Source organism: Giraffa tippelskirchi, chromosome 5, assembly GCF_054371585.1.
Source record: "Giraffa tippelskirchi isolate mGirTip1 chromosome 5, T2T-mGirTip1v1.2.pri, whole genome shotgun sequence".
Lineage (NCBI taxonomy): Eukaryota > Metazoa > Chordata > Mammalia > Artiodactyla > Giraffidae > Giraffa > Giraffa tippelskirchi.
The window spans coordinates 34,962,145-35,013,897 of NC_137279.1; the positions used below are offsets into that span (position 1 = coordinate 34,962,145).

General features: G+C 46.2%; 1 protein-coding gene across 5 annotated transcripts; it reads right to left on the reverse strand.

The window, feature by feature from the left end:
* Nucleotides 1-4,083: 4,083 nt before the first annotated feature.
* LOC145506288 (solute carrier family 2, facilitated glucose transporter member 5) lies at nt 4,084-36,546 on the reverse strand. 5 transcript variants are annotated; one of them, XM_081490522.1, is made up of 13 exons: nt 36,498-36,546; nt 34,959-35,049; nt 26,488-26,586; nt 25,689-25,849; nt 14,945-15,069; nt 10,306-10,458; nt 7,168-7,293; nt 6,865-7,052; nt 6,636-6,746; nt 5,901-6,002; nt 5,529-5,604; nt 4,938-5,065; nt 4,084-4,846 (listed from the first exon to the last, which is right to left on the reverse strand). In XM_081490522.1, exons 2-13 carry the CDS (start codon nt 34,989-34,991, stop codon nt 4,643-4,645), a joined length of 1,506 nt encoding a protein of 501 aa, XP_081346648.1. In that variant the 5' UTR covers nt 34,992-35,049; nt 36,498-36,546; the 3' UTR covers nt 4,084-4,642. The 5 variants fall into 5 exon arrangements, with proteins under 5 accessions (XP_081346648.1, XP_081346649.1, XP_081346650.1 ...); XM_081490523.1 differs by having other exon boundaries at nt 36,400-36,546; XM_081490524.1 differs by lacking the exon at nt 34,959-35,049.
* Between the last annotated feature and the right edge of the window lie 15,207 nt (nt 36,547-51,753).

Here is a 51,753-nt window from a genome sequence, read left to right on the forward strand (position 1 = left end):
GTTGGTTTCTGCCATACAGCAATGTGAATCAGCCATAACTATACATATATCTCTTCCATCTTGAGCCTCTCTCCCACCCTCTCACCCCCATTCCATTCCTCTAGATCATCACAGAGAACCAGGCTGAGCTCCCTGTGTTATGCAGCAACTTCCCACTAGCTATCTATTTTACACAAGGTAGTGTATATAAGTCAGTGCTGCTCTCTCAAATTACCCCACCCTTTTTCCCCCCATGGTATATGTATACAATGCAATATTACTCAGCCATAAAAAGGAATGAATTTGAGTCAGGTTGAACTGAGGTGAGTGAAACCAGAACCTGTTATACAGAGAAAAAGAAGTCAGAAAGAGAAAAAATATATATATTGTATATTAACACATATATGTGGAATCTAGAAAAATCTCACCCATTCTTGGAGGCTCAGTTTAAGGCAGAAGATAGATGGGTTCCAGATTAGGCATTTACAACTGGCCTCCTGTTGCATTTCATGGTGCAGGAAGAAGTGGGCTTCATGGTGAATACTTAACAATTAGCCTCTTGTTTGCATTTCCTGAGACAGGAGATAGGTGGGCTCCAAGTAAGACATTTACAATCAGCCTCCTGTTTGCCTTCTGAAATAGAAGTAACAACAGAATCGAGGTAAGCAGCCAGGCTTTATCTCTTGTAAACACGTTAAGATAAGAGCCATGGCAGGAACAAAGAGGGGAAAAATCCTGTTTGGGTAAAAGATTAAGTGATCTTCCCTCCCTCTCTCCCACTCCCCCACCCCCTACCCCTGCTTTCTGGAGACACTACACATGTGCAGAAAGCCTCCTTAGGGGTCAAAAAGTCAGCTGATAATGCCAGGCCATGATAGTCTTGCTCTTCCTGGAAGCCTTCACTTCAAGATACATCTTGGCTGAGGAGTGCCTGTTCACCTCACACCTTGGGTGGGGGTATGTGTGCACATCCGGAGAGGTAGAAGACCTCCTTGAGTGATGGAGGTGGCCAGCCATGAGAGAACCTACACAAGCGCCAGCCTGATGGAAACATCCTGAAGTGAGAGAGGGCTGACCGTGGTTTGGGGAGTGACGAGAGGTCAGTGGAGCTGGAGCAGAAAGGGAGAGGAAGGAGGCTGCAGGTACATAGATACTTAGCAGGCTGAACATGATGGGAAGTCATTGGCTGACTTGAGTCAGACTGTCCTGGACTAATTTGCAATATAAAGAGTCATTACATTAGAAAATGTCAGGAGAAGGGAGGTCTTCCTTCTAGGCATCTTTCATGTGAGATGAGCTCCCCATCTCAACAAGTCCAAGAATGTTAACTGTCTTCTCCCTAAAGCTGCTACTCAGTTCCCCAAGCCACTCCCTATTGGCAGGGACACCAGACCTATGGTGTCCGAGTAGCTCCTAAATCCCACCAAGTCTTGCTGAATTCTTACTCACATCTGCCCCACTCCCACCCCCCTGCACTGCTGGCTCTGCAGGGTCCTCATTATTTTTCACCAGTCTGCCTCCCTTCCCAAATCCCACCCAGTCTTGTTACTGCCGTGGACCTCTCTGAAACTCAACGGTCATCTAAAGCCAGATTTATCTTGAGGACAAGGTTCAGGCTCAGTTCGGCTCACAGGGACCCACAGAATCTTGTTCAGGCTTTCTGACTTCACTTTCACGCCAAGCAATCCAGCCTTCCCTTCAACCCCTCTGCATCTCTCTGTGCCCTTCCTCACCTGGAACAACCATCCTTCTCTCTCCTATTGCATCTTCTCCACTTGGAGAAATCCTTTTTGTCTTTCCTAAGTCCCCATCTTCCTTCTGTGTAGCCAAAGCATCAGGCCCATACCTTTCTTCTGTTGTATTTTACTAACCCATAGAAATCCACGGATCTGTAAATATTCCTATGTGTAGCCATCTGTGTCTATATTCAGCTAAACCACATCTCCAACTCTAGTCTATTACCATGTGGATCATCCTAAACCTTCTCTTTTGGCTTATCTATAATTTCCCACTGCAACAGTGAGATAGTTCCCAGCACCTGCCATCCACTTACTTGGTAAATCCATTTACATGTATAGTGATCTCTTACTGTATTTTATCTGTGGGTTTATTTGTCTTCCAGATCAGTGCTTATTCCCAAGCACTGAAAAATAACTAAATGCTTAACACAAGTCAGGCATTGGCTTCCCTAGTGGCTCAGCAGTAAAGAATATGTCTGCAAGATAGGAGACATGTATTCAATCCCTGGGTTGGGAAGATCCCCTGGAAAAGGAAAGGGCAACCCACTCCAGTATTCTTGCCTGGAAAATCCCATGGAAGAGGAACCTGGTGGGCTATGATCCATGAGGTTGCAAAAGAGTTGGACATGATTTAGTGACTAAACTTCAACTGATTTAAACACTGCTGCTGCTGCTAAGTCGCTTCAGTCGTGTCCGACTCTGTGTGACCCCATAGACGGCAGCCCACCAGGCTCCTCTGTCCCTGGGATTCTCCAGGCAGGAATACTGGAGTGGGTTGCCATTTCCTTCTCCAATGCACGAAAGTGAAAAGTGAAAATGAAGTCGCTCAGTCGTGTCCAACTCTTCCCGACCCCATGGACTGCAGCCTACCAGCCTCCTCCGTCCATGGGATTTTCCAGGCAAGAGTACTGGAGTGGGGTGCCATTGCCCACTACAAGAGTATTATTTAATTCTCACAACCAACCGTGTGAGACATTTATGATTAGCTCAACAGAAGAAAGTATTAGTTGCTCAGTCGTGTCTCACTCTTTGAGACCCCATAGACTGTAGCTTGCCAGGCTTCTCTGTCCATGGGATTCTCCAGAAAGAATACTGGAGTGGGTAGCCATTTCCTTCTCCAGGGGATCTTCCAGACCCAGGGATCAAACCCAAGTCTCCTGCATTAGACAGATTCCTTACCATCTGAGCCACCAGGATTTCCCAGGTGGCACTATTGGTAACGAACCCACCTGCCAATGCAGGAGACACAAGAGACTCCGGTTCAATCCCTGGGTCAGGAAGATCCCTGGAGAAGGAAATGGCAACCCACTCCAGTATTCTTGCCTAGAGCATCCCATGGACAGAGGAGACTGGCGGGCTACAGTCCATAGGGTCGCAAAGTGTTGGACACAACTGAAGTGACTTAGCATGTGACAGAAGAGGAAATCGAGGTACAGAAAAACCAAGGTGGTTGCCCAAGGTGCACAATTACTAAACGGCAGAACCAAGGTTGACTCCAGAGAATAGATCCACAGAATCATGAACTCCAGAGCCTCTCCTGGGTTAGGGGTCCTCCAGGTAGCATGAGCTGAATTAATAATGTCATAGTTCCTTAGCTTCTGACATTCTAGCCTTACTGCTCCTCAGTGTTGAGAGCTGCTATCTACGGTTGTTTTCTGGGCCCCCTTGCACTGTAGGTCCCTGCAGCAGAAGGTAAGGATGGTTCAGTCACAGCACTGTGCTTTTTAATTCATCTGGGCCCTCACTACTTTTTAAGTTATGGAACACACCACCTGGGGAATCCCCATTTCACCCCCAAGAAAGTTGCTCCCAACTCCACCTCTGTCCCACCCTGCCCCTGATCTCTACCTCCCAACTCCTGGGAGATTTCACATCCTGCCAGAGGCCTTTCAGTAGGCCTGGTCCCTCCACTTTCCTTTCCCATGCCTTGGTTTTATCCACCTTTTTGTACATACCCTCTCCACACACACACACCTTCAGGAAAAGCCTGCAGCTCTGCTGTGTGTTTGGGGGCACTCCTCCCTTCTCCCTACACTCCTCTCATCTCACCTTCAGGCCCCCTCCATACTCGCTATGCACCTGAAGACATGCAGAAGTTTCCCCAATCTTAAAGTTGAAAAAATAGAAAAAATAAAAATCACAAATTTGTAACCACCTCATCTCTCACTTCTCCCCTTCTTTCAGCAAGTATTGTTCGAGAGCCTCTTCCATGCCAGGCTCTTCAAGGCAGTGGGGATTCCAGGATAAACAAAACTGGTCAAACCCCTGCCCTCAAGGGGCTGACAATCCAGTGCAACCAAGCTACTTGGAGGAGCAGGGAATGCGCCTACCTTCTACCTGCTCACAGAAACGCAGCACATCTTGGTGAAAAGCGATCATATTTGTTTTATTGAATATATAGAGGCAATGCTATGGTCCTGTAATATAATTTGGGATCAGTAATCTCTGACTTGGTTAAAGTCTCCAATAGGGACCTGCTTCCCAGACTCCTAGACATTATTTGTGACATCACACTTTCCAAGACTAGTGTTTCTGGAGGTGGATCTGACGAGAGGAGGGATTCCACTCTGAACACATGCCTGTGGCTCCCGGAAAACAATGGGATTGGAGGAGAGATGGCTTCTTTGGCCACATTTGATTCCTTCTGTCTTGACATCATGGTAATGATTTTTGTGATAGGAGTTGGTGTTACCAGGAGCCACACAATGGCTGAACCAGCACGGTTGAGGGACAGCTGCCTACCATGCCTCAGGGTTGGTGGTGGGTCAATCTGGAAAGAGACAGCCTGGCTTTAAGAACTGCACAGAAACCCTTTGGACAGTCCCAGCAGTGCCTGCCCTCCACACCGGACTTGTCCTTATTCTAGATTCATAGCCCAGGAGAGAAGTTCTACGCAGATCCTATTGATGGCTCCTCCTCTCAAGTTACTGCCTTGCATTTGAGGGTGGAAACTCCTTTAGCTCCTCCTTTCCTGGGTGCACCCCTGACACTTTGTTCATCTTGGTGAAGATACGATTGATTTCTATGAACGTCTTGGACTTGGTCTCAGGGATGATCAGGAAGGTGTAGATGGTGGTGAGAAGACATATCACAGCAAAAATGACGAAGCTGTAAGCTCCGAGGCCCACCTGTGGGAGGGGAGAGGGTCCACATTTTCGAAAAGGTTCTCAATTTACTGCTTGAGTATCTTGTGCCTCTGGGGCCCTGGGTCACACTTACTTGGATGAATGGGAAGATCAAGCCCACAGTGAAGTTGGAGAGCCAGTGAACACTACCCGCCACCATGTAGGCAGCTGGCCGGGAGGACTGCAGGAAGATCTCGGTGACGAGCAGTGCGGGGATGGGACCTGGGGAGGAACAGGAATAGCTGACTTCTCTGTTGGCCAAGCAAGCCCACCACGGGTCCCGGAGCCCTGCCCATGTAAGGTTCCAGAGGCATCCGGCTCAAGGCAGAGCAAGTGTGTCTCCAGGACTCCTGATCTTGTGGAGAAGCAGTGAGAAGGCATCTACCGAGAGTCGGGCACAACAGGTGACATCCTGTGATGTCCCCAAAAGGGGTCCATGACCACCCAGAAAGATCTCTGCCCACCACGTGGGCACTGTGTTCCAGCCTACACAGGCTGCTTTACTGTCCTCCCTCTTGTCATGCTCCGCACAAACCCCTCAGCCGCAAGAACATAGCACAGAAGACAATCAGGGCTGAATCTAGCCCTCCCTGGAACCTCTCTAAGGAGCTCAGACTAGAAGTTTCTAGGCTGGTGGTACAGAAGAGGGGCAGTGAAACCATTGAATCAGCTCTGGGGTACATACTGGGCCCAAGGGCATGCCCTATGACGTAGGCGATGACACAGGCGATGCTGACGTAGGGCATCCAGGATATCACGTCCTGTGGAGAGGAAACAGAGTTGAATCACACCTAAAGCAGAGACAACTTGGGATGGGGCCATCAGGACTCTTGTCTCCCAGAGGGCCAGTTGCTCTGCCTGGGTCGGGAAGGAGGGCCCCTGGCACCTTCTTCAACAGGCAGCGCCACCTGCATGCCTCTGGAATATCCACTGTAAATGAACAGTGGGTTGCTGGGGCAGGTGGAGGGCTGACCCCAAGCAGCTGACTCATCGTGATGATAAGCATGCACAGGAGGGCCCAGGTGGATGGCTGCACCCCAGGCCCCGTCTTCCTCACCTGCAGAGCCAAGGCACCCGTCAGCACACAGCAGGAGGTGAAACAGACAGAGAAGCCCAGGAGGAGCAGGAATCTCCTCCCCAGAAGTTCCACCACGAAAATCTGGAGGGAAAGGGTGAGGAAAAGTGGGAGGCTCAGCAGGCAGTGGCCCTTCCCCCCCCCGCCACATCCCTGCCCGGACCCGCTTTCCTGGGCAGCCCCACTTTCATGTTCCACACAACACCTTTCTAAAGGGGCAGCTACACTCCAGTATTCTTGCCTAGAGAATCTCATGGACAGAGGAACCTGGTGGGCTACAGTCCATGGGGTCGCAAAGAGTCGGACACAACTGGATGAGTGAGCACGGCGCAATGAGAGCTGGGTGGGCCGTGTGCCCCCTTCCTGTGTATGTGTGTGTGTGTGTCCTTGAATGGCCAGTCCAGGGGCCCTGTTTATCACCCGGTGGCCCTGGCACAGGTAGTGACCCCCAGTGTACAAGACTGGAGAAGAGCCACCTCTCACGGTGGTAGCTTCCAGAGTAGTGGGTGGGGTCTCCAGTGGGTGGGAGTCATAGGCTGCCCATTGGGAGAGTCAGGCTGTCATCTGAGGATAGCCCAGAAGTTAGAGATGAAGGGACCAAGGGGCACATTGTCACCTAGATCTCGACTCCTTCCAGGGTTGAACCCCCACCTCCCCACTCTCAAGGTGCCCTGCATCCCTGGTGGCAGACGGGGACTTGACTCCCGCCATACTCACGGCACAGACAGTCATCAGCACGTTGACAGCGCCTGTGCCCGCTGTCACATACTGGACATCGTCCTCATTCACCCCGGCGCTCAGGTAAATCTGGTCTGCGTAGTAGTAGATCTAGAAGGAAACCAAGGTGAGGCCTGTAAGGCCACCACCTGGACCTCTTGGGGTGTCCCCCGCACTTGCCGTTGTCCAAGCCAAGCTCCACCCCTCACCCCCAACACCTGCTCCCTACCGCATTCACTCCGGAGAGCTGCTGGCCAGCCATGAGGACGATGATGGAGATGACCTGCCACCGCAGGGACCTCCTCTTGAACAGCTTCAGCACTGAGATGAAGCCTGCAGCCTTCTCAGCCTTGTCCTCCTCCAGGATCTCCTCTATCTCGGCATCCACATCGTGCCAGCCACGCAGCCTCCTCAGAGCTGGGGGAAGGGAGCAGAGGGCGAGTCGCAGGCTGGACCATGGTGCCCCCCCTGCCCCTCCTGAAAAGATGCCAGAACCTCAGTCCCTTTTCCTCTTCTCAAGGGAAAGCCTCACCACTTTTGGCAGCTGCTTCATCTTTCTTCTGAATCAGCAGGTACCTGGGGCTCTCGGGGAAGAAGGGCAGGAAGAGGAGCTGCAGCATGGCGGGGATCCCCGTCAATCCGAGGAGGATGGGCCAGCCTGCAAGGAAACCAGTGTGACCTGAGAGCTGATCCCAGCGCCCCAGGCCCGGCTTCGGCTCCAGCTTGCCTCTGCCTCCAGCCAGGTGGACCCCTATTGGCCACTCTGGCCTTTTATCCTGGTTGGTTACCTTTGGGTCTGGAACACAGAGGGCTGTGAGGGTGGGGATGGGGACAAGATCTTTGTCTTTCTCATCCCTGTGTCTGCCAACCCCTAGGATGATACCTAATGAAGAGTGGCCACTCGAAACACTTAGAGAATGGATAATGATGAATAACTACTGTCCACCTACCCTGGGGTCGCAGAGTCAGAAACGATCTGAGCAAATGGGCACAGAGCACACCTACCAGCTGAACAAAGTGAAAAATTCAGATGATGTCAAGTGCTGGTGAGAATGTGGGCAGATGGGAAGCCTCCACATGCTGTGTGGACACGTGGCATCTTTAGGAGATGATCTAGCAGGAGCTAGTGATGTTGGACACCACACAGGCTCTAACCCAGCAGTTGTGCTCAGGAGTGTGCCTGGGCCACCAGGACACTGGAAGGAGAATGGGCCAAGCAGCACTGATTATAGAAGGGAAACCCAGAAACAAGGCAAACCATCATCTATAAACGATGGTTCACTCATCAGGTGGAATTTTATACTGTGATGAAAATGAAGCAGGTCAGAACAGGAGCCTGTCACACCAACGCTGTGTTTGGTGCAGCATGTTTCCTCACCATGTGGTTCCACCGTATTAAATCCAGCAACAGGGATTAGCTTTATCTTCTAGAAAAGTGATGACACTACAGGGTAGAACAGGTACACGAGGCTAAGTGTTGGTACAATGGCTCCCTTTGGGGGTGAGAAGGCTGTGATTGAGGGGCGCACAGCGGGCCAGCCCAATTCTAGTTCTGGATCCACATATATGTTATATCTCAGAATAAAAATGGTTAAATAGGGCTTCCCTGGTGGCTTAGTGGTGGAGAGTCTGCCTGCCAATGCAGGAGACACGGGTTCCCTCCCTGGAAAGGAGGATTCCACATGCTGTGCAGCATCTAAGCCTGTGGTTCACAACTGCTGAGCCTGTGCTCTAGAGCCTGGGAGCTGCAACTACTGAAGCCCACGCACCCTACAACCTGTTCTCCGCAACAAGAGAAGCCATCACAATGAGAAGCCAGTACATCGCAACAAGAGAGGAATCTCTGCTCACTGTAACCAGAGAAAAGCCCGAGCTGCAATGAAGACCCAGCACAGCCAAAAATAAATAAAACTATTTCAAATAAGTGAATGAGTGGTTCAGGCTCCTTCTAGGAGCTGTGAATGCCCGAGTCACTCCCTCTTCTCCTAGGATTTGCAGAAGGTGATAGATAACCCTGGACATCTGTGTGCCAGGCACTAGTCTGATGGCTTTTCACCTGTAGCCCACTCCCTGTCACAGCAACATCAGGAGGCAGGTACCAGAGTCAACCCCATTTTACACCTGCAAACACTGAGGCATGGAGGGTGCAGCTCCCTTGCCCCGAGATCAGTTATTTGGGAGCAAAGCTGAGATATGAACTCAGGCACATTGACACCTGAATCACCATCCTTCCCAAGCTCCTCCCATCTCTTGGCTCCGAATCCAGGGCCTAGCTGATCTGAGTTCCGCTTCCATCACCCTTGTATAGATAACAGCAAGTGTGGAAGTGCCTTCCATTCGAGCTGCTGCTGTCTGCTCCTTGCTTCCATAAACTCTGACACTCTTCTCTTCTGGCCTTCCTTCCTTCCTTCCTGCCCTCCTTCCTTCTTCATTGAACACCTATTATGTGCCATGAATTGTGCTGGAGATTCTAAGATGAGTCAGGCCAAGTCCTGCCCTCCACGCTCTGCCTAGAGGAAGGTGCCAATGGCTGAACAGTCACAGTGAAGGATGGAGGGACAAAGTGAGAGGTCACCAGGATATCTGCAGCTTCCTGGTCGCACAAAGAGCTTCACACTCTTGGCGCCTCTGCTCACAACTAGAATGCTGGTCCTACTTCTCTCTGAGCCCCTCTCCCTGGGTGGAGCTATGGCTCTTTCCCCACATACCACAGAGTACTTGAAAGGTGCCAGGGATTTCCTGGGTCCTGCTGGCTGGTTATGTGCCATCACTGGGAGACAGGAAAACCTAGCTGCTTCACTCCTGGTCCCAGATCCTTATAAGGGTGATTGTAAGGTGGGAGAGAGGATAGTTAAAACTCCAACCCAGGCCTGCACTGCCTGCGTTTGTGTCCTAAGGACACCTTGGACATGTGATACAACCTCTCCCGGCCTCAGGTTCTACAGCTGTAAAATGGGTACAGTAACAGTACATGCTCATAGGTTGTTTGGAAGATTAAATGAATTAATATAAAAGGCTTTGTGTCTGGCCCATGATGAGTACTTTATATGTTTTGACTGGTGCTTTATTAGTGGTGATTTCCCTTCAGAGTTTTGAGACCTAAGACAAAGAAAGGGGAAGTCATGCAAAAACAGTGACAGTTATGAGTTACTGTGCACCTACTATGTTCCAGGCCCCAGGCTCATGGGGCAGGGGGTGTGGCTCTGGAGTCCAGGTCTGGGGTGGATGCTGGCCCTGAGACTTACTACCACCTCCACAGGGGCTGGGTCTTGTGACCTTCTTTCCTGGTCTGCAATGGGATGATCACAAGTCCCTGGGCAGCTGAATTGCTGGGAGGCCCCAGTGCAGGGGTGCTGGAAGCCTTAAACATAGAGTCTGGCACCCTGGCTGCCTTTACAGAACCCTGGGTCTAGCAGCCACTCAGACAGCAGTTCATCCTGCTCCCTTGAGGCCCCCTACTACGTGTCCCAAGAGGGACTAGAGAATGTCGGTCTATGTGTCCCCACCAACTTGTTCAGGCCTGCTCGGCACAACCACTACCTCCACACTGTGGGGTCAGGGCTCTGCAGTGCTGAGCCCTGCAGAGCTCCCCTCTCCACTGCAGGGGCCTCATGGTTTACAGTAAAGCTCACAGGAGTGGGCTAGTGGTCTGGAGGCATCCCGAACTCACCTTGTTCGTTTGCCAGGAGACTCCGAAGACCAAAGATCTGAGCCACAAGGATTCCGATAGTGATGAAGAGCTGGGGTACCACCCCCAGAGCCCCCCTCAAGTTCTTAGGGGCCAGCTCTCCTAAGTACATGGGAACGACATTGGAAGACAGACCTGGGAGAGGGGGTGGAAGTAAAGACATATTCTGGAAACAGTAGTCTGGTAGGGACAAGCTGTGTCTTCAAATACATTTATTTTCCTTAGCAATCACATCATTGTTGTGCTCAGTCGCTAAGTCACGTCCGACTCTTTGCAACCGCATGGACTGTAGCTGGCCAGGCATCTGTGTCCATGGGATTTTCAAGAATACTGGAGTGGGCTGCCATTTCCTCCTCCAGGGGACCTTCCCCACCCAGGGATCAAACCCATGTCTCCTACATTGCAGGTGGATTCTTTACCACTGCACCACCTGGGAAGCCCTTAGCAATCATATTAGTTGCGCTGAAACTTTCTCAAAACTATAAGAGTAAGCAAACATCACCTTTTGCAATTCTTAGTCCTTTAGACATTAAGAGAAAATAGCCTGATAGAAGAAGTTCAGTGTCCTTGCTTCCAGACTGGTGTCACCTGGGGACACAGGCCTGCAGGACCTCAGGAATTCCCTCCTGACTGGTGTGTTTTCAGAGAGGAAAAGCCCAGGTGTGTTCTGGACACTTTCTCCTCTCTTGCTCCTTGTGGGGGAAAACCTGTTAATAAAAGGTCTGCCTGCCAGCTTTACTTTCTTATTTATACAATAAGCTGATGCATAGACATTGAAGCACAAGCTTTATTTTTCAATACGGGGTGATAGTGGTAAAGAATCTTCTTGTCAATGCAGGAGACTTAGGTTTGATCCCTGGTTGGGAAGATCCCCTGGAGAAGGGAATAGCAAACCACTCCATGGGGCTGCAAAGAGTCAGACACGACTGAGCATAATACTCCATTAAGCATTAAAAAAAAACTTACGTATTTATTGTGGACCAATATTTATTGTGGCTTTCTTGGTGGCTCAATGTAAAGAATCTGCCTGCAATGCAGGAGACCCGAGTTTGATCCCTGGGTGGGGAAGATCCCCTGGAGAAGGAAATGGCAACTCACTCCAGTATTTTTGCCTGGAAAATCCCATGGACGGAGGAGCCTGGTGGGCTACAGTCCATGGGGTTGCTAAGAGTCGGACCTGAGAGCGACTAATACCCAATACCAACTATATTCTGGGATTTGTGTAAGGTCTGAACTGTTTCTGAATCCTCAGTATTTGAACTTGTTGGCTTTCCTGTCTTACTACAGTCTGATCCCCTTATGAATAGGTGGAATTTAATTTTATAGACTCTAAAGTATTTTCACATGTATTATCCCATTTAATTCTCAGAGAAGCCCAATGAGAGGTTGAGGATCTGGGAAGGTCAGATGGGTTGTTGTTGTTCAGTCACTAAGTCATGTCTGACTCCTTCAACACTCCAGGCTTCCTTGTCCTTCACTATCTCCCAGAGTCTACTCAAGCTCATGTCCATTGAGTTGGTGATGCCATCCAACCATCTCACCCTCTGTTGCCCCCTTCTCCTCCTGCCCTCAATCTTTCCCAGCACCTGGGTCTTTTCCAAAGAGTCAGCTCTTCACATCAGGTGGCCAAAGTATTGGAGCTTCAGCTTGAGCATCAGTCCTTCTAATGATTATTCAAGGTTGATTTCCTTTAGGATTGACTGGTTTGATCTCTTTGATGGGTTGTCACTGTTCCAAGTACCGCACACAGAGCCAGAGGCAAGCTGATGCTCAGCAAGACATGGGGTCTGAGAGGGAGGCTCTGACCACAGGGAAACCAAGGGAAACAGTGTAGAGTGAGGGGAGGCTGGAGCTGCTTGTGAGAGGAGGGTGTTTGATAGCCCTGAGATAGGACACTGATGGCCAAGTTTTCAAGCTTTGCATTCTGCCCGAGGACATCTCTGCTTAGTATTTTAAAAAGGACATCGTCTTTCATTAATTAATACCAATTCTTTGTGATTTTCAGAGCAAAGAGGGACAGTCTTTAGAGCAGCTCTTCGATGTCTTGTGGGTGGGTGGGGAGGGACTCTGCAGGCCCAGTGCCCAAAGGGCTGTGGAGGAAGTGAGGCCCTGGAGGTGCCCAGTCATCATTCAGGCCCTAGTGACCGCATCTCAAGGCCAAGTGCTTCTGAACTTAATTAAGAGCGACAATGGAGAGACAAACACTGGAGGCTGTGAATAGACCTGGTTCCCTGAATGCTGATAGAGAACAGTTTCATTTTGTCTTAAAAATGATTCCACGGGGGATCCCTGGCCCACCTGTTCTGACAACAGAGTCAGAAAAGTGACTTTTAAAGTTTAAATTCCATTAGTGAAAGTCTGCAGTGTTTTTACCGAAGACCTTGACTAACAGCAAACCAGCTAACTGAGCATCTGGGGTCTGAGCTGCACTAACCCTGTACCCCTTGGTCAGAGTGGCCACTTACTTCATTTTCAGCAGTGTCTAAGTACCACAGAGCTTGATGACACCCTTTCTGGACTTGTCAGGAAAAACATGAAGAAATGAATGACAAATGGATTAGGTTTCCACTAGAGTTCTCCAAGTATGACCTAAGGACTCAGGGGGTTCCTGACACCTGGGTTCTGTGAGATCAAAACTATCTTCAGAACCATCCTAAGATATTATTTGTCCTTTTCATTCTCCTTCTCTGATGAGTTTTTCAGCAATCACACACTCACTGACATCACACCAAGAGAACGCAGAAGTAGGTTTGAGAGACTGGCTGTCTTCTGTTTAGCCAGACATTTAAGAGATTTGCAAAAATGTAAAGCAATACCACTAAATTTTTTTGGTCTTAGAAAATAGAATTATTTTCATAAAGACATGTAATGGGCTTATTATTGCTATTTTTAAATGAATTAATTTAAATTCTTGGTTGCAATTTCTAATGTGGTAAATATTGGTCAAAATAACACATGTGAGCAAAAACTCCCTAGAACCCTCAATAATTTTATGAGTGTAGAGAGATGCTGAAGCCAAAAAGTTTCAGAACTGCCAACTTGAAGTCATACTCGTTTAAAAGCAAAGGTTGGTTGGGAATTCCCTGGTGGTCCAGTGGCTAGGACTCTGGGCTTTCACCACCAAAGGCCAGGGTTCAATTGCTGGTTTGGGAAACTAGACCTCATATGTCATGCAGTGGCCTCCAAAACAAAGCAAAGGTTGGAATATCAAACTGTGATTTGTAGAGCCTAATTTTTTTTTTTTAATCAACTCTGAATTGTTGGCTGTCAGTAGTAACATAACAGCACTTACCCACTGCCGACGACTTCTAGGAATCGTCTGTGTTTCATAAAGCTGAGCCCGGCTACAGGAAAAACCTGCAGGAGCGGGGCTGGGTGCCTTGGGGCTCCTGCCCAGATGGCAGATAAATGTCCAGGCACTCTCAGGCATAGTCAGAACGAGGGAAGTTTGCCAGGGGACCCATTATCCCCTCTTTGAAGTGACTTCTTCTCTTTTTGGGAATCTTGTTTTCCTCTTTATTCCCCCAGGTCTGCAATCCCTTGCCACTTCCTTCAATACTAGGCTCCACCTCATCTCCTCTATTGTCAGTAAACTCCAGGGAAGGGGTTTGCTAATGTCTGGGTAATTTATCCCTTCATCCCAATTCCCATGTTTGGAAGGAGAATGAGCCACTTGATGATGCCAGAACCTGGGGTGGGGGGGAGAGGGCAGCAAGTGAGTGCCCAGAATGCAGCATTTCCAGGGGTGCCCACCTGTTGAGAGTCCTTTGGACAGCAAGGAGATCAGAAAGGAAATCAACCCTAAATATTCATTGGAAGGACTGAAGCTGAAGCTCCAATACTTTGGCCCACCTAATGTGAAGAGCCAACTCATTGGAAAAGACCATGATGCTGGGAAAGATGGAGGGCAGGAGAAGGTGGGGGATACAGGATGAGATGGTTGGATGGCATCACTGACTCAACGGACATGAGTTTGAGCAAGCTCCGGGAGTTGGTGATGGACAGGGAAGCCTGGAGTGCTGCAGCCCATGGGGTCGCAAAGAGTTGGACACGACTTAGCGACTGAACAACAACCACCACCCTTGGATCCCTACCCTGCAATGTATGGCTCTGACAGTGGGCACCTCTCTCCCTTTGACGGCCCTGGCCCTTCTGCCTACAGAAGACGCCAATGTGAAGGGAGGCCATGGCACGGCCAAAACCATCTGTCTTCAGTCTGAGGCATCAAGGATGAGGGACTTCCCTATAACCAGGGAAGCCGGGCCTGGGCAGAATGACTTTGAAGCACTTACAGTCATCAACTCTTTTCTGATAGAGGGATTCTACATTAGATTGTTTCTCAAGTTTTTTGACCACAACCCATAGTGCACAATATAGAAATACATGTTATGTCCAACTTGGTTCTCACATATGTATAAAGAATTGAAACAAAGTTTCAAAAGACAGCCCTTACCTTTACTGCATGTAACACACATCCCCATAACACAGGGGCTTACATGTCTATCCAGAGCCGAGGTATAGGAATGCTTGAACCTACATGCTTTAGAGACCCCAGATAGGTTCAGGTCCCAGAGGTCTGTTCTCCCTCCCCTTGACTATCCCAAGTCACAGAATGGTTTACCTGCACATATTCCCACCAAAAGCCTGGCCACAATTATCATCTCAAATGACTTGGCGAGCTCACTGAATCCCATTAAGAGCGCGGGCACGATGGAGAAGATGTTGTTGAACAGCAAGGTTCCTTTTCTGCAGAGGACAAAATACCAATTAGTTTGGGTTTAAGGATTCGCTCACTCCTTTGACAAGTGTTTGCTGGACCTCTACTCCATTACAGCAGTTGCTGTTGTGTTATACGCTTTGTTGTTGACCTAAGACAGGTACAGGTCAAGTGGATGGCCTGATTCTCAGTGCGAGGAAATGTAAATGACTCCCAGGAGGAGGACATCCGTGGGGCACACAGGGAGAGACTTGAATATTACAATACAGCAAAGGGGGAAAGGTGGAAGTACTGGCAGATTTCCTCTCCTTGGGCTCTAAAATCACTGCCGAGGGTGACTGCAGCCATGAAATCAGAAGACAATTGCTTCTCAGCAGGAAAGCCATGACAGTGTGTTGAAAAACAGACATTACTCTGCCGACAAAGGTCCATATAGCCAAGGCTATGGTCTTCTCAGCAGTCATGTTTGGTTGTGAGAGCTGGACCATAAAGAAGGCAGAACACCAAAGAATTGATCCCTTCAAACTGTGGTGCTGGAGAAGATTCCTGAAAGCCCTTTGGACAGCGAGGAGGGCAAACCAGTCAATCTTGAGAGAAATCAATCCCGAATACTCGTTGGAAGGACTGATGCTGAAGCTGAAGCTCCAGTATTTTTGTCATCTGATGCAAATAGCTGACTCATTGGAAAAGTCGCTGATGCTGCTAAAGATTGAGGGCAGAAGGAAAAGAGGGCATCAGAGGATGAGATGGCTGGACAACATCACTGATGCAGTGAACATGAACTTGGGCAAACTCTGGGAGATGGTGAGGGACAGGGAGGCCTGGTGTGCTGCAGTTCACGTGGTCACAAAGAGTCGGACACGACTAGGTGACTGAACAACCACAAAGGGTTTTGAAACCATAAACTACTGTGCTTTTAGTGTAATCTTGAAATCCAAACTGGATAAGGACCTTAGAGGAAAAGTTTAGGCCAATCTCACTTATCAACATAGATGTGAAAATCCTAAGTGACTTATTAGCTGATCGAATTCAACAGTACAGATAAGAATCTTTCAGGACTCCTTGTTGATGCAGTGGATAAGAGCCTGCCTGCCAATGCAGGGGACTCGATCCTTGGTCCAGACATATTCCAATGCTGAGGCGCAACTAAGCCCATGTGCCACAACTACTGAGCCTGCATGCTGCAGTTACCAAAGCCCAAGTGCCTAGAGCTCATGCTCTGCCACAAGAGAAACCAGCACAATGAGAAGCCCTCTCACCACAATGAAGAATAATGCCTGCTCACCACAACTAGAGAAAGCTAGGCAAAACAACAAAGATCCAATGTGACCAAAACTAAATAAATAAAAGGAATATTTTCCCTTGTAGCTCAGCTGGTAAAGAATCTGCCTGCAATGCGAGAGGCATGGGTTCGATCCCTGGGTTGGGAAGATCCACTGGAGAAGGGAATGGCTACCCACTCCAGTATTCTGGCCTGGAGAATTCCATGGACTGTATAGTCCATGGGGGTCGCAAAGAGTCGAACACGACAGAGCGACTTTCATTTTCCCTTTTCAAGGTTAAAAACACAATATTAAACATTATACTGGGGAAAATATAGGATTATCAAGTGAAGTAGTAAAAGAAGTCAACAAAATTTGATACCCATTATACCCATTATGATTTTTAAAAACCTTGCATAAAAATAAGGGCTGGGGTTCCCTGGTGGCTCAGATGGTAAAGAATCTGCCTGTAATGCAGGAGACCTGGGTTCAATCCCTGAGTGGGGAAGATCCCCTAGAGAAGGCAATGGCACTCCACTCCAGTATTTTTGCCTGGAGAATTCCATGGACAGAGGACCTGGTGGGATACAGTCCATGGAGTCTTAAAGAGTTGGACACGACTGAGTGATTAACACTTTCACTTACATAAAAATGAGGGAACTTATGTGCGCTGATAAAGGGTATCCCCTAAAAGAGTGAGTGAGTGAGTGAAAGTTGCTCTGTCGTGTCCGACTATTTGCGGCCCCACGGACTTTACAGTTCATGGAATTCTCCAGGTCAGAATATTGGAGTGAGTAGCCTTTCCCTTCTCCAGGGGATCTTCCCAACCCAGGTCTCCCACATTGCAGGCAGATTCTTTACCAGCTGAGCCACAAGGGAAGCCCAAGAATACTGGAGTGGGTAGCCTATCCCTTCTCCAGCAGATCTTCCCAACCCAGGAATCGAACTGGGGTCTCCTGCATTGCAGGTAGATTCTTTACCAACTGAGCTATGAGGGAAGCCCAACCCTTCAAAACCTATAAGAAACAAACAAAAAAACCCAACTTAGTGAAACTTACAAAGCATTCCCATTTAAGTCAAGACTGGACATGAACTTGGGCCCTGGAGAGCCAAAGGCAAAGCAAAAGCTTCTCTTGAGCGTCCCCTGGCATCAGGCTTCCGAGAGTCCCCCAGCCACCACTCCTCTTACCCCCTGGGATGGAGCAGCACCATTAAAGGACACACAAAACAATTCACTACATTCAAGAGGCTACATACACAGACAGTACAACTTCAGACAATAGGATCAGTACAACTTCAGACAATAGGATTAGATAGAAGTTAAGGAATATGTTTTAATGAGTAGTGTCATAGGGGATACATGTACACCTATGGCTGATTCACTTTGAGGTTCGACAGAAAACAGTAAGATTCTGTAAAGCAATTATCCTTCAATTAAAAATAAATTAATTTTAAAAATGAGTCAAAGCATAGTATACAAAGAACAAGAAAGTATATAAAACAGAACTATCCAAAACAATAGCAAAAAAAGATAGATTTTAAAAACAAATGAATAAAAATTATAGAAATGAAAAATATAGTCACTGAAACAAAAACACAGAGGATGAACTGCAGCGGAGGAGAGAAGTAATGAGTAGAAAGGCAAATCTGGGGAAGTTACACAGAAAGCAAGAAAGAGAGAGAGGAGAAGGAGGGAAGTATGACAGATTAAGGCAGGGAGGATTATAATATCATTGTGCTTCCCTGGTGGCTCAAACAGTAAAGAATTCACCTGCAATGCAGGAGACCTAGGTTTGATCCATGGGTCGGGAAGATCCCCTGCAGAAGGGAATGGCTATCCACTCCAGTATTGTTGCCTGGAGAATTCCACAGGCAGAGGAGTCTGGTGGGCTACAGTCCATGGGGTCACAAAGAGTTGGACATGACTGAGCAACTAACACTTTCACTTTCATAATATCATTAGTCACAGTGGCCAGAGAGTGGAAGCAACCCAGACATCCATCAATGAATGAAAGGATAAACTAAATGTGGTATGCTCATACAACAGAGTATTATTCAGCCTTAAAATGAAAGAAACCCCAATATGTGCTACAATATGAATGTACTTTGAGGGCAATAAGCTAAAGCGAGATAATCCAGTCACACAAGGACAAATCTTACATGATTCCATTCATATGAGGCCCCTAGAGTAGTCAAATGCACAAAGATAGAAAGTCCATTGGAGAATTAGGGGAAGAGGAGAAAGGGCAGTTATTGTTTAATGGGTACATGGTGTCCGTTTTTGCAAGAGGAGAAGTTATACTGATGGATGGTGGTGATTGTTACACAACAATGTGAATGCACTTAATGCTGATAACCTACACAATTAAAATTTGATTAAAATGATATATATACATTTTCAGTTCAGTTCAGTTCAGTTCAGTCGCTCAGTCGTGTCCGACTCTTTGCGACCCCATGAATTGCAGCACGCCAGGCCTCTCTGTCCATCACCAACACCTGGAGTCTACCCAAACCCATGTCCATCGAGTCGGTTATGCCCTCCAACCATCTCATCCTCTGTCGTCCCCTTCTCCTTCCACCCCCAATCCTACCCAGCATTAGGGTCTTTTCCAATGAGTCAACCCTTCGCATGAGGTGGCCAAAGTATTGGAGTTTCAGCTTCAACATCAGACCTTCCAATGAACACCCAGGATTGATCTCTTTTAGGATGGATTGATTGGATCTCCTTGCAGTCCAAGGGACTCTCAAGAGTCTTCTCCAACACCACAGTTCAAAAGCATCAATTCTTCGGCGCTCAGCTTTCTTCACCGTCCAACTCTCACATCCATACATGACCACTGGAAAAACCATAGTCTTGACTAGACGGACTTTCGTTGGCAAAGTAATGTCTCTGCTTTTAAATATGCTATCTAGGTTGGCCATAACCTTCCTTCCAAGGAGTAAGCGTCTTTTAATTTCATGGCTGCAGTCACCATCAGCAGTGATTTTGGAGCCCAAAAAATAAAGTCTGACACTGTTTCCACTGTTTCCCCATCTATTTCCCATGGAGTGATGGGACCAGATGCCATGATCTTAGTTTTCTGAACGTTGAGCTTTAAGCCAACTTTTTCACTCTCCTCTTTCACCTTCATCAAGAGGCTCTTTAGTTCTTCTTCACATTCTTCCATAAGGGTGGTGTCATCTGCATATCTGAGGTTATTGATATTTCTCCTGGCAATCTTGATTCCAGCTTGTGTTTCTTCCAGCCCAGCGTTTCTCATGATGTACTCTGCATAGAAGTTAAATAAGCAGGGTGACAATATACAGCCTTGACGGACTCCTTTTCCTATTTGGAACCAGTCTGTTGCTCCATGTCCAGTTCTAACTGTTGCTTCCTGACCTGCATACAGGTTTCTCAAGAGACAGGTCAGATGGTCTGGTATTCCCATCTCTTTCAGAATTTTCCACAGTTTCTTGTGATCCACACAGTCAAAGGCTTTGGCATAGTCAATAAAGCAGAAATAGATGTTTTTCTGGAACTCTCTTGCTTTTTCGATGATCCGGCGGATATTGGCAATTTGATCTCTGGTTCCTCTGCCTTTTCTAGAACCAGCTTGAACATCTGGAAGTTCATGGTTCACGTATTGCTGAAGCCTACACCCCTTTTTTTCTGCAGGATCTTAGTTCCCTGACCAGGGATCAAACCCAGACCCCAACAGTGAAAGCGCCCAGTCCTAACCACTGAATCACTGAGAATTCCCACCATAACTGTTTTAAAATAATTTTTTAAAGAAGTCAAAAAGGCAACAACAACCATGAAGACACTGAGGAGTTCCCCAAAGAAAGAATATAGAAAATGGAGGAGAAAAAATATTCACAGAAATGATGGCTGAAAACTTTTCAGAACAGAAGACATGAAACCTCAGACAAGCAACTGGAGTAACTTCTGGGATAAATAAATTAGCCATAGATTGCTCATGAAAGAGAAGATTCAATAGTGTAAGGATGTCAGTTTTCCTCCAATTAAATGATAAATCCAAAGTAATTCCAAGTAGAATCCTTTTTCAGGAATTTTGATCAACTGATATTAAAATTAACACAGAAGAGTAAAGGAATATGAATAACTAACATATTTTTGAAAGCAATTGATTTTTTTACATGAAAAAAATAAAACTGGCTTTCCCTCACCACTTACCTATTAAATATAGGCAAAACACTCTCCGACATAAACCACAGCAGGATCCTCCATGACCCACCTCCCAGAATATTGGAAATAAAAGCAAAAATAAACAAATGGGACCTAATTAAAATTAAAAGCTTTTGCACAACAAAGGAAACTATAAGCAAGGTGAAAAGACAGCCTTCAGAATGGGAGAAAATAATAGCAAACGAAGGAACAGACAAACAATTAACCTCAAAAATATACAAGCAACTTCTGCAGCTGAATTCCAGAAAAATAAACGACCCAATCAAAACATGGGCCAAAGAACTAAACAGACATTTCTCCAAAGATGACATACAGATGGCTAACAAACACATGAAAAGATGCTCAACGTCACTCATTATTAGAGAAATGCAAATCAAAACCACAATGAGGTATCATTTCACACCAGTCAGAATGGCTGCTATCCAAAAGTCTACAAGCAATAAATGCTGGAGAGGGTGTGGAGAAAAGGCAACCCTCTTACACTGTTGGTGGGAATGCAAACTAGTACAGCCACTATGGAGAACAGTGTGGAGATTCCTTAAAAAACTGGGAATAGAACTGCCATATGACCCAGCAATCCCACTGCTGGGCATATACACCGAGGAAACCAGAATTGAAAGAGACGCGTGTACCCCAATGTTCATCGCAGCACTGTTTACAATAGCCAGGACATGGAAGCAACCTAGATGTCCATCAGCAGACGAATGGATAAGGAAGCTGTGGTACATATACACAATGGAATATTACTCAGCCATTAAAAAAAATACATTTGAATCGGTTCTACTGAGATGGATGAAACTGGAGCCCATTATAGAGAGTGAAGTAAGCCAGAAAGAAAAACAACAATACAGTATACTAATGCATATATATGGAATTTGAAAGATGGTAACGATAACCCTATATGCGAGACAGAATAAGAGACACAGATGCATAGAACAATTTTATGGACTCTGAGGGAGAAGGTGAGGGTGGGACGTTCTGGGAGAATAGCATTGAAACATGTATATTATCATATGTGAAACAGAACACCATTCCATGTTCGATGCATGAGACAAGGGCTCAGGGCCGGGGCAATGGGATGACCCAGAGGATGGGATGGGGAGGGAGGTGGGTGGGGGGTCCAGGAAGGGGAACACATGTAAACCCATGGCTGATTCATGTCAATGTATGGCAAAAACTATTACAATATTGTAAAGTAATTAGTCCCCAACTAAAATAAATAAATTTATAAAAAAACAAAAAAACAAAAAAACCCAAAATTCCAGATCTACATGGGAAAGACAAAGTTGTAAAATTATTTTTTAAATTATAGAAGACTATCTGTATGACATCTGGTGCATGCATGAGTGCTAAGTTACTTCAGTCTTGTCCAACTCTTTGCAACCCTATGGATGGTAGCCCACCAGGCTCCTCTGTCCATGGGAGTTGCTATGCCCTCCTAGACATCTAGTAGGGAAGACTATTTAATAAAGACACAAAAAGCAAAAATCATGAATGAGTTAAATGTGACCACTTGAACATTTAAAGATTTTGAATTTTTACTATATGGGGACTTCCCTGGTGGTCCAGTGGCTAAGGCTCCAAGCTCCCAATGCAGGGGCCCAGAATTGACCCCTGGTCAGGGAACTAGATCCCATGTGCTGCAACTAAAGATCCTGCATGCCGCAATGAAGACTGAAGATCCCCTAAGCTGCAACTAAGACCCAGAGCAGGCAAATGAATAAATTAATTCACTAAACACATAACAAAAGTAAGCTTAAAAAATACTATATGTACAATTAAAAATAAAGCAACAGATTGAGAAGATATCTGTGCCTGAAATAACAGAGTCCAGTGTGGACATTACTAGCACATGCTTAGAGGTGCAATTTCCTCCCAGCTGTGTAATTCTGAGTAAGTTACAGCACCCCTCTTCGCCTCTTTTTCCCAAGTGTGAAAAGAGGAAGGAGCTTTTGTAAGAATTGGTGGAATTAATATCCCCTAAGCCAAAGAACAGATACTCTTGAACTGTGGTATTTGGAGAAGACTCTTGAGAGTCCCTTGGACTGCAAGGAGATCAAACCAGTCAATCCTAAAGGAAATCAGTCCTGAATATTCATTGGAAGGACTGATGCTGAAGCTGAAGCTGCAATACTTTTGACCACCTGATGTGAAGAACTGACTCATTGGAAAAGACCCTGCTGCTGGGAAGGCAGAAGGGGAAGACAGAGGATGAGATGGTTGGATGGCATCACCGACTCTATGGACACGCGTTTGAGTAAAGTCCTGGAGTTGGTAATCGACAGGGAAGCCTGGTGTGCAGCAGCCCATGGGGTTGCAAAGAGTCTGATACGACTGAGTGGCTGAACTGAAGTGAACTGAATAGTCCCTAAAAGCACTTAGGATAGAGCCTGGCACAGAGGAACAAATCAATAAATTGTTAGCTTGCTACTGATATTTAAGGAACGCTGACAAATCTTTAAGAAAACCACAAACAACTGAACAGTATTTATCACATCTTCCGCTGGACTTGTAACTGTCAGCTCCATCTGCAGACCAGACCGCTAGTTCTTTACTCAAGAAGCACCCTGCAGACCTGTGACCTGATTGATGTCCTGCCCCCTGGTGGTCCACAGGGAGAACTGTGCATCCAACACCAGACTATCAAAGACTTTGGGACCTTAGATCCCGATTCACAGCTTGTATGTGTCTATTCTCAGATTCTTTTCGTGTGTGTGTGTGTTTTTAATATCAGTTCAGTTCAGTCGCTCAGTCGTGTCCGACTCTCTGCGACCCCATGAATTGCAGCACGCCAGGCCTCTCTGTCCATCACCAACTCCCGGAGTCTACCCAAACCCATGTTCATCGAGTCGGTGATGCCATCCAACCATCTCATCCTCTGTCGTCCCCTTCTCCTCCCGCCCCCAATCCTACCCAGCATTAGGGTCTTTTCCAATGAGTCAACCCTTCGCATGAGGTGGCCAAAGTATTGGAGCTTCAGCTTCAACATCAGACCTTCCAATGAACACCCAGGATTGATCTCTTTTAGGATGGATTGATTGGATCTCCTTGCAGTCCAAGAAACTCTCAAGAGTCTTCTCCAACACCACAGTTCAAAAGCATCAATTCTTCGGCGCTCAGCTTTCTTCACCGTCCAACTCTCACATCCATACATGACCACTGGAAAAACCATAGTCTTGACTAGACGGACTTTTGTTGGCAAAGTAATGTCTCTGCTTTTAAACATGCTATCTAGGTTGGCCATAACCTTCCTTCCAAGGAGTAAGCGTCTTTTAATTTCATGGCTGCAGTCACCATCAGCAGTGATTCTGGAGCCCAAAAAAGTAAAGTCTGACACTGTTTCCACTGTTTCCCCATCTATTTCCCATGGAGTGATGGGACCAGATGCCATGATCTTAGTTTTCTGAACGTTGAGCTTTAAGCCAACTTTTTCACTCTCCTCCTTCACCTTCATCAAGAGGCTCTTTAGTTCTTCTTCACTTTCTGCCATAAGGGTGGTGTCATCCGCATATCTGATGTTATTGATATTTCTCCCGGCAATCTTGATTCCAGCTTGTGTTTCTTCCAGCCCAGCGTTTCTCATGATGTACTCTGCATAGAAGTTAAATAAGCAGGGTGACAATATACAGCCTTGACGGACTCCTTTTCCTATTTGGAACCAGTCTGTTGTTCCATGTCCAGTTCTACATATATATAATTTGACTTATTTGTTTATTTTTGGCTGTGCTGAGTCTTCATTGCTGCCAGTATTTTTCTCTAGTTGCAGTGAGGGGACCACTCTCTGGCTGTGGCTTCTCGTTGCAGAGGCTTCTTTTGTTGGGGAGCACAGGCTCTAGGGCAGGCGGGTTCAGTGGTTGTGGCTCCCAAGCTATAGAGCACAGGCTTAATAATTGTGTCACATGGGCTTAGCGGTTCCTCAGCCTATGGGATCTTCTCAGATCAGGGACTGAACCTGTGTCTCCTGCATTGGCAGGCAGATTCTTTACCTCTGAGCCACCAGGGAAGTCCTTTGATTCTTTTTGAAAAAAACTGGGGAAGGAATCAAGTTGTAAAGTCGGGCCTTGACTCTTGAGCTCACTAGATCTGTGACCGGGAATGGAGCCCTGACCTCAACCTGCCTCTGTGTGCCCATCCTCAAAGGGAGGAGGTTGGAGGGGAGGAACTCTTAAACATTGTTCATAACAAGGCTGCTATCTCATGCCTGTGGATTTTCACCCGGGGAGTGAGGGAATCAAATACAGAATCTCTCATGTGTCTAGAGTTAGAGGCAAGATTTAAGCTCTGCTCTTGGCGTTCATGACACTCACAATGAGGGTCACCCTGGGACCACATGGTTTCACCCTGAAGGCTCAACATTGATCTCAGCCATTTCAGAGTTTTGCAGGAATTTAACTTGGGCTACATTTTGCATATTACTGGACCCCAAGGTAAAAGAACAGAGCAGGTTAGCTTATGTTCACGTAGGAGGCAGAGTTTAAGAGCATTAGGCTACAGTCTACATTGTGCCCCATGTCTTGGCCATGCTGTCCTACACGTGACTCTTCCAAAGGCCAGAAGTAAGTTGTGGTAAGATTTCAAGGCAAGAGAGGGCAAGAGTAGGAGTGAGTCCTGATCTCTGAAGCACTCTCTGCTCTGTCCAACCCCACCCCAAAGCCTGAGAACCATCACCCCCACCCACCTCCACCCTTGAGACCTTCATTGCCTAAGTCCCCAGACACTTGGTCAAGGTCTGGTCTTCTTCTTAACTCCATTAGGAAACAAAAATCATCACAGTGGTCATTACCTAGTGTTATAATAATGATTTCTGCTTTAAGCTTGGCTTTTATTTTTATTATTTTTTTCTTTTTTTGAAACTTTTTCTTTATGTTGGAGTATAGCCGATTAACAATGTTGTGACAGTTTCAGGTGGACAGCAAAGGGACTGAGCCATACATATCCATGTATCCATTCTCTCCCAAACTCCCCTCCTATCCAGGCTGCCATGTTATGTGGCAGAGCAAAGTTCCCTGTGTTATACAGTGTGTCCTTGCTGTTTATCCACTGTAAATACAGCAGTGTGTACAAGTCCATCCCAGATTCCCTAACTATCCCTTGCCCCGATCCTTCCCCCCTGGAAACAATAAGTTTGTCAGTCTGTGAGACTTTTTTTCGGTCTGGGTTTTAAACTCTGATGTAGTCTATGAGTTTCACTTTCTCTTACCTGCCTAAGTTATTCACCAAGGGGCCAACCATGAGAGAGCCAAGGAAGCCTCCGAAGGGAAACATGGACACAGTAATCGACCACAGCAAGGTCAAGTAGAACTCGTTCATGTATTCACCAACTCTGTCATAGTAGGTATAGTTGTAGAAGTCTTTCATGAACTGGAGAGCAGAACAAAGCAGAACACCAGAATCATTCGAGCTAGTTTGCAGAAAGAACAATGGAAGTTGTCAGGCCACCCGATGGGATGAGCTGGGCATGTGGACATCAACATGATGAAGTGGAGGAGAGGGAGTGAGGATGAAAAGAAGTTAACAGGGGGCACCCGCGGGCCGGGGGCAGGAGGTAGGGGGCTGTAAGGCCTCTGATAGGCAAGCTGCTCAGGATGTCTCTAACCCCAGAAAGGAATGACTCCAGCCTTCCAGTCACAGAATCAATGTCAGATGATCCCTTCCCCATCCAGACCCTGCTATGGATTACCTGTCTGTAGAAGATCAGAGCCCTCTCAAACCTCCCCCTGCCCACCCCTGAGGCCAGCCTGCCTTGTGTCCAGCCAGGCCTGGCTCTCCACAAGAATCTGAGGCCCGGGGACCTGGTTCAGCCCCGCGGCCCTGTGCCTGCAGGTTCCTTGAGTCTGTGCTGCTGTCTCCTGGGTGTGACCCCTCCCTTCGCTTGAGGCCCCACTGTGTGCCCTCAACATGTGTGCAGTCCTGCCCTAGCAGCCACCCAGACACCAGCTGCTCCAAACCCACCTCCCTTTTCCCTGGGGGGCTGTGCCTTGCCCACCATGGCGACCTACCTCTGAAGGGGAGTTAATAGCAGCCACGTTGTACCCATACTGGAAGGACGACCCAAAGGCAGCTATCAGTGTCGCCAGAACAAGCACGGGTGTCAGCCTCTGCAGGAGACGAGATCACAGCTTTAGGTCAGGAAGCAGCCCCAGGCTTCCAAGGAACTCAGGATTTACTCAGAGTCTTGTAGAAAGATGGATGTAATGGGACTTGAAGACCCACGGTCTTTCAACCACTCCGTGTCTGGAAACATACCCTCCACTCACCTGGGTGGAACAAGTTTACTTAACAGTAGCATTTAGGCTTGGACAATCCTGTGTTACGGGGGGCTGTCCTATGTGCACGGTAGGGACAGCCCTCCCCCTATCTGTGACAACCTAAATGTCTCCAGACATAGCTAAATGTCCCCAGGGCAGGTGGGGACTCACCCCTGGTTGAGAATCACTGGGTCAGAACAAAACTGAAGGGTCACCTGTTCCAACGCTCCATCCAATGTCTGAGTTGCTTCTGTGACATTTCTGCTGTGGAGCTGCCTTGGCCTACTGCAGCAAATGCACTCAAGCGCTGCCTCCAACACATGGGTTTGTGTGTTTAGTCACTCAGTCCTGTCCAACTCTTTGCCATCCCAAGGACTGTAGCTCGTCAGGCTCCTCTGTCCATGAGATTCTCCAGGCAAGAATACTGGAAGAGGTTGCCATTTCCTCTTCTAGGAGATCTTCCTGACTCAGGGATTGAACCCACATCTCTTGTGTCTCCTGCATTGGCAGGTGGTTTCTTTACCACTATGCCACCTGGGCTTCCCTGATGCCTCAGCAAGTTAAGAATTTGCCTGCAATACAGGAGATGCAAGAGATGTGGGTTTGATCCTTGGCTCAGGAAGATCCCCTGGAGGAGGAAATGAAAACCCGCTCCAGTATTCTTGTCTGAAAAATCCCAAGGACAGAGGAGCCTGGTGGGCTGTAGTCCAAAGGGTTGCCTCCGACACAAACTCCCTTAAAAACCAGAGAGAAGAAATGTGAAAATTTTTAATTATTTAGGGTCACTGATTCATTTCCTTTAACCTCTGGACTTTGCTATAGGAAGCAGAAGGGACAGTGAAAAAAATTTAAATATAGATTTTGGGGCACTCTTTAAACACCCACATTCTTTGATATCCCCTTTAACCCTTGGGAAACTGAACACTCATTTAAGACAATCTTTAATGACAAGTAGGGGTTCATTAGTGAAGGAATGAAAATCAAGAGGAAAGTAAAAGTGCAAGGAACTTTGCTGTTAGAATCTATGGATCTCAGTTTGAATTTGCTCACTGCCACTTTCCGGCTTAATTTCTTCGATCTTCAGTTTCCTCATCTTTAGCATTAGGATAATGACAACGCTTGGAGTTATTGCAAGGATCAATTTTATGGAAGCATCTAGTCCTGAAGGTGAATCCACTGACTGGGGGTGAGTCTGGGTGTGGCTCTCAGAACCCACTGTTGGTGCACTTCATCCTGTGTTCCTACTGAGGTCCCTGGCACATGGGACTCAGTACTTCCTATGCCAAGCTGAGGTCCTCACATCTCCTTGAACAACATCCCTGCTGATCTAAGGAGGACCTCTTGAGAGAGGCAAGTAGGAGCAGGATAGGCCGAGAAACACGGGTCACCCGGGCCTTGCCTAGTGCCGGGAAGGGGACATGCGAGCTAGTGACACCCCTCCCCCACCCTACAGAGCAAGTGCAGGACCAGCAAGGGCCCCGGTTAAGAGCCAAACCCTCCCTCCACCAAATGAATTAACAAATGCTTTGTTCATAGGAAGTTTCTGGCGAGGATGAGAAGAGCCACCAACAAGGGGCAGTGGGCTCAGGCCCCACCACTCCCTGGGGCCAGTAGAGGCAGTGGGTGATGGAAGTCAGGGAGCAGGCATTGGGGCCCAGGAGGGAAGAAGGGTTCCAGAGCAGTTGCTGCACGGTGTTTTCTAAAGATGGGGGTACACAGGTAGGCACACCCCCCCCCCACCAAACCCCACCCAGTAGGTAGCATAGGGCCAACCGAGCTCATCTCCCAAAGTGCTCTGGGTAATCATTCACTCATTCATTCATTCATTCAACAGACTGAACACCCACTGTGAGTCAGGCATGGTTCTGGTCCTATGGTACTAGGGAGATAGTAGAGAACAAAGCAAAGGTCCCTCCCCTGTAGCTGGGGAAGGATAGGCTACCCACTCCAGTATTCTTGGGCTTCCCTGGTGGCTCAGCTGGTAAAGAACTGCCTGCAGTGCGGGAGACCTGGGTTCTATCCTTGGGTTGGGAAGATCCCCTGGAGAAGGGAAAGGCTACCCACTCCAGTATTCTGGCAAGGAGAATTCCACGGACTGTATAGTCCATGGGGTCACAAAGAGTCAGACACAACTGAGTGAATTTCACTTCACTTCACTTCACAGCTGTCCTATTGCTTGACTTGATGGAAGGGAGGAAGGAAGGAAGAAAGAAGTGAAGGAAGAAAAAATGCTGATTAAAATGTCTCCTCTTCCAATTCTCTTTTCAGTAAGTGATAAACGCACCCATCTTCATTCATTCCGCAGGGGTAACTCCAACATTCTGCTTTGATGAGTCCTAAGATTTGAAGTCCTTAGCAAAGCTCAGCCAGGGAGCTGGGTGATGCCCTGAGCTCACACCCTAAACTGGGAAGATCTTGCCAGGCATATGACTAGACAGCTCCCTGACTGCTTTTACAGAATCCTAGCAAAACTCATCAGAAGGATCTCAGGCTGTCAATTCTCTAAGCCTGGAGCACATGAGTCAACTTCTAGTCCTTGGCTTCTCCCTTGAATTCAAGCCACAGGCACATTCTAGGGACCCTTGGGAATCAGAGCTCACCCTTTGTGGAAAAAGCAAAGACATTCTGGGTAAGTCCTCACTGACCTTGCTGGTCCAAATTCCTTCCTTTGGATGAAAGAGAACTATTCTTAAGACAGGAAAAGAAAAATTTAACGTAAAATTTTCTTCACTGCTTGGGCCACTATCTCCTCCCCTTTAGGGTGCATTGTGCATCTGTGTTACACATTAACTAGGTCCCCTTAGAAAACACAGGAATGCCTACTCCCAAATAGATAAATAAATAATAAAAAAAGCAATTTCCTCCTGGCCCCAGCAAGATAAAACCTTAGGAGATAACATTCCTTCTTCAACCCTATAAGAGGTCACAATAGCTCTCTACTTGCTTTGCTAGACTATGTAAACCATCAATACATTACTTTGATGTATATAACCCTCTGTCTCAGAAATTACGTAATTGTGCTTTGACTTCTAACAGGAGGAACAGTCCCCAGAGCTCTCTGAAAGGCTGTCTCCCAGGTTATAATCCTCAAGCTGGCGTGAATAAAAACTTCCATGTCTTTCTTAGATTGACTGTTGATTAATTTTTCATGGACTATGCATTAAACAAATATTTATTGACAGCCAACTATGAGCCAGGTACCACCCTACAGTCTGCCAAGCAAAATGCCTGCCCCCAAGAAGACTGTGGTCCAATGGGGAAGACATTTTTTTTTAAGTACTTAATAATTAAACTAGAACTGTAGCAAGTTTTACGAAGAAAATCCACATAAGTGGTTAAAAAGGGAAGTCAGCAAAGTGACTGAGAGAGAGTGGGGGCTTGGGTAAGCGAGTGACTGAGGCAGGGGCAAGAAGTGCCGGCTTTGAGGATTATTTTAGGAAGCAAAATCAAAGGATTTGGTACTCTGTGAGAAAAATGAAAATCAAACCCACAATGTGATACTACTGCTCACTCATTAGGATGATTAAAGCCAACAAAACAGATAATATGTGTTGATGAGGACGTTGAGAACATTAGAACCCTCTCACATTGCTGGGGGAATGTAAAATGGTGCAGCCACTTTGGAAAACAGTCCAGCAGTTCTTCAAAAAGTTAAATGTAGAGTAAGTATATGACCCAGCAACTTCACTCCTAGGTTTATACTCAAGAGAATGAAAACATATGTTCACACAAACTTGATCACAAATATTCATAGCAGCATTTTTACCATATTCAAAAAGTGGAAACAACCCAAATGTTCATGAACTGATGAACCGATAAGCAAAATGTGGAATAGTCATTCAATGAAATATTACATGGCTGTGAAAAGGAATGAAGCACTATTACTGCCTACAAAGTGAACAGACCTTGAAAATGGGCTACATGAAAGAAACCAGTCACAGAAGATCACCTGATTCCATCTGTGTGAAATGTCCAGAATAGACAGATCCACAGAGACAGAGGTCAATCACTGATTGCCCAGGGTTGGGGGAGAAGAGGAGGAGATGGGGGAAATGCAGAATGACTGTCAATAGGTACAGAGTTTCTTTTAAAGGTGATGAAAATCTTGTAAAATTGATTGTGGTAGACTTCCCTGGTTGTCCAGTGGTTAAGAATCTGCCTGTCAATGCAGGGGACACAGATTCGATCCCTGGTCCGGGAAGATTTCACATGCCTCAGGGCAACTGAACCCATGTGCCACAGCTACTGAAGCCTGCGTGCCCTAGAGCTCGTGGTCTGCAACAAGAAAAGCCACCGCAACGAAAAGCCCCGTGTACTACAACTAGAGAGTAGTTCTGGCTCACTACACCTAAAGAAAGCCTGTGCACAGCAACGAAAACCCAGTGCAGCCAAAAATAAATTTAAAAAATAAAAAATACTTTTAAAAAAATTTTTAATTGATTATGGTGGTAGTTATTCAACTCTGTGAATATATATTAAATTGTATAATTTTAAAGGGGCGAAATGGTCAGGGAGTTATATTCCCAATGAAGTTATTACATTACATAAAAGAGGGGTGTAAGAGAAATTCAGAGTTTAAGCTTTCCTTTTTGTCTCTCTTCTCTTCTTTTTTTAATACTTGTGAGGAGGACAAAAGGAAGAATTTGGTACCAGGTTGGATTAGGGCATGAGAGAGAGAGGAAGGGGCCAGACAGGATATGCAAGTCTCCCACAAGCTTGTTACAAATGACAAGAGGGGCTTCCTTGGTGGCTCAGAGGTAAAGAATCTGCCTGCTAGTACAGGAGACATGGGTTCGATCCTTGGTCTGGGAATATCCCACATGCTACAGAGCAACTAAGCCCATGCCCACGCACCACAACTATTGAGCCTGTGCTCTAGAGCTTGGGAGTTGCAACTACTGAGCCCGTGTGCTGCAACTACTAAAGCCTGTGTGCCCTAGAGACTGTGCCCCGCAACGAGAAGCCCCTACAAAGAGAAGCCTGTGCATCGCAGCAAAGAGCAGCCTCGCTTGCTGCAACTAGAGAAAAGCTCCACATAGCAATGAAGACCCAGCACAGCCAGAAATAAATAAAATTAATTTAAAAAAAGAACGACAAGTGGCTCAGCGGCCTCGAGACATGAGACGGGGCTGTTGTCTGAGGCCAGGGGGAGCTGTGATTTGTGCTTTGGAGAAAAGCTAGGGGTCACTTCCTTCGTGCCCACAGTAAGCTGGCTTCCTGTTTTTCAAGATGGTGAGAACATTTTGAGACTCGAGTAGGACACCCACCCTCAGGGCAAGCCTTCTGACAAGATGTGATTCCAGGTCTCTGGGAAGAAGGCCCCACCCAAACCATCTCTCTTAGGAATTTGTCTCCAGTTTCTTTTCTACCATCAGAGAGACACTCTCAGCCTAAGACTTTTGCTTGTCAGGCATCTCCAGTCAGAACAAAAATATCCCGGGAAAATAAGAGTTCCTATGAATTATTAACATGGTACTTTATCACACTATGGAATGAATCCAAAGTTTCACAAACATTCCCTGAGGTCTTGAGTGCTGAGGGGAGGCGAGACAGACAAACTGGAGGTGCCCTGTCTCTGTAGGAGTTCACAGCTGCCTTTCTTGCTGCTAGCTGTGTGGCCTTGGGCCAGCTCCTAAGCTCCTCTGTTCCTTCATCTGTAAAATGGGGATGATGATACTGCCTTCCTCACAGGATGTATGTGGGGAATAAATGGGTTCATACGTGTGAAACGCTCAGACCCACAGCTGACTTGTACACACTACAAGCGTTACACGTTACATCAGAGGTTTGCTATCAATATTAATTATTAACGATGCAGACCAGAGGGAAGTTACTTGCTCAGTGACACTCAACTAGTTGGTGGTGGCAGCATGCCACAAAAAAACTGTTTTCATCTTCCATAGCATTCTGGCATTTTCTTTTTCTAATCCATTTTATTTTGTCTTTCAGCCCAAGAATCTTTTTTTCCCAGTGGGAAGTCTTGAGGCATACCAAATTTGTGTCTTTTCTCTTTACAGATGAGGAACCCAAAGGCCAGTGAGGCTGCGGTCACACACACAGCCACCAGGGAGACAGAAAGCTGGGCCCTCCCCACCAGCCTGAGCAGCCCCCCACCCCTACCCCCAGTGGTAGCCCAGACTCTATGGCCTCGCTCACCACTGCGCCCTCCCACTTCTCCTCAGTTCCTAAATGCCCCCTCAGCTTTGCTTTGTGACTTGCAGGTTCTTGTTCACAGCTACCACCGCCATAGTTCTGTTTTGATGTCCCCCAGCACGTATTTACCAAAGGACTAGGTCTGCCCTCAGGAGCCTGGAAGGGGGCAGCATGCATTCCCCCGGGTGGAGCCCTGAAGGAGGCCTCCTTCCTGGGAGGATCGCAGGAGCAGTGACTATGATCAGCCCGTATGTTTTGTATGTAACCATTTAATCACCTCCTTTCAAAATGCATTGTTCATTTTCAGGGACCACCACCACGTGGGGCGTTTGTTATTTTGCAGCCGCACCTGGGGACACAGTTGGGTGGTGCATTGCTCTCTGACGGGACGGCACAGAAAGGACCAGGGCTTCCCCTGACCCTCTAATCCCTAAGTTCTTGTTATCTCACAGTCTCTTCTCCGTAAAATAGAGATAACATTTGACCTAACACGGTCTTGTTACCATGAGGTCGACAAGACAATCCCTGTGGAGTGAGGCACTGATTTCTAAATCAGGCAATCTCATGGGCGAGGGTGAGACTGGCATCTGGTGAGTAGACACCAGAGATGATGCTCAACAACCTACAATACCCAAGCCCCCACCACCATCCCGCTCCCCGGGCCCATAGCAAAGAACCAACTGGCTCCGACTGTCAGTAGCGCCCTGCTCTGAAGGATGATCAAAAAATAATAATATGGGGACTTCCCTAGTGGGACAGTGGGTGGGAAACTGCCTGTCAGTGCAGAGAATACCAGATTTGATCCCTGGTCTGGGAAGATCTCCCATGCCGAGGAGCAACTAAGCCTATGTGATGCAACTACTGAGCCCACACACCACAATTCCTGAAGCCTGTGTGCCCAGAGCCCATGCTCCACAAGAGAAGCCACCTCAAGGAGAAGCCTGTGCACCACAATGAAGAGTAGCCCCTGCTCACTGCAACTAGAGAGGGCCTGTGTGCAGCAAAGAAGGCCTAGTACAGCCAAAAATAAATTAATTTAAAGAATAACATGTATGGGGGATCTACTCGGTGCCAGGTAATTTACATACATCATCTCATTTAGTTGTTCCAGCAGCCCTCTGTGAGTGGCATGGCTATCATTCCCATTTTATAGATGAGAAAACAGAGGCACAGAGTAGTTAAATAACTTGCCCAAGTTCCCACAGCTAGAATAGGTTGGAGCAGAAATGAATCCCAGGTATTTCTACCTTCCAAACCCGCTTTAATCTTTTAACTCTAGAACATGTGTCCAACCTGTCCATGGCAAGGGTCTCATATCTATGAATAAATAGTAATTTGTACAGATATGTATTTCCTCCCATCAATATAAGCAGATGCTGTTGCAATGAATAAAATACAAACTTCTTAAAAGTGTCAGTAATTTTATGTTACCTTTCTGTCCCTATGTATTTTCCTCAATCAAAAGATAATCAAAAGTACAGCAAAAGAAAATTACAAATAACAATAGCAATTAAACAGCAGCACACTTCGAGAGAAGTCCAGAAAAATCTTTTGTCTCTAAAAAAAAGGAGTCTCATTATCTAAAAGGTAGGAAATATCTGCTACCAAGCTGAGTTACATTCAAATCCTGCAACATCCTTTCTATCTTCTTTGCATAATGGCTTAGCTGATTTACTGCTGAAAAGGTTAATGAAAATGTCCAGAAGCCAAAATCAAATCAAATCAAAAAAAAAACCTCTCAGGGGCCATGGGAAAGGATATTGTTGCTGATTTCAGAAGCCCTTCACCTCAAGTTCTTAAGGAAGTTGTGATAAATTAATCCTTTGAGTCCCATCAATTCTGTTCTAACTACTTTGAAAAGTTGTTCCAGAAGAATGCTTCCCAAAGAACCTCTAAACCTAAAAGTCTCTAAATCTCTCCTCTCTCTAGTCCCTGTAAAGTCCAGCTGCTGGGTGAACTCTGAGGGGCAGGTCCCCCAGTGCACACGGCTTTGAAGAGCATCCCCCAGCAATGCTGAACAGGTCCTGTGATGGGGCTGCTCCTCACTGCCTCCCTGACAGCACACTTACCCCTTCCCTCTTGACTGGATCCTGCGGCTTCATCTTTGCTCTGGAAGTGCAGAGTTCTGCTTGTTTCCTTTCAGCCAAAATACCAAATGCACTGAATGGCGAGAGAAGACATTCTGGATGTACTTTGGCCGAGCCAGGTAACAGCCAATAGCATTTTTATGGGCAGTCTAAGGCAGAATAACCCTTTCGGGAACTCAGGCGTTTGCCTTGTTTTCACTTCTTCTTTTGAAAGGAGCTGTCTAGGGTCTAGCTCAGCAAGTGGGCACCCCCCAGGGACTGTAGGCACCGTGCCTTCCTGATTGAGACAGTCTGCGGTATTTTCTTACTGCGAAAGTCAGACTCATGATGAGTGACTGGAAGGGTTATTTCTGTCACAAACACATGGAAAGCAACAGGTGCCACTGACCCTATAATCCGCCAGGTAACACAGGGGCAAGAGAGGGGGTCATTAGTGGCTTCTCAGAAGAGGTCCCTGCCAGAAATCCTGCAGCCAAGTCTCTCCACTGGAGACTTGGCTTTTGCCCAAATTACCATGAAACACTTTTCTCGGAAAGTTTCTTATTTTTCTTTTTAAGGAACGCAGAGTGGCCCGGGGATGCGATTTTCTGTGTAATCATCACTATTGCAAAAGCAGTAAATATTTTAAATCCCTTTATCTGCAGGGCAGGGAAAGTGAGTCACAGCTGCTCATGTGGGTCCTCACTCATGGTCCGGCCGTTGTCAGCCCCCTGCACTCAGCACGTGTTCAGCCATCATGGGGGCACATCAGGTCAAGCGATCAAAATCCAGAGCAAAGCCTCACAAGGTTTTCACCCTTACAAGGCATATTCCCTGTTTTATGTGCTGTGGCACAACCCCCACAGTTAATATAGGCACATGGCCTGGTTCACCTTCAAGTAACAGTTAACTGGGGGCCCACTGTGTGTCAGGCACTGGTCTTGGCAGCAGCGGCAAGCTTGGGAATTGTGCTCAGGTGCCTCTGTGTGCGAGGCTGCAGAGGAAGGTGACTGTGTGTGTGTATGTGGTCCCTGCTTCCCCATTAACATGTGTGTGGGGTGTACTGGGGGGCAGTGGAGAGGTGGGCATTGACCATTTTCTCTCTCTAACCTCACTTCTTGTTTTTTCCCTTCTGGGTCACAGCCCTAATACAATGATTTCCAGCTAAGGTTTGGCAAGACCAGAGGTTTCCAATTATTTCAAAAGAGTTTTGAAAAATTCTCCAAAGAAAATGCACTTTAGTTGAGGGGGGCGGGGGATTGGGGAGGGGAGAGAGAAGAAAGGGGACAGGTTGGGGAAAACAAAAGCAATGTCAGAAGTTTGCCATCATGGGTCATTGCCAGGCCCAGAGGAAATCAAGAGAACCACTTCTTGGCCCAAAGCTGCCACTTGGCCCGCTGTGGGCCCGGCGCGGAGCTGAAAACGGAGAGAGGGGGACACAGACCTCTCTTCCTGCGGCCTTGACCTCCCACTTGGAGTTGGGGTGGGGGAGAAGACGGCGGCACAGGCCCAGGATGGGGTGGGATTGGGGGTCCGCAGTACCTGCTCCGTAGGCCTCAGGCAGGCACTGCCTCGGCGTCACCAACGCCTCAGCGGCGGGAGCGCAGCGCGAGCGGGGAGAACGCGCCTGGGGATGCGTCGGTCTGGAGCCTCGTCAGCCAGGGCACCTGGGAACCCGGAGGGCCTGGAACAGAATTGTCCTTGCTCAGGTCGTCTGTGTCCCCTGCTAGGTCTTTCCGCCCCCGGCCCCGCCCCAGGCCCAGCAGCCTGGGATCCTCAGGACCCTTTAGGCCCTTGGGAGGAAGGTGGTCCTTTGGGCGTCCACGGATAATGGGGAATCAGAACGCGGACTGGCCCCCTGGTCCGAGGCGGGGACTGTCCCTGCTGTGTGGCCTGGGCTGGCCCTCTGCAAGTGTCCGTGGTTTTCTGGACTTTCCATGCTTATTTATTATCCGCGAGAGCTGAAAAAGCGGATGGAGAGGAGACGGAGGAGCGGAGGGGTGGGGGTGGGGGCGCGGAGGGGAAGGTGTCGAGGAGCCGGGAGGAGGGGAGTGTCTTCTTTACATCATTGGCCCTCGCTCTCCTGCCCTGCTCTCCTCTCCTTCTGAACTAGGAAGGGAAACTACCGATTGAAATCCGATTTTGCTTTGGGGTTTAAAATGACAATACTAAACAACACTGATTAACCCAAGGACATTTTGCCTAATAGCACATAGCAGACCTAGGCGTGTCCTGGGAACACGTACTAATGTTTCCAAGAAACTGACCTGTGCTTGAAACTACCTCTGATGAGAGCCAAAGAATCATTTTTAAAGCAAAAGGGAGATAACTAAAAACCTATTGTATAGCAAAGGAAACTTGCAGCACTCTGTAATGACCTATATGGGAAAATAATCTAAAAAAGATGGATATATGTATATGTATAAGTGATTCACTTTGCTTTTCAGCAGAAACTAAGACAACATTATAAATCAACCACACTCCAATAAAAAATAATTTTAAAAAATAAATAAAGTAAAAGGGAAAAGTGGCCAGACTCAGGTTCTGCCGGGACTTTCCTGATTTTCTCTTCCCCACCTTCCATACAGTTTGATTCATTACAGGGAAATTATATTAGGATTTTATCCAGAGAAGGACCCAAAACTAATTTTGGGGTCCTTTTTTGGGGGGTCCTTTTCTCTAGATTAGGTGCTCTCTAATCTCTCACAATGGAGAAAGTGTTTGCTAAGAATACTTGTTTGCCAAGAATACTGACAAGAGAATTTGGGTCCCATATCTCATTCTCAAATCATTATTATTAACGTATATTACTATTATTAAGCTTCATTAATATAAAATGTAAATATATCATGTGGCTAAGAATTTGGCAGGGAAGGTAGAATTTAGTCTGGTAAAACACTTGATGAATTTAAAAGAGCTCTAAAGAAGGGCTGGGGAGATGGTCAGGGAAGTCATCCCTAAAAAAGTGAGCTTGAGCTGAAATGGGAAAGAAAGATGAATAGAGCAGTGCTAAAGCTGAAGCTCCAATACTTTGGCCACCTGATGTGAAGAGCCAACACATTGGAAAAGACCCTGATGCTGGGAAAGATTGAGGGCAGGAAAAGAAAGGGTAACAGAGGATGAGATGGTTGGATGGCATCACTGACTCAACGGACGTGAGTTTGAGCAAGCTCTGGGAAATAATGGAGGACAGGAAAGCCTGGTGTGCTGCAGGCCATGAGGTCGCAAAGAGTCAGATACAACTTAGCAGCTGAACAACAGCAAAGCAAAGGGGGATGAGATGGGGATGGGGTGGTGAAGAAATCCTTCCAGATAAGGAACAGTACATGCCAAGGCTCTGTGGTAGAAGAGAAATTGCAAGGTCAGTATAGCTGAAGAGCACTAGACAGGAAGAGTGAATGAAGAAGGAGGCTGGGGAAGTGGGTAGGGCCAGACTTATAGCCCGGGTGAGAGAGCTTGATTTTTGTTCTAGAAGAGAAAAGGCATTAGAGGATGGAGGTTGATCAGATCTGTGTTTTTAAAAGTTCACTGTGGCCGCCTAGAGGAGAAGTGATGCGGAGACAAGAGACCAGTGGATTTGGGGAAGAGAAGAGAGATTCTTTGCTGTTGAACAGGCAAAAGATGGGCTTCCCGGGTGGCGCCAGTGATAAAGAATCCACCTGCCAATGCAGGAGACACAAGAGACTCAGTTTCAATCCCTGGGTCAGGAAGATCCCCTGGAAGAGGAAATGGCAACCCACTCCGGTATTCTTGCCTGGAGAATTCCATGGACAGAGAAGTCTGGCAGGCTACAGTCCATAGGTCTGCAAATAGACATGACTGAAGTGACCGAGCACAGACACAGGCAAAAGATGCCAGTTGCTTGAACTGTGTGGTGGCAGAGATTAGAGAAATACATGCATTTGAGAGATATTTAGGATGGAAATTGACAAAACTTGATGATTGACACCAAGGGGAATTAAGAGGATTTTTGTATTACTGTTGTAATACAAACAAAAAATAAAAATGGTCTTTCTGAAAATGAAGCTTTTCAGAAATCGAAAAGAAAAAGTTTATATGGGAAAATGTAGCCAAGATGTGAGATGTTGAATTAGCATCACACAGCAGGTTGGCAAATCCCTGGACTATTGTTGAAACTGAACAGGACAGCTCCTGGACACAAAAGCCTTTCTGTGTACCCCGTTTCTTGTTTGTAGGGAACAGACTCCAGCCTCCATGTCTTTTCCTGAGTCCCAAAGGGTAGAATTGAACTGTTGCTAATCTGGGAAGGGAGGGAAAGTAGAGATGGGAGAAACAGCCAACAAATAACAATGCAGCCTTGGGGTAGGGTCCTGGTTCTGCCTCAAGGGATACACATAATATCTTTAAACTCTTTGTAGAACCAAAACTACACAACAAATGGAAGATGTCAGCATTCTTCATTCCAGAGAAGCTCTCCAGATTAAAGGAACCACAGAAACCCATCAGATTACCAGACTAGTTTAAAGGAGTTTAGGCCAGGCACACACTCTAATCTTATCAGCAATCCCCTCCTTGAACTATTGCTGTAAAACTCATCATCCAATGCTCCTGGGTTGGGACACAGTTTGTGAAGGACATGAGTCTTCTCTGTCCCTCTTTGTCTGGCAAAGCAATAAAGCTCTTGTTTTCTACTTCACTCAAAACTCTGTCTCTGAGATTCAGCACTAGTGCACAGAGGCCGAGTTTTAGGCATCATTCTGAGATCAGACAATGATACCAGGGCTTCAGATCAGTGCTGATGTCATCTCTATTAGGAATGTTCTGGAGTGTTTAAATTTTGTTGTGCGCCTTTATTGCAGAGACTGCTGTAGGTTCCCTAGTGAAAAGTGAACACTTGGTCGTGTCTGACTCTTTGCGAGCTATGGACTGTAGCCTGCCAGGTTCCTCTGTCCATGGGATTCTTCGGGAAGAATATTTGAGTGGGTTGCAACACCTTCCTCCAAGGGATCTTCCCGATCCAGAAATCGAGCCTGTGGCTCTTAGGTTTCCTGCATTGGCAAGTGGGTTCTTTACCACTAGTGCCACCTGGGAAGCCTATATATATGCCTATATATATATGTGTGTGTATGTGTCAGTTGCTCAGTCGTAACTGACTCTGCAACCCCATGGACTGTAGCCCACCAGACTCCTCTGTCCAGGGGATTCTCCAGGCAAGAATACTGGAGTGGGTTGCCACATATATATGTATAAGCCTATATATTGGAGAAGGCAATGGCACCCCACTCCAGTACTCTTGCCTGGAAAATCCCATGGACGGAGGAGCCTGGTAGGCTACAGTTCATGGGGTCGCTAAGAGTCAGACACGACTGAGCGACTTCACTTTCACTTTTCCCTTTCATGCACTGGAGAAGGAAATGGCAACCCACTCCAGTATTCTTGCCTGGAGAATCCCGGGGACGGCGGAGCCTGGTGGGTTGCCGTCTATGGGGTCGCACAGAGTCGGACATGACTGAAGCGACTTAGCAGCAGCAGCATATATATATATATATATATATATATTCCTGTGTGTGTATATATATATATGCCTATGTATACATATATATATAAGCCTATGTATATATATGTATGTGTGTGTATATAAACAAATGGGTTTTTGCTTTCAAGATGGCAAAGTAGAAGGACATGTGCTCATCTTCCCCTGTGAGAACTCCAAAATTACAACTCACTACTGAACAATCATCAACAGGAGAATGTTAGATGCCCCCTTAAAAAGATACCCCATGTCCAAGGGCAAAGGAGAAGTCCCGGCAAGACAGTAGGAGGGGCGAAATCACATTTAGAATCAAACCCCATAACCGCCAGAGAAAATTGCTCAGTCATGTCCAACTCTTTGCAACCCCATGGTCTATATGGCCCATGGAAGTCTCCAGGCCAGAATACTGGAGTGGGTAGCCTTTCCTTTCTCCAAGGGATCTTCCCAACTCTGGGATCTAACCCAGGTTTCCCACATTGCAGGCAGATTCATTACCAGCTGAGCCACAAGGGAAGCCCAAGAATACTGGAGTGGGTAGCCTATCCCTCCTCCAGTGGATCTTCCCAACCCAGGGATCAAAACAGTGTCTCCTGCACTGCCGGCGGATTCTTTACCAACTGAGCTAGGAGGGAAGCTCAGATGCTAGGAGGGCTCAAACAAAACCTTGTGCACACCAAGACCCGGAGACCCCACCGAGACTGAGCCAGACCTGCCTTTGAGTGTTTGAGTGTCTCCTGTGGAGGTATGGGTCAGCAGTGGCCTGCCACAGGGGCAGGAGCTCTGGGTGCAGCAGACCTCTGTGTGGCATAAGTCCTCTTGGAGGAGGTCGCCATTAACCCCACCATAGAGCTGCTGAGCAGACGAACTTACACAGGACTAGGGAAACAGAATCTTGCGCCTCGTGCTCACCAGGATCCAGGAGAAAGGAGCAATGACCCCACAAGAGACCAATCCAAACTTGCCTGTGAGTGTCCAGGAGTCTTCAACGAAGCCATGGGTCAGCTGTGGCCTGCTGCAGGGTCAAGGGTACTGACTGGGGCAGTGCATGCATGGGACCTTTTGAAGGAGGTTGCCATTACCTTCATCACTTCCACCATAGTTTGGTCTTAGGTCAGACAACAGGGAGGGAACACAGCCCCACCCATCAACAGAAGGTTGAGTTAAAGATTTACTGAGCACAGCCCCGCCCATCAGAATAAGACCCAGTTTCCCCCACAGTCAAGTCTCTCCTATCAGGAAGCTTCCATAAGCCTCTTATCCTTAACTGTCAGAGGGCAGAGAGAAGGTAAACCACAATAACAGAAAACTAATCAAACGGACCACAGCCTTGTCTAACTCATTGAAACTATGAACCATGCCTTGTAGGGCCACCCAAATCGGATGGGTCATGGTGCAGAGTTCTGACAAAACTTGGGCCACTGGAGAAGGGAATGGCAAACCACTTTAGTATTCTTGCCTTGAGAACCCCATGAACAGTATGAAAAGGCAAAAGATAGGCACTGAAAGATGAACTTCCCAGGTCGGTAGGTGCCCAATATGTTACTGGAGAAGAGTGGAGAAATAATTCAAGAAAGAATGAAGAGACAGAGCCAAAGCGTAAACAACCCCCAGTCGTGGATGTGACTGGTGATGGAAATAAAGTCCGATGCTATAAAGAACAATATTGCATAGGAACCTGGAATATTATGTTCATGAATCAAGGTAAATTGGAAGTGGTCAAACTGGAGATGGCAAGAGTGAATATCGACATTTTAGGAATCAGTGAACTAAAATGGACTGGAATGGGCGAATTTGATTCAGATGACCACTATATCTGAATTATAATTATTCATTATATCTGAATATACTGTGGGCAAAATCTCTTAGAAGAAATGGAGTAGCCCTCATAGTCAACAAAAGAGTCCAAAGTGCAGTACTTGGGTACAATCTCAAAAACGACAGAATGATCTCTGTTTTTTCCACGGCAAACCATTCAATATCACAGTAATCCAAGTCTATGCCCCAACTAGAAATGCTGAAGAAGCTGAAGTAGGACGATTCTATGAAGACTTGCAAGACCTTATAGAACTAACACCCAAAAAAGATTTCCTTTACATTATAGGGGACTGGAATGCAAAAGTAGGAAGTCAAGAGATACCTGGAGTAACAGGCAAGTTTGGCCTTGGAGTACAAAATGAAGCAGGGCAAAGGCTAACAGAGTTTTGCAAAGAGAATGCATTGGTCATAGCAAACATTCTCTTCCAACAACACAAGAGACTACTCTACACATGGACATCACCAGCTGGTCAATACCAAAATCAGATTGAATATATTCTTTGCGGCCAAAGTTGGAGAAGCTCTATACAGTCAGCAAAAACAAGACTGGGAGCTGACTGTGGCTCAGATCATGAACCCCTTATTGCAAAATTCAGACTTAAATTGAAGAAACTAGGGAAAACTACTAGGCCATTCAGGTATGACCTAAATCAAATCCCTCACAATTATACAGTGGAAGTGACAAATATATTCAAAGGATTAGATCTGATAGAGTGCCTGAAGAACTATGGGTAGAGGCTCATGACATTGTGCAGGAGGCAGTGATCAAGACCATCCCCAAGAAAAAGAAATGCAAAAAGGCTAAATGGTTGTCTGCGGAGGCCTTACAAATAGCTGAGAAAGAAGAGGAGCTAAAGGCAAAGGAGAAAAGGAGATATACCTATTTGAATGCAGAGTCCCAAAGAATAGCAAGGAGAGATAAGAAAGCCTTCCTCAGTGATCAATGCAAAGAAATAGAGGATAACAGTAGGATGGGAAAGACTAGAGATCTTTTCAAGAAAATTAGAGATACCAAGGGAACATTTCATGCAAAGATGGGCACAATATAGGACAGAAATGGTATGGGCCTAACAGAAGCAGAAATATTGAGAAGAGGTGGCAAGAATACACCGAAGAACTATAGAAAAAATATCTTCATGACCCAGATAACCATGATGGTGTGATCACTGACCTAGAGCCAGATATCCTGAAGTCAAGTGGGCCTTAGGAAGCATCACTACGTACAAAGCTAGTGGAGGCTAGTGGAGGTGATGGATTTCCAGTTGAGCTATTTCAAATCCTAAAAGATGATGCTGTGAAAGTGCTGCACTCAATATGCCAGCCAATTTGAAAAATTCAGCAGTGGCCACAGGACTGGAAAAGGTCAGTGTTCATTCCAATCCCAAAGAAAAGCAATGCCAAAGAAAAAGCAATCCCAAAGAAAAGAAAGAATGTTCAAACTACCACACAGTTGCATTCATCTCACACACTAGCAAAGTAATGCTCAAAATTCTCCAAGCCAGGCTTCAACAGTATGTGAACCATGAACTTCCAGATGTTCAAGCTGGATTTAGAAAAGACAGAGGAACCAAAGATCAAATTGCCAACATCCATTGGATCATAGAAAAAGAAAACATAAGAGATTTCCAGAAAAACATCTACTTCTTCTTCATTGACTATGCCAAAGCCTTTGACTGTGTGGATCACAACAAACTGGAAAATTCTTCAAGAGATAGGAATACCAGACCACCTGACCTGCCTCCTGAGAAATCTGTATGCAGGTCAAGAAGCTATAGTTAGAATTGGACATGGTTCCAAACATGGTTCCAAACAACAGACTGGTTCCATATTGGGAAAGAAGCATGTCAATGCTGTATATTGTCACCCTGCTTATTTAACTTATATGCAGAGTACATCATGCAAAATGGATGTACTGGCTGGATGAAGCACAGGCTGGAATCAAGATTGCAGGGAGAAATATCAATAACCTCACATATGCAGATGACACCACCTTTATGGCAAAAAGTGAAGGGGAACTAAACAGGCTCCTGATGAAAGTGAAAGAGGAGAGTGAAAAAGCTGGTTTAAAACTCAACATTCAAAAAACGAAGATCATGGCATCCAGTCCCATCACTTCATGGCAAATAGATGAGGAAACAATGGAAACAGTGAGAGACTTTATTTTGGGGGGCTCCAAAATCTCTGCAGACGGTGACTGCAGCCATGAAATTAAAAGACGCTTGCTCCTTGGAAGAAAAGCTATGACCAACCTAGACAGTATATCAAAAAGCAGCGACATTACTTTGCCAACAAAGGCCCATCTAGTCAAAGATATGGTTTTTGCCAGTAGTCATGTATGGATGTAAGAGCTGGACTATAAAGAAAGCTGAGCGCCAAAGAATTGATGCTTTGAACTTTGGTGTTGGAGAAGACTCTTGAGAGTTCCTTGGACTGCAAGGAGATCAAACCAGTCAATCCTAAAGGAAATCAGTCCTAAACATTCATTGGAAGAACTGATGCTGAGGCTGAAACTCCAATACTTTGGCCACCTGATATGAAGAACTGACTCACTGGAAAAGACCCTAATGCTAGGAAAGATAGAAGGCAGGAGGAGAAGGGGATGACAGAAGATGAGATGGTTGGATGGCATCACCAATTTGATGGACATGAGTTTGAGCAGGCTCCAGGAGTTGGTGATGGACAGGGAAGCCTGGCATGCTGGAGTCCATGGGGTTGCAGAGTCGGACACGACTGAGCAACTGAACTGAACTGATATATTTGTTTGTTTGCTTTAATTGATTACAGTCAAAATCAGGTTTGTTTGTCTTTTTGACGGAGCTGTGCAGCTTGTGGGATCTTAGTTCTCCAACTAGGGGGTTGAACCCAGGCCCCAGGTAGTGAAAGCGTTGAGTCCTAACCACTGGACCGCCAGGGATTCTCAATCAGATTTTAAATTGTGATGAAACAGCTCTCTACTAGAAGCAAACCACCTAAGGACCCTCATTTTAAAGGAGCAAGCAAGAACCCTGTGGCCTGCTGGGTACAAACAACAGTGGAGATTTACTCAGGCCGTTGTCTTTCAGACTGCATTTGCTTTTGTGTTCACATGTTAAAATTGCCTGGTGGCCCACCTCAACCCTGTTTTCCTCTTAAGCTCTGTACTTTATTTATATGCCGTGTTATAGAATGTGGGTTTCCTTAGGAACATGTGTATCGCATTAGAGTACCTGCACATGTCTCAGAGGACACAAAACGAGGCTGCTGCCAAGGTGTGTGTGCATTGTTTGATTGAAAGGAAGAGCAAGAAGGCAGGAAACAGCTCTGGGTCATCCACATTCCAGGGTTAGATGAGGAAGGAGTAATTAACAGGTCCCAACTTGCACCCAGCCCTCCACACAGGCAGCACTCCTGCTGCAGGAGTCTGAGAAGTTGACACAAGACTTCCCAAGCCTGGTGTGCAGTGGGGTCAACTATACCTTGCCCAGGCCTGCTGGGTTCTGGCCATTGGAACCCAACTCTGCAACATGGGTGGAAGGAGGAGGGAGAGAACATGCCGGATCCAAGCTTTCCAGCTCTGCAGGCCAGTTCAGACTCTGCCGTCATTGAATCAGGCCCAAGATTTTATCAGATGCCCCCAAGGCAGAAAAGTTGCCAATCATGCTGACACACCTGGTGATTAAGCTTCAGAGACATTACAAGGTTCCTAAGTTTTCTTTCCAAGAACAGAATTTGACCTCACCTATTAGGGTGCCCATGCCCTAAAGGGAGTGACCCTTGCGAATCACGGAGAAGATGGGTGAAAGCCAGGGGATCACGGGCTTCTCAGGGACATGAGTGGCTTCTGTTGGTTACACGTTACCCTGGGTAGACAACTCTTTTTTTTTCCACATCATGGTAAAAATGAAAACAAAACAGCAAACATATAATAAAATTGACCATTTTTAGGTGTATGGTTCAGTAGTGCTAAATGTATTCACTGTTGTACAACCAACTTCCAGCACTTTCTCATCTTACAAACTAAAGTTCTATATCCAACAAACACTAACATCCCCCAGCTCTGGCAACCTCCATTCTACTTTTTCTTTCTGTGAACCTGACTGCTTTAGTTGTTTCATGTAAGTGGAATCTTGGAGGCTTTGTCTTTTTGACTGTCTTATTTCACTTAGCATAATGTCTTCAAGGTTCATCCATGTGTGGGCAAGGATGCAGAGAAACTGGAGCCATTGTAGGCTGCCAGCAGGAATGTAAAACGGTCCAACTGCTGTTGGAAAACAGTTTGGTGGTTTCTTAAGAAGTTAAAAATAGAATTACCTTATGACTCAGCAGTTCTACTCCTAGATATATTTTAATTCCAAAAGAATAAAGAAAAAAACCCCTGGCATTCAAGCAGAGATATGAATATGCATATTCATAATAATGCTATTCACTATAGCCAGAAGGTGGAAACAGCCCACACTTCCACCAATGGATGAATGAATAAACAGATTGTGATATATACACACAATGGATTATGCAGCTATAAAAAGAAATGAAGTACTGACACAAGCTACATTAGCCTTGAAAACATCATGCTAGGTGAAAGAAGCCAGGCACAAAAATGTCACATGTTGTAGGATTCTACTTATACTGGAAATTCAGAAAAGGTAAATCCGTAGAGACAGAGAGCAGATGGGTGGTTGCCAGGGGCTGGGGGGAGAGAAGAAGGGGGAATGACTGCTTAATGGTGTGAATTTTCCTTTGAGGGTGATGAAAATGCTTTGGAACTAGATAGAGTGGTGATTATACAACATTGTGAAAGTTCTAAATGCAACTGAATTGTACACTTTAAAAAGGTTAATTTTATGTGAATTTCTCCTTAAAAAAAAAAACAACACACAAGGGAATAGGACTTCCCTGGTGGTTCAGTGGTAAAGAATCCACTTGCCAGTGCAGGAGACAGGGTTCTCTCCCTCATCCGAGAAGATCCCACATGCTTCGGGGCAACTGAGCCCACGTGCCACAACTACTGAGCCTGTGCTCTAGAGCCCAGGAGCCACAACTCCTGAAGCCCAGACACCCTACAGCCCATGCTCCGCAACAAGAGAAGCCACCGCAATGAGAATCCTGCACGTCACAACTAGAGAGTAACCCCTGCTCACTGCAACTAGAGAAAAGCCCTCGAAGTGACAAAGACCCAGCACAGCCAAAAGTGAGTAAATAAACAAAATTTAAAAAAATAAAATGAAAAGCAAGGGAATAAATGCTGAAGTTCTCTAGAATGGTATGCCACTGCCCACCTCTGACTCTGTATTTGACCTCATATTAATAGTGTTAAAGGATAATTTTCAGGGACTTCCCTGGCAGGACAGTGGTTAAGACTCTGCGCTTTCACTGCAGGGGGCGAGGGTTTGATCCCTGGGTGGAGAACAAAGATCCAGCATGCTCTGCAGCTAAAAAAAAAAAAAAGGAAACTTTTCCAAAAAAGTGAAAATTATGATTTTTTTCCTTCCAGTTTTATTGAGATGTAGTTGACATACAGACAGCACTGTTTAAGGTGTACAGCATAATGATTTAACTTACATACATCATGAAACAATTATCACAGTAAGTTTAGTGAAGATCCATTATCTCATACAGATGCAAAATGAAAGAAAAAGAAAAAAGTAGTTTCCTTATGATAAGAATGCTTAGGATTTACTCAATTAACAACCCTCATATGTAACATACAGTATTGTTAATTTTATTTACCTTGTTGTACTTTACACCCCTAGCACTTATTTCTCTCGAAACTGGAAGTTTGTACCTTTTGGTCACTTTCATCCAATTCCTCTTCCTCTAGCCTCTGGCAGCCGCTCATCTAATCTCTTTCCCCATGAATTTGTTTGTTTTTGAAGTATAATTGACCTATAGCATTGTGTTTGTTCCTGGCACACAACCCAGTGACTCTCTATTTCTATTTCTATACTTTTCAAAATGATCTAGTTACAGTATGTCACCCTACAAAGACATTACATAGTTACAGACTTTACTCTTCACATTGTACATTCCATGCCGGTGACTCATTCATTTTTTAACTCTTACTCTCACTCACCTATTCCTCTCCTACTCCCACCTTTTCCCCCCTCTGGCAGCTGCCTGTTTGTTCTCTGTATCTATGATTCTGATTCTCTTTTCTTATGTTTCTTCATTTGTTTCATCTTTTAGATTCCACATGTAAGTGAAATCATTTGTCTTTCTCTATCTGACTTGTTTCACTTAGCGTTAAATGAAATTTCACGGTATTATCGTCTAGTTCTATTGGCAAGACTCCATTCTTTTTTTATGGCTAAGAAGTATTCCAGTGTATGTGTGTGTGTGTATACCACCTCTTCTTTTTGGCCACCCTATAAGGCTTGCAAGATCTTAGTTTCCTGGTCAGGAATTGAACCCAAGACCTTGGTGGTGAAAGTGCAGAGTCTTAACCACTGCAACACCAGCGAATTCCTACCACTTCTTCATCTATTCATATTATCAGTGGACACTTGGGTTGCTTCCATATATTGGCTATTGTAAATAATGCTGCAGTGAACATGTTGTTGTTGTTAAGTTGCTAAGTTGTATCTGACTCTTTTGGGACCCCATGTACTGTAGCCTGCCAGGCTCCTCTGTCCATGGGATTTCCCAAGGCAAGAATACTGGAGTGGATGGCCATTTCCATCTCCAGGGGATCTTCCTGGACCAGAGATTGAACACCCGTCTCCTGCATTGGCAGGCAGATTCCTTACCACCAAGCCACCAGGAAATCCCACAATGAACAGAGGTATTCATATATCTTTTCAAATTAGTGTTTTCATTTTTGTTGGATAAATTCCCAGGAGTAGAATTGCTGGATCATACGGTAGTGCTGTTTTTAATTTTTTAAGGAACCTCCATACTGTTTTCCATAATGTTGCAGTGAAAAGGAAAAAGAGGAATGAGTTTTTTTCTTTCCTTCCCTGAGAACAAAGAAGATAAAGAGAACAGTGAGCAGGCCTGAACATTCCTAGTTTTCTTACTTTAACTGCTCCAAGCTCTGCATGTCTGTAATTGAGTTTGCTTTTCCTGCCCCCTGACTCTGTAGGAGCTACATTTCACAGCTATTATCTCCTCCCTTTGTAGTTCTTCGTTTCTACATACCATAAAGAAGGCTCCAGAGCCACCAAACTGCCAGACTTAATTACTGGGTTACTGACAGCCTAAGACTGCTTTTTAAACAATGGAAGAGGAAGGAGACAAGATCTTAACACCTTTGTTCCTCATCACCGACCCCTGACTGTGAGCCCTCATCTTATATAAGCCCCTAGACTCCTCATGGTGGGGGGCACAATTCTTGAGGCATGAACCCACTGTGTTCCCCTCTCTGCCAGCTGAGAATGAAAGCCACTTTTTTATTTCCCCCACACTCTGTATTTTTTTTATTCAGCTTCGATCGGCAGAGAAAGCCAAGATTTCAGCCAGCAACAATAACTGTTGCACCAATACATTCCCACCAACAGTGCAAGGGTTCCCCTCTCTCTACATCCACATCAACACTTCTTTGTTGTCTTTTTGCTAATAGCCTCTCTGAGAGGTAGAAGGTGGTATCTCATGGTGGCTTTGACTTGAATTTCCTTGATGATTAGCAACATTGAGTATCTTTTCATGTGTCTGTTGGCCATCTGTATGTCTTGGAAATAAAATATCTATTCAGATCCTCTGCCCATTTGAAACTTTGGTATTGGAATTTTTTTTTTTTTTTGATGTTGAATTGTGTGATCAGGTACCTACAACTCACAGAACTGTAAGCTCAAAGGTAATACAAGGCTAGAGCCTTGCGCCAACAGGAAGTACACTGTGAGCAATGCACAACTTTACACAGAAGCACATGGTTTTTCCTACAGTTGTTTGAAATCAACCTTGGTGGGAGCATCACAGATAACAGTGTGAAGAGAAGATATCTCCTGCTGTATCAATAAACAAGAAGTGTCACAGACATCAGAGATTTCTGGCCTCCAAACATGAATGAGGGCTCCATGGATGCTGCCACCCGCCATGGTGATTGCTGAGGAGCTGGGGGAGTGCAAGAAGCAGCCATCTGCCACATCCTCACTCCTTAAGGTGAACAAGGAAATAGGATTTGGTTCCAGATAGCTGAGGTGCGTATGAAAAAAAATGAATTCAGTGAGCCCAGAGGCTTGCAGCTTCCCATATATAGAACTCTAAACTCCTTAACTTAATATCTGATCTTTGATGTTCAGATTGCCTGCTCACTTTGTTACAAACTTGTTTGTAGCCTGACTTTCCTTCCTGCCTCCTTGGATCAGTTTTCTCAGAGCTACTGAGATGCTGTCTCCCAGGCTCAGATCATAAACATTCTCACCAAATGAAATAACTCTCTACTTTCAGGTTGTGACTGTAGTTTTTAGTCGACAACAGCAAAGTCTCTAAATCGGTGCCACCCTCGCCTCCAGTTGATCTGTGGCTGGGCAGTTACAGCATCCCCCAGAATCTGGTGCCACATGATGTTCCAGGACTAGATAACATGTTTTACATTTCCAACTGTTGCAGTGAAAAGGGAAAAAGAGGAATGAGGTTTTTTTTTGTTTTTTTTTTTAGGAATGAGTTTTTTTCTTTCCCATTCCCGAGAACAAAGAAGGTCAAGACAATGGTAAGCAGGCCTGAACATTCCTTGTTTTTTTACTTTAACTGCTCCTAACTCTGCATGTCTGTAACTAAGTTTGCTTTTCTGCTTCCTAACTCTGCAGGAGTTACATTTCGCACCTATTATCCCTTGACTCTATGCTAAATACATCCTGTATCTGGTGTTTACCCTTAAAACACCCTTCCCCTCGTAGTTACACATCAGAAAGAAGGCCGCAGAGCCACCAAACTGCCAGACTCAATTACTAGGTTACTGGCGCCAGCCTGCAACTGTCTTGGAAACAATGAAAGAGAAAGAAATCAAGATCTTAACACCTTTGTTCCTCATCACCGACTCCTGACTGCAAGCCCTCATCTTATATAAACCTCTAGATTTCTCAAGCAGTGGGCACAGTTTTTGAGACATGAACCTACTGTGTTCCCCTCTCCGCTGACTGAGAATTAAAGCCACTTTTCTATATCCTCCAAACTCTGTCTCCATATTTTTTATTCGGCTTCAGGGGGCAGAGAAAGCCAAGATTTTGTCCAGCAACACAACTAGGATCTTGAGGAGCATATTATGGAAGCCAGCAGCCCAATGGGTGCTACCTAGCCACTCAAGTCCGCCTGGAAGCCAAACCCTGCCAGCATCTGACCACGCTCTTGAAGACCCCACAACCAGAGTTCCTCCAGGTCTCCCAGGTCTGTGAAGTGGCAGCAGCCCTCTCACCTGGGAGCCTGTGAGACGTTCCCAGACCTACTCAAATCAGAACCTGCATTTTAACCAGAAGCCCAGGTGGTCCTGGCTCTCAGGAAAGTCAGAAGCACTGCTCCGTGCTTTGCCTGAACGTGGCATCACTGACTCTCCCCAGACACCCAGCCCCGAGTTCTCCC

What these genes read in the sequence shown, in the direction of transcription:
- LOC145506288 (XM_081490522.1), bottom strand. Translation starts at nt 34,991, where the DNA reads ATGAAGCCGCAGGATCCAGTCAAGAGGGAAGGG. An exon ending in TTGGTGAATAACTTAGGCAG is followed by an intron (nt 15,070 to 25,688) that starts GTAAGAGAAAGT and finishes TGTCCTCTGCAG; the next exon opens with AAAAGGAACCTTGCTGTTCA. An exon ending in CGGGTGCCTTGGCTCTGCAG is followed by an intron (nt 5,605 to 5,900) that starts GTGAGGAAGACG and finishes TCCTCTCCACAG; the next exon opens with GACGTGATATCCTGGATGCC.